Raw genomic sequence first — 62864 nt, 5'->3', positions numbered from 1 at the left:
AAAATATCACCCATTTTCCGTACACGTACCCAATGAAATATAATCCCCTCAAATTCCACCTGAAAAGCTTTCATCTTCCAACCAAAATGCAATTTGTAGAGGAATTCATACTCAATATATACAGCTATTCAGTTTTTTGCCAAACTACATCATTGATTTTTAATGAATTTTTTTCTTCATTTATTTTGGTATCTTTGGTACGAATTTGTGAAGGTGTCTGCGACGGTCCATTGTATTTACGGGTGTGAGCCCTATACATGTGTACGCGTGGTGTAACTGTAAGTCGATTTTTTTCGACTTACGCACAAGTCGAAACTCGCCTAAGTCGATGTGTTTTGCTCAGAAGATCGACTTATGCGAGTTTAACTGTAGGATGACTGAACGCCAACAAGCCTCACCGTACACCACCTACAGATTTCAACAACAGCAAAAAAAGGAAAAAAAAAACTCATTCCTTTACCATACAATACTCTTGTTGACAAGCTTCTGAACGAGATACTGAAACGAGTGTTGGAATGCGACATCACCAACCACCCCCCCCCCCAAAAAAAAAATATGAACAGCGAACACAAACTTTTTTTTTTCACAGCAAAGCGAAACTATTCATAGAATACTAGCTACCTTAAAGGACAAGTTCACCTTCATGGACATAAGGATTGAGAGAATGTAGCAATATTAGTAGAACACATCATTGAAAGTTTGAGGAAAATCAGACAATCAGTTCAAAAGTTACGAATTTTTGAAGTTTTTGTGCAGTACCCGCTGGATGAGAAGACTACTGCAGTGTATGAATAACTTAGATGTCACATGCGTACAACAATATAAGGAAAATATAAAGAGAATTTCACAAAATTCCATCTTTTGAAAAAAGTACAAATTCCCCTGACTCGTTACCGATAAATGTTATGGGTAATATTATTCCCCCTGCCTTTAGAAAGAAGCAAGTCAATTGCTCTTTTATTACGCGAAAAAAAGTGAAAATATGTTGAATTTTCTTTTATATTTTCGTTATACTGTTGTACGCATATGACTCACAAGCTGTAGTAGTCTCCTCATCCAGCGGATCCAACACAAAAATTTAAAAAATTCATAACTTTTGCATCGATTGTCCAATTTTCCTCAAACTTTCACTGATGTGTTTTACTAATATTGTTGCATTTTCTCAATCCTTATGTTTATGAAGGTGAACTTGTCCTTTAAAGCATTAATCGACAAAGAAAAACAGTGAGCAAATGGTGTGAATTACGTGGAAGAGGAAATCAAAAATGTACTTTATCCAAAGATCTATGGGGGAAGAAAAGGTCACGTTCAGACATGGTTTGTTTGCTTCCTTTGACTCTTCGAGCTTTTCGATTAAAAAAAAATCCATGATTTTTTTTGCAATCGATGACAAAGTTTGCTTGACTGAGGTGATTCCTGTGGCGAACAACTCACAATTCGTCGTTGTCCAACATGCATGATTGTTTTACACAGAAGGTGAGGGTTTACGGTCCAGTCAAGTTGTGTGCCAATCCATTGTCAGTGTTGTCATTTTCGCTAGAAGAGAGGGAGGGAAAACATGACAGCAAACATAGTCACTAAAAAGTTTCAGTTCTTACCAGCTTCTGAACGTACAGTGCAACAACGACCCGTCAAGACCCGATAGAAAAGCCGAACATCAATTTCGTGACATGGAAAATCCGCCTTTACTGCAGTGCCCACAGAGCGCATGCGTTTGCTGAATGCATAATATTGAGGTGTGCGCGAGCCGGTCGCAATGCATGTGTATCATGCATTTGCATATGCGCGCGCGCAAGGAACACCGCAATAATGGCGGATTTTGCTGCCCTATCATACCTAAGGAATCGGGTTTAAAAGTAACTTTCACTCGGATTGCGGAGGCCGCCCTTCCTAAACCATTCCATCTCCACACCACGCCCTCTTCCCATGAAATCGTGAAATGAGACATTACAGATATACACCAGAAAACACTACATGACGATAAAGTGAACTGCAGGAACTTACGTATACGATTTAATCAATTAGTTAGTTTGACGATGTAATTAACTCATGGTCCGCCACTTAAGCGGTAGCGTCATTTAAACTAGTCCTCCTACCTGATTATCTCATCTAGTCTGAACATCAGGGCCTGTAGTTTAGATGATTTCTCCCGAACCTCGTTTTGTTTTCGTTCGATGTCGACCCGGATGCTTCTAATCTTTTCGCTGAACACCTCATTCAAGCCATGGAGGAATCTATACAGTAATAGAAAGCTCCTTCGACTGCCGTGATCATGATTTAATGCTTCGCTTTAACTTTATGTAATTTCAATCTTTTTTTTTTTAAATTAACGAGTGCATCATCCCTAACACCATAAAGCTTCCTCAACATTTGAAGTACAAAATTCAATATTCCGCTGACAGATGTTTTTCTTTTTTTTTCTCGGAAATAAAGTGGTGAAGTGATAAAACTTATGAACTCCTTCTTAAACTCTTTACGAATGGACTTGCTAAATTCTGAAAAAAAAATGGGTCTCAAATTTGCAATTTCATGTTTTCAAATGTATGCAATTGTATGTCCATGATTACAATAAAACTCCGCGAAAACTGCAAAGAGAAAATGGAGTACCAGTGTCCATTTGTTCACTTACCCCCGAAGGTATTCCGTCGTCTTCGAGTTCACATCCTTCAAAAGTGCATCAGACCATTGCGAGTTTTTCTGGAGTTCTCTGTCAAAATGGAGCAAGACCTTTCTCCAGAAAGAAAACACCACGGAAGTCCAGGGACAGCACCAACAACAACTGGTAACAGGTCCTGTAAAGATCAAAGGTTAGGTTCAAAAGCCAATTCATGTTTAAATTGAAGGAAGTAAATTTGTAACACCTTACAAAACCATCACACACACAAAAGAGCAGGAGTTTGACACTTTGCAAGAAATTTAGACACTCATCAATTTACAATACTTATTTCATACGGCGGTAATAGTTATTAAAATCTAGTATGCAAATGAAGTGTTGATGTAATTTGCTTTAAAAAAAAACACCTGAGGGCCTACATCTCACAAAATCGAGTGACTTGTATTTATTCCATATCAGTATAACGAATTAGAAAACTATAACATGTTTTCAAAGTAAACATACGGATCGTAGAAACGAGGCGGTTGACAATCTCGTGGCTCAGACGCAGCTCGAATGCAGCAACTTGAGGATTTATTTGCTTTAGTCCATCCACTAGCGGTAGAAACTCCCGGTAGAAACAATCTAGAAGGATGACATGAGCACATCATCAGTATCTTAGCTTACTAAGGTCAAAGCCGGATTCAGGCTGCATGTACTTTAAAATACTTCTCATTTTATTCTTTTACACTACTACTTTTGTTGCTCTTGCCGCTGTTATGTCGACTATAGTTTAACCATTAAAGGGATTGTACAGTTTTGGTTGAGACCTAATTTCAGGTTTCTAACATTTTTTGGTGAGATAATGAGAAACCTCTTATGAAATATGAAAGAGCATGTAATTCTATGAGGAATTCAATGTTTATGTTATTGATGAAAATTGGTTTTGAAATGGCTGAGATATCCAAAAAAGAGCGATTCTAATAAAATGTGGGACCCACACTTTATTACGATCGCTTTGTTTTACTTTGTTTTTGGATGTTTCAGTCATTCCAAACCTGATTTTCATCAAATAAACTTTGAATTCCTCTTAAAATGGTATGCTCTGTACTATATCATAAGTGTTTTCTTGGTATCTCGCAAAAAGTTAAAAGCCCAATTCTCATCTCCACCAATACTGTACTATCCCTTTAACTCTAGCACTAGTCGTTGTGGTGGTCGAATCAGTAGTGAAATGTATTCAACTCAATTCATTTCAATTCATTGATTTTCATTGCCATTTTTCTTCCAACAAAAAAAAACACAGAATAAATCAGGAATCATATATCATAAGCATAGTTATATACATTAGAATGTACGAAAATTTACAAAATGAATAGAGACATACATACGCATATCGGCAAACTACTAATTCATGTTTAGAGGGTAAAAAGGATAACTGAGAGGTCCACTAAAAAGCAATGCTCGTATTATATTGTGAACCGGTCAAGTGTCTCTTTAAGAATACTTCCCGTGATTATAAATACTTAACACCCAAATTATTAATGCAGAATGGAACAAAACAACATAAACACAACATGAAATTACTTGAGAAGGATACGATTGGAAGGACTAGGGAAAAAAATTAAAAGAAGAAATGAAGGAAAGAGAGAGAGAGAGAAAGATAGAGAGAGAGAGAGGATGCCTACACGCTGAACAAGAGAAACGGAAGGGGAGATAGAGGAGGTCCTTCGGACAGCTGATGACGCAGAGACTCCAACTCTCCCGTTTTCGACGGGAGATCTCCCGCCGAAAACCCATTTTTGCAAAATTTCCCGTTCTCCCGCTTGAGATTTAATTTCTCCCGCCCTGGCTCTGTGTCTCCAGTTGGAAAGGATTTCTTACTTATTGCTATTGTATGTTCAAAAAAATAAGCCTTATATAGCACCAGAGAGCATCTAGAACCCTATAGAAACTTCGCGCTTCGCACACATCAACTTGGAGTCTCCCGTTTGCTAGGGGTTTCAGGCGGGAGAATCTCCAGATCAGAAGGTGCATTGGGTTGGAGTCTCTGTGACTGCACGCAGCTGTAAAAAAAAATATGCAAATAAGATGCCGTATTTCCATGCGTAAAATGATGCCATTTTCATTGAGCAACGATAGATTCAATGACGGATGATGAACCTTATGTTTGCTGTAACCTATATAGATAATGAAAATAAATGAAAGTAAATGAAGAGAGTGAATGGTGCTGTGTATTACGCTGTGGTACTTCTTTCACCAAATTTTCTCCAATCATTGAAAAATGAGAATTTTTTGGTAATACCTTGTAATACAATGTATATTTCCTTTTTGACGCTTCAGGTTTTTTTTTTTCATTTTGAATTTTTAATATTAATAACCTGTTTTCCTATGAACTGAACGAATAAGGGATTTTGAAACCCATGGACGCTTAAGGGATGTCTTATAATTAATGATTGACTTATCTTTCAATTTGGGAATAATATTCTTGTAGATAGGTATTGATTATCTCTAAAAATGAATATCAAATGTTACCGTACATGAGCAAACCAACAAAAAGTCGCAGACGCTGATTTTGTGTCAGAACTCAAAATTGGTGAGATGGGTCAACTCAGTCAAGTTTTAGTTTTTCATTTATTTTCTGAAAGAACAAGACTTCATCTACATCATGGTAAAATTTGCAATCATGAAACAAATTAAGAAACGTTTTTAGCAATTTTTCTAAAACTTTTCTGTTTATGTATATACAATAGTGTGACTAGGTGTGTGTTGAGTATAGAGCTCCCTTTTTATTTCTCAAAAACCCTTTACACACTCTTAAATTCAAACTGATAAATTCTGAAAAGATAATGCTACTGCATTGAAAGTAAGCGCTAGTCATGGATAGAATGGGTTGATAGTGCATGCTCCATTTCAATTTAATCTGATAATCTTTTCATTGTTTATGCTTCGGAGTTTCACTTACAGTTTTTTGTCCCATTCAGTGCACAGCTAGCGCGGCGTGATAAGATTAAAAGCGCTTGGATGGACCCAATATTTAAGAGCCTCTTTTCTCAGTAAACACTTTTCCACAGTATATGTTTCCTTTTCAATATTTAGATGGGTTAGGAGAGTACAATTTGATAGAGTTATACATCAATTTATAGCTTCAAGTCTGCGCTTTCAGAATCTGTCCTTAAAGGACAAGTTCACCTTCATAAACATAAGGATTGAGAGAATGTAGCAATATTAGTAGAACACATCATTGAAAGTTTGAGGAAAATCGGACAATCCGTTCAAAAGTTATGAATTTTTGAAGTTTTTGTGCAGTAACCGCTGGATGAGAAGACTACTGCAGTGTATGAATAACTTAGATGTCACGTGCGTACAACAACATAAGGAAAATATAAAGAGAATTTCACAAAATTTCATTTTTTGAAAAAAAGTACACATTCCCTTGACTCGTTACCGACATATGTTATGGGTAATATTATTCCCCCCTGCCTGTAGAAAGAGGCAAGTCAAGTGGTCATTTATTATGCGAAAAAAGTGAAAATATGTTGAATTTTCTTTACATTTTCTTTATACTGTTGTACGCATATGACTCACAAGCTGTAGTAGTCTCCTCATCCAGCGGTTCCAACACAAAAATTTTAAAAATTCATAACTTTTGCATCGATTGTCCAATTTTCCTCAAACTTTCACTGATGTGTTCTACTTATATTGCTGCATTCTCTCAATCCTATATGTTTATGAAGGTGAACCTGTCCTTTAACTAAAATTCTATGTCTGGCGACTTTTGTTGGTTTTGTGATGCTGGGTCAAGATATTAATAATACATTTACATCATTGTTTTCACAGACCCCAGACCTATCAGCCCTTTCTGAGCTGGCACCATGATTTTCTGGTGTGGCTGTTCGTCTGGTTGAAGGAACATAAAACTTATTTACCGAGTGCTTAAGATTAAGACAAGCCATAATTGGGAAGTGATCAGTCATATAGGATAAATAGTTGCATTTATATGGCGCTTCATACTAATTTAAAGAATTTAATTGAATTATCAAAAACATTATCAAGAATGGTGACGGAATGATTTGTGACGCGTGTGGGTTTCGAAATTAATGGCAAAAATGAAGCTGACAATAATATTTCATGAAATATAGAAGTTGGCTTTTGGCTTTTGGTTTTCTGTTGAAATCACCACACAAATCTGACAAATATCTTGAAAAACTCATCACATTTTGATCAAGCAATGGATGAAAATGAGGAAGAAATCATTGACATAAGAAAGCATCCCAAGAAAAAGATCAGGGATGAAAATTAGGAGACAAGAGCAAAGGAGAAATGGCGGAGAAACTGGAGATATTATGTGACTTTCATGTGTTTCATGTCTTTCTGCCTTTACTGTTAGTTACCGTGCGTTTCTGCTAGGGTGTTGAGTTTTAGTTTGAGTCATAAATTGCCCCTAATGGATTAAGTACAGACACTTTGTTGGTATGGACTATGCCCTATACTAAATGGCTCCACAGCTAATAAGTGTGTAAAATAATACTATGGCATGAATTTCTGACACCCCTACCAATTGTGCTTTACCTCTGGATAATGCTGTGCTATTCTATAGGTGCATGATGAATTGTACCCGAGCAGGAAAGTAGTGGCATGAAGCTTTGAACACTAGATTCAGATTTATTCTCCGAATTACACTTTTTACTCCAACATTGTCACAAGGGTAATAACAAATGGGTGCTTGGTACACTCCTACTATTAATCGACCGTCTTGATTTTATTAGCTTTTAGATTATCAGACTTTATCTTACCTGATAAGAAAATTCCAGAATAACATTCATATAAAGAATTTAATTACATCATTGAGAAAATACAACACATTCATGATGCTGCTTTTCCACCGTTTCCCTTTGAGATTCGATTTCAAAAAAAAAAAAGAATGGAGAAAAACAAGATAATGGATACAATATTCTTGAGACGCGTGAATGGAGAATTCACAAAGAGAAAGAATAAATAGTCAAAAAAATGACAGATGGAAGAAAAACAAAAGAAATCACGAGATAAAGCCTGTGAGAGAAAATAAGGAGGAAAGGGAAGAGAGAAATCACCGTGTGATAATGAAAGAAACAAAGAAAATAAAAAAAATGGGGAGATAGGATATGAGAAACAAAGCCTTTCGGAAAGAAAGGGGGCTAGGTAAATATAATGAGTACGGTATGTTTTAACTGTTCCTGTACCTGGTTGCGTAATCCTGTATAGGGGCGATGTGTCTTTGTGACCCCTATAACCTTTAATCCATAATGGACCCCCCCCCCCCACAAAAAAGAAAAAGAAAGAAAATGCTCGATGGATCCACAACATTGAAGCATGCAAAATTTGTGTGAATGCTTATGACCTATGACAATCATTCCTTCAAAATATTGGTAAACAAGAGAGAAGTGGGGCGTTAGCTGCACACATTGGTTCGTTATTCTGGCTGCTAAATAGGGCAGGGAATTGTCAATTACCTAGGCCCCCTTGACCTCGCATCACATCCCCAGAACACCATTGCTGGAAAAAATAAATCCGCGAAGCATCTCATGAAATTGAACGGAATCTATATCTGGTTTTTGAAATTTCGGCTTCAAAAGGTACATTGATACAGCCATTTTCTGTTTCAAAAGGTACCACATCCACAAAAAATATATAAAAAATATTTATTAATTAAAGTCAAACGTATGGATGTGATTTTCTAAGAGAGTGGTTTTGGTGTTGTATCATATAGCAGTACTATAAGGGGAAATATCATTCTAATCTGAGGTTGCCAAATATTTAACCAGAAAATCAAGTTTTTCTCAAAACTTAAAATTATGGATGTAATACCTTTTGAAACCGAACTCTGCATATGTAATTCATCAATATGCTAAAAATGATCCTGATATTTAAATGTAACATGGAAAATATTCTTTCTGACAAACTTGTCACAATACCTTTGAATTGATCAACTGTAAACGTATAAATCAAAATCATTATATAAATCTTTTGAAGACGAATCAACACTGACAGCAATAAAGTTATAAAAAGAAACTGATGAGTGTAAATTATTCAGAATTAATTCTGTAGGGGAAGAGTCTAATCAAATCAAAGAATTCACCATCATCAAGGGAATCAAATGCTACCTTAAGTCTACTAGCCATAATGAGAATCATAAATATATGACGGCATATCAACTGGCGAGGTGGCGAAAGAAAGACATATTTTGGCGTAAGTGAAGCACAAATGATTCAGGGTTCGTGGAGAGTACAACGCGTAGGCAAATACTTTTGTTAAAAGCATAACATGCGTAACATACAGAAAGGAAGAGAACAAAATATTGTAGATACACATAATAGACATTGATCTTACACGACACAGGAACAAGCAAATTTCTTCTCGTAACTAAATTTAGAAGGGCGTATTTCCGGTTGAAGGCGGAGCTTACGCCAAACTGAGATTCATTTAAGGTATCTAGGATTTATGTGATAAGAAAAAGAAAAAGAAAATGGGGTAATTATTTTTAAGGGTAAACGGTGAAAGTAAACTGGAGTTTACTTGTATTGAAAAAAAAATAAGTTCGGCGGGATGAGTCTCACCTCAGTGTATGCATTTTTAAGTAGCGGTAGTGACATTAAAATCGTTGTCTACAGTAACCATCGGGTGGACCATAAGGACAGTCAACTGATTTTCGCTAATCACAATGGGCTTTTTGCTTTTTCAAGTAGGTTTATGACCTGTCAGGCACATCAAATAATTCTCACTCACTTGCAATATCCTTCACGTAGTCCTGCAACAGATCTCGAGCTGTATCTTCGAAAGCCGTCTTCAAGTCGTCAAACCATGTACGGGCAGTCTCCTTAAAGTGAGAACAAGGTTCTGGTAAGGGTTTGAAAACCCGACTTGCAACATGTCATATTTGCTTGCAATGTATCGAAAGAGTTCACCAAGAAACTTACCTGGCTGACGCGATTTGCCGGTATGATGAGTTGTCTCGGAGTTTTTGAGATCAAAAATAAAAGTCGGTATACCGACTTTAATTCCAGAAGGATCCAGGTTATCTCGGTCTCAGGGACAACTCGGCCAATTTCAGACAATTTATACCCAATTCGTGATCGCCATTAGTCTGTGGTCTGTACATGTATGCGCACGTTCATTTTGTAGGCGCGCCAAAGAGCTTTCTTTGATGCGCGCGTTGTATCAACTCGGCCCATTATTGCCACCCCGTCAATGTACAGGCATGCTAACCTGGAAACATTAAACTGCACATTACTTGAATATGAGACCATTCTGAAACAAATGATTTTTACACAATAATAGATATCTAAATCTTTATGTGCCATGGTATAAACCCCCTGCGTGCCACATTATTCTGAGACACCAACGTTGTCATGCTTTGTAAAGACATGGGAAGACATTCTGTTTTTCAAATCCATATAACTTTTATAGATGTCTTTTTAGCTGGACCTGAAGTAGGCAAAATTGTAGATAAAATGCAAATCTTTGCTTTTGTGTAAACTGTATAACTAATCTGTTATTGTTTTTCTTTCAAATTCGAGGAACTACTGTATATGTAAAAAGGCATGACTTTTGCACACAAAATACTGACAGAACCTTAAAATTTACACACAAATTCATTAATGAACACGGCTGGCTGGTCAATCACCATATAAAATGCAAGCTATATGTAAGAGGAACGAAATCGCAAGAAACGTTTTCATTGTAAAGTGACTTTGGGCGATTTATCGATTGGTTTGGGCGGGTTTGTGCGTTTGAGCAAAATATGCGAAGTTGGCACGGCGTCGACTGAGTCGGGTGTGCGAACGTGGCACATAAAGAGATAATGCACTCTTTAATGAATACCACAAGGATTGGAACAATCATCCCCAAGCATTCCCATTGATTCCCATTAATCAGTTACTCGCCATCCCCTTTAAAGTTTGCCTATATACTACCTCAGCTCTCTCCCGTAACTCGTTAACGTCGTAATTCTCTCCATCCCTTGACAGTTCTTCCACCAGATCAAGCAGTCTCTTTTTCTCCCCGTAGTAACACTGTAAAATCTGAAACACAAGCACACTTGTTACATATATTATATATATTATATGTATATATATATATATATATATATATATATATATATACATATATATATATATATATATATATATATATATATATATATATAAGTATCTACAAACTTGTACATAAAAAACAACAACCACAAAAAGTTGTACGACACAGAAAATCGGTGCCTAAATATTTTGGTCAACAAGGTCAATATTCGGATTTGCGTAAAGATTAGTTTTTGCTCTTACCACTAACTTAAATCTAGAGTTGGCAATCATGCATGTATAGATATTCAAAAAATAGCGCTCTTTCCCCTGGCCTTAGAGACATAAATTACCATTAGCAGATAAAACAAAAACTCAACATTAGTGCTCTAAAATAGCTCTAAAACTGTAAAATGTGAATAAGGGATAGAAACTACTGCAAAAATTTGAATCCGTATAATCAATGTTAAATATTGTTAAAATATGAAAAATGTGGACAATCGTTGTAATAAAAATTCTTCCAGACTAAACCGTCTACAGTTATGGTTTTATTGAGAAAATACAGATATCTCTTTATATTTTAGGCTTTATTACGAAAAAGAAAACAATATATGGTAGGATATTTTGTGATACGACAGACCTACACATATGAATCAAATGCGTGATATCTTGAAAATTTGTTTGAAATCACTCTTGCCAAAGGTAAACAGAACCTTTGATTGCTGAAAAACCTGTACACCTTTATGAAACACCGAATTAGTCAGGTGACATATTGGAATAATGAATAGCACTCTGACAGAAGGCCTACATTCACAGGACTTGGCACGTTGTTATCAATACCCTTGAATCTCACAGACTCTACAGTGTGAGTTTGTGTGCCTCAAACAATTCAAAACGACCCTTCATTCCAATGCTTTTTTATTCAATAGTATAGCCTTAACTCTGTCATTTAGTTACAAAGTTCGACTAATACTTTGACGGAGGGGCGCTAAAATAACATAAATAAGCACCTCTTGAGACAAATTCTCATGTAACCGATCCTGTAGTGTTTTCATGTGTTCATCATTAAACCTCCGTTGCCCTTCATCAAGCGCGCAATTCTTTTCCGTCAGTACTTCTATTGTGTCGTCGCTCACCATTCTACAAATAAGACAATCAATGTTTTTACAAACGTTGTGACAAAGCTGTCAATCATGTAGAATTACGAATCATTAGGCGTTTTCACATCAGCCCGATAAAAATCCAAGCTCGAGATATTTTTTAATTTCCCAAGTCAGAAAATAGCGCGCTATTTCGAAACATCGGGCTGATGTGAAAACGCCTATTGATGATAGATGACTCTGAGAGATCATACACTGGAGAAGTGCATAGTTAGTCCAAGAGCAGTTATATTCATCCGAGACTGAAGGCTGAAGTAAAATGAGTTTAATTCCATGAGGGGTCAGAATGCATTGAAGTACATTATGTGAGGTATACTCAAAATGTTCATAACCAGAAAAAAAAAATCAGTGTTATAATTAAAATGGACAAGGTTTCACCATTATGGAAACAATGAATATCACGTGGTAGACGATCGCAATAACGTTATAAAAAATCGAAGTATGTAGGCCTATATACTTACTTTACATATCTTTGACGTTTAAACAAAAAGGCATTGATCGTTTTTCCAATATTTTTGTTTTCAGCACGAGTCATTTCATCATTACTTGTCCTTATCTGCCCGGTCTCCTCTTATCTTACCTATTACAGGGACCTGAAGTCAAACGAGGTTGCTTGTCTGTCCACACCAACATACTTAATCGTACTTCGTTCATTACTGTTTCACTATTGAACCATGGTGTTCAATACAGTTAAAGGCATAATTTACCATTTGCAGATGAAAACCCAGCATTAGTACTTTAAAATAGTTCTTGAATGTGAGTTAGGGATAGAAACAACCACTGTAAAAATTTTAAATCGTATAATCGATGTTAAGTATTGTTAAATACACAAAATGTGAACAATAGTTATAATAAAACATTTTCAAGACTAAATCGTGTACAGTTATGGTTTATTGAGAAAAAAAAACTGATATCTCTTTATAGTTTAGGCTTTATTGCGAAAATCTATATGGTAGGATGTTTTTGTGATACAACAGACCTACACATATGCATCAAATGTGATATCTTGAACATTCTTTGAATCACTGCCCCAAAGGTAAACTGGATCTTTAAGGTCATTTTGAGAAATAAAATATGAATGAAACTAGAACTGAAATTGTCACTGAGACAAGTTAGGTGATACGCCATCAGCGGTACAGACTCAAAATGATGGATTATAAACTGCATGTGTTGTTGACTCCTGACCACGGAACCACTCGAATCCACGTTCATTAGATTACTACAGTATAGTCAAACGCTCTACCGACTGAGTTATCAGGTTCCCATGCATGGGATTTGTATGTGGAACTCAAAAGTTCCCGGCATCTGATCGAGAATAAATGTCAAATTTAAAAAAAAAAAAGACCGTGAAGTCTCAGCTATAACATAATAAAATTGCACAGAAAATAAAATAAAAATCACCGAGATACAGCACCGAGAACATTGTCATGACAATTCGATTTTTGAGAAAATCACAATCCCCATAGACTTTGCACGTAAACAATAGTATTTTTGACAGGTCAAATTCGATCGCAGCTTTGACCTTGATAACTGTATCAAAATTAAAAAAAAAAAATGTTGACACACCTTTCGTAGAGGAACATCTCAGCTACAACATATTGAAAATTGCAGGAAAATCCTTCAAGAATTACTTAGATATAAGAAACAAACATTAAAAAAATTGCGTGTTTTCTAGATTCCAATTTTTGGCATTCGAACGACGTAATGATGACGTCATCATCACCAGGCTGGCAAATGTCTACATACAATCATTATCTTGAACTCATATGCTTTTCAAACATAGACTAATAATGGGGGGTCTCGATGCATTCTAAGGAGCTAGGACTCAATAAACAAAATTAATAATAACAATTTAATGATTTATTCTTCCACCATAATTTCCACATACGCGCGCCGACGGATTTTCAAATTTGACGCACTCCCATGACCTTGTTATTAGTCGAGGATGACTTAAAATGAATGGATATTGCTACTGGATGTGTTAGAAATTTTTTAAAAAAATCAAGTTTTCGTACGCACTGCACGCGCAAAAATGCGCACGCGCGGAAATTTACGTAATGCTAAAAATTGTCTGAAACGTACGGAATAAATATCAAAGCTGAATTTTGAGCATTTTCACATTTTGACGGCCGCGGTCATGAATGTAAAATGACGTTTGATATGGACCTGAAGTTAATGTCTACCAATTGTATTTCAAGCATGACATTCAGTTGAGAAGATATTGCAATTCACGTGACTGCATCTGAACCCACCCCCTCCCCCCCCCCCAAAAAAAAAAGAGAAAAAGTGGCGCCTATATGACGTCGTGCATTAGTAATTGCTATGAAAAGAAACCTCAGATAAAGGTCATTGATCATGGGAATTTTCAGGTTGATTGGTTACTGAAAACTTGTAGAAGTGGCCTGCACAAAGTCCCGAAGTACGAAAGAAGAAAAAAAAAAAGATTCAGACAATCACAAGAGGTGATACGCTGATGGCATATCACCTATGAGATGATCTAGAATAAGAAAGTATCAACTCTTTACATTGAATAGGGTACCTCCTTGTTCTTGCGCACTCGAGCAACTCTCGTGTGTTTGTTATCAATTCTTCCTCTGCGTTTTCAATGGCTTGCCGATGTAGTTCAAGCTTCGCCTTCTCTCCTGTAATAGACGCTCGTTCCTATGAAAGCAATACAACATCAATTCAATCTTTGACAGGTGTGAATGTGTGCGTATGACATTACTTCCAACTGGACGTGAAATATTATTCACCTTGTGCTAAAAAAGAAGTGTTTTTGTTTTAAATGAAAAGCCTCTTTCTTTAAATGGTACATTATTCAATCTAATTTAATTCAATTCAATTCATTTCAATTCAATTCAATTTGATTGGCCAAACCCCAAAAAGTCGCTTACTTAACGAGTGAGTTGCACTCTCTCTACAAACTAAGTAGACCATGCTTATTTTCAAGTTTTTATTGTAACAAACAACATTCCACTGGTCTACCTCAAAAAAATTGTTGCAAAAGCCTCCAAATCCAAGATGGCGTCCAAGATGGCCGCCATATTTACTGAATTTGTTATTTGAAAGATAGAATTTGATTGAAAAATCAGATTTCAACAAATTTGATGTCATGTGAAAGCGAATAAAATTTTTTACAAGTTGATACCATTTTTGTGGGTTATTGTGATAACTGGATTGAGATTTTAAGGAAAAAACACTCATTTTTTGATATTTTTCTGAAAAGAGGAAAATCATGAAAATGCTTGATTCAGCATAAATCAAAGAAAGACTGAAGGATTACCTTGAAATGTTTCAAGAATTTTGTTTGACATATGATTAATATTTGAAGAAAATTAGGGGTAAGTACCGTTTTTGGTTCAGGAGTTATAATGTCTCAAACTTGAAAACTCACTATGTAAAAATGGCCACTTTAGTTGTGACAAGACCTTGTTGGTCGTAAAGAAAGCCTGCGCGCGCCAAGACTACTACACGCATCACTGCCACTGGCGCGTGTAGCAGTGCCAGTGGTGCATGTAGTAGTCTTGACAAACGCAGACTTTTTCTTTTACAAACAAGGGTTTGTGCCTGCAAACTAACTTTTCATACCAAGTGGTAGCTCAGGTGACGCTGATTGCTATTATTTCAAAGTAGATTGTTCTGAAGCAGATGAGATGAAGCAAAACATATCTTTCAAATAGAGGTAGAAGCTTGAAACAACCTTGCTATAGAAAGTTTAAAACAAAATTTGGATCAATCACTGAAAAAAATTCAAGATTGCAGGCCATCAAAGCTGACATAGTGTATTGCGCCAAAGTAAATGTATCATATCGATTTTGATACAATTTTGTCTGTTTTGCTGTCTATTCATATGGTTTTTATATATTCTGAACATTTTAATGCCATTTCAAACCATCTTAGGTTTTTATGGAGACATTTTTTAGAATGCACTATGAATATTTCTCTAAAAAGTAAAAAAAAAAAAACTAAAAATGTTTATGAAAACCATGCAGAAATTAACATCTTTCCCATATAATCAATATTTGGAGAAAATTAGAGGTCAGTATTGTATTTGGTTCAGGAGTTATGTCTCAAACTTGAAATCCCATTTTACATAATGTGTTATTTACACGCATCTGTTCCCAAAGACGTCACAGAGGGTCAAATCCAAGATCATGCTTACTTTTCGAGTTCCACTCTCTCTATAAACAAGACCATACATAATATTAAGCATACTAAGCAATGTTCCGTAAGTACACCTCAGTAGATTTGTTGCAAAGTACAGATGCGGTCCAACAGGGCCACCATTTTATTGAAATTAACATTTCAAACATAAAATTTGATAGAGACATTGGATTGCAACAAATTTGATGTCATATGGAGAGTAAAACTTTCTAAAAGTTGATACCACTTTAGCTGTGTATTGTGATAAATTGGGGGGGGGGGATCCATATTTTTATATTGTTTTGAAAAAAGGAAGAAATGTAAAAATGCATGATCTAGTATTTATCAAAGAAGAACTGAAGAATTATTTTGAAACCTGCGATTGAGATTGAGATTTACTGAGATTGAGACATAATTCATATTTCTGGAATTACATGCAATATCATACACTGTTGACAAGTTAACATCTAAAACTTGAAAAATATTACATTTATGCATTATAAATTTTGCTTACAATGTGTTTACATGGTCACATGTAATACTGTAATGGTCTAGTGACTTGCAAGTACCTGCAAACCAACTTTTCATGCCAAGTGCACAAGTGGTAGGTGACGCTGGTCGCTATTACTGTAGCATTTCATCATAGTAGATTGTTCTGAGGCAGATAAGATTGAACAGAAAGTATTTTCCAAAAAGAGATAGGAGCTTAAGATTTGGCACAAATTTTGCCAATGTGTAATATTTAGCGATAAAAATAGTATCCACACAAAATTCAAGATGGCGATAATTAATCGAGGTTGTCGTTCAAGGCATTATTTACCATTAGTGCACGTAAAACAAAAACCCAGCTTTACTTAATTCCTCAAACTAGTTCTAAACTGTGAGTTAAGGATTAATGTACAAACTTAAATCAGTATAATTAATGCTAAATATTGTTAGATATACTAAATAGATCTGATAAGAATGTTTTTCATGTCAACAGTTATCATGGTTATGGTTTCTTGAAAAGAAATGGTGATATCTCCGTATGTTTTAGGCTTTTTTATAATTTTTTTACATGGTAAATGTTTTGTAATACAACTAACCTGCACATATAAATCGAATGTGATATCTCTCCCAATAATTAGTGTGTTGCGTCAAAGTTATCTCAACTTATAACTTATAATTTGATATGTTTTTTTAATCTTCTTATATTGCTGTCTATTACATGTTTCCGACTATACATCCGAACGATATTGTACTAGTGTAAACCATATTGAGGGTCTTTTTTTTTTTGGGGGGGGGGGGGGGTGGAACTCATTCCAGTGTTTGGGTAAGGCCCAATCTTTAATAAAAAAGAAATGCTTCTGTATCAAAGATATGCTTTTTTACTTGTATGTTACTCTGCTGTTGTAGAAACGTGAATGATGATGGTATATGTGTAATAATGTCTGATCCGTAGATGTCCTTGAAAGCCCTTCTGATCCGAACCCCCCCCCCCCCAAAAAAAAAAAGAAATCCAACATGGCGGCAATTTCTCAACTTTGCTTTTAAATGTGTTATGCGAAATTACTTTTCAGTATATTGTTCGAATGAAATTGTCCAAATTGATTATTCGTGCTGTATATTCACATTTACAAATAAGCATGCTGAAACTGTATTTTCCGTTATCAGATTTTTCTTACATTGTTTTTAGGCTGATTTCATGTGGGTTATAGTGTCACAATTGATCTGAACTTATGCCATTGGTAGATGCTTTCCTATATTAGATATCAGGATCACTCGAGAGTGAAAATGTTCATTTTCATTCATTTTAGAGTGACCTCGGGGATCACTCGAAGAGTGACGAGTGATCCCTAAGGCAGGGCTCGACACTAACGGTGGTCCGGTGGCCCGTGGCAACAAAAAACCCACCAAAATGTCAGAAATGAAGAATTTGGTGGCCTGATCGGGCCACCAAAAAGGTTGGATATTTTCCTTTGGGCCACCAAAAATAAAAGTTAATGTGGAGCTCTGCCTAAGGTCACTCTAAAATGAGTGAAAATGAACATTTTCACTCAAAAGTCACTCCAATTTCACTCTAAATTCACCGTTTTCTGTTTTTCACTCCTCACATCAAAAGTAAAAACTTCCACTCGATTTGTTTTTTCTTTTTCGGAGAGTAGAATATCACTGGTTTAAAAATGTGTCCATAAAAACTTAAGACGGTTTAAGATAGCACAACAGACAAATTTGTATCAAAAACGAAATAATACATTTAATTTGGCGCAATACACTATGTCAACTTTGATGGCTGTCATCTTGATTTTTTTGAGCGGTTGATCTAAATTCTGTCTTAAAGGAAAAGTTCACCCTCATAAACATAAGGATTGAGAGAATGTAGCAATATTAGGAGAACACGTCATTGAAAGTTTGAGGAAAATCGGACAACCCGTTCAAAAGTTATGAATTTTTGAAGTTTTTGTGTAGTAACCGCTGGATGAGAAGACTACTGCAGTGTATGAATAACTTAGATGTCACATGCGTACAACAATATAAGGAAAATATAAAGAGAATTTCACAAAATTCCATCTTTTGAAAAAAGTACATATGTGACCGTGCACCTCAAAACGAACATAAAGTCGCACACACTGATTTTGCGTGAGAACTGAAAATAAGTGAAATGGGTCAACCTAGCCGAACTTGACTTTTTCATATTTTCTGAAAGAGCGGGTCTTCTTTTACATTATGCTAAAAATTGGTATCAAAAAACGGGCAGGAAAATGTGGTTTTTTAGCAGTTTATCTTGAACATTTTCGATAGAATAGTGTGATTATAGGTGTGTCTTTAGAATCCCTTTTTCATTTCTGAAAAACCTTGTCCACTCTCTTCACTTTCAACTCTAATAACTTTTGAAAGGATAGTGCTACTGCTTTGAAAGTTGGCATTAATTATGGACAGAATGTGTTAATAAGGGATATTTGATTTCAGTTTAATCTAATAATCCCTTCATTATTGTTACTCTGGTGGTTTACTTCCTGTTTTTTGTCCCATTCATCGCACAGCCAGCACGGTTTGGTAAAGATTAAGCGCTTGAATAGACACTGTACTTCAGAGCCTCTTTTCTCAGTTCACACTTTTCCTGAGTTTGTACTTTCTTTCCAATATTTAGATAGGTTAGGAGAGTCCATTTGATTTGAGTTATACATCATTTTAAAGCTTAAAGTCTGCTCTTTCAGAATATGGTCTTAACTAAAAATTCATGTCTGGCGACTTTTTGTTTGTTTTGAGGTGCAGAGTCACATATTCCCTTGACTCGTTACCGACATATGTTAGGGTAATATTATTCCCCCTGCTTTTAGAAAGAGACAAGTCAAGTGCTCTTTTATTATGCGAAAAAAGTGAAAATATGTTGAATTTTCTTTACATTTTCTTTATCCTGTTGTACGCATATGACTCACAAGCTGTAGTAGTCTCCTCATCCAGCGGTTCCAACACAAAAAATTTAAAAATTCATAACTTTTGCATCGATTGTCCAATTTTCCTCAAACTTTCACTGATGTGTTCTACTAATATTGTTGCATTTTCTCAATCCTTATGTTTATGAAGGTGAACTTGTCCTCTAAACTATCTATAACAAGATTGGAGCCAAGTTTCAAGCTACTACCTCTATTTGAATTTTTTTTTTTGCTTCATCTCATCTGCTTCAGAACAATCTACTTTGAAATAATAGCGATCAGTATCACCTGAGCTACCACTTGGTATGAAAAGTTAGTTTGCAGGCACAAACCCTTGTTTGTCAAAGAAAAAGTCTGCATTTGTCAAGACTACTACACGCACCACTGGCACTGCTACAACCGCCAGTGCTAGTGGTGCGTGTAGTAGTCTTGGCGCGCGCAGACTTTTTTACGACCAACAAGGTCTTGGTCACAACTAAAGTGGCCATTTTTACGTAGTGAGTTTTCAAGTTTGAGACATTATAACTCCTGAACCAAAAATGGTACTGACCCCTAATTTTCTCCAAATATCAATTATATGTCAAACAAAATTCTTGAAACGTTTCAAGATAATCCTTCCGTATTTCTTTGATTTATGCTGAATCAAGCATTTTCATGATTTTCCTTTTTTCAGAAAAATATCAAAAAATGAGTGTTTTTTCCTTAAAATCTCAATCCAATTATTACAATAACCCACAAAAATGGTATCAACTTGTAGAAAATTTTATTCTTTTTCATATGACATCACATTTGTTGAAATCTGATGTTTCTATCGAATTCTTTCATTTAAATAACAAATTCAGTAAATATGGCGGCCATCTTGGACGCCATCTTGGATTTGGAGGCTTTCGCAACAAATTTTTTGAGGTAGACCAGTGGAATGTTGTTTGTTACAATAAAAACTTGAAAATAAGCATGGTCTACTTAGTTTGTAGAGAGAGTGCGACTCGACCTCTGTTTTTAGCTTTTGGCCCCCCGGTTAATTTCTGGAAATTTGTGTTGCTTGCACGAGTACAGAGAACATCAGAAGGTACCGTACAAGACACAAGTATTAAAAATACAGGGGATATGCAACAATACAATATCACTGCCAATGTCAGAGATGCAGGACATTAGAGGAAATATCAAACTGTATACTCAGTCAAAATTATTTAATGATTTCATATTCCCTAAGTGCTGTGTTTTATGAAAACATTTTCGGCCTGGAATGTCATCGAAATTAGAATAATAAGATTAAAGGGTGTGTACAGTTCTGGTTGAGGTAAGGATTTAGCTTTTAACATTTTGCGAGATATTCAGAAACCACTCTATGAGATGTCAAAGAGCATACAATTTTAAGGGGTATCAAAAGTTTATTTGATGAAAATCGGTTTTGAAATGGCTGAGATATCCAAAAACAAGGTGAAACAAAGAAATCCTAATAAGAGGCGTGGCCTGTAGTCTTTTATCATTACCACTTTTTTTGATATCTCAGCCATTTGAAAACCAGTTTTCATCAAATAAATGTTGAATCCTTCTTAAAATTACATGCTTTTTTATATTTCATAAGAGGTTTCTCATATTATCTCACTTAGGAATGTTCAAAAGATAAATCTCTGCCTCAACCAGTACTGTACAATCCCTTTAAGATTGGTAAGAATGGTAAAAAAGTAACAATTAATTTATTATACAATTTGGTCAAACCTTGAATTTGTTCTCAAACTGCTGAAAATTACTTTGTCTGTCCTGCCAACCTTCGACCGTCAATGCTGAGGAAATCAAAACACACACTAATTATTACGATATCACAAGTGTAATGAAAGAAGAAGAACAACAACAACGACTGTATAACAGCATTCTACAATGTGTGCTACTTTGGGGAATCACATCAATATGGGACAAATTTTCTATTTCACATAATTATTTCATCAATATTGGTGGGCAATCACAAATAAGTCAGTCTCATGATTTCAGGTTTCAGAGTTTGCAATGGTAATATATCAATTGACCGTCTCTCCATTTCATTTGTAATGTCAATATCTTCTGTTTATCTAGGTGTATATGTCCTATAATAGATTAGGTTATGAGTCGCGTAAGTCATAAATTCTAAAACTCGCCGTTTCCGTTGCCAACGGCTATGTCCTTCGCCTCAGTACTTGATATGAAGAAACAACGCTGTTCTGCCTCCTCACGCCCTTCTACCGTTCCGAGCTTTTTAAGCAGCTCAAAAGCTTTGTCCACGTGACGAACTTTCACCTGCAGTAAGGAATTAAATTGTACATAACGCGCAGATGAGAATGCATCAGTAGGCATTGCATAGTATCTGAGAAATATGAATATCCTTAATAATATTATGACGATAATATTATCGTAGTTATTACGTGTCGCGGGTGATCTCGGTAATTTCGCAGCGTCTACACTTGTTACATAGTTTCCCGACTCTTTTTTTCTTTTCAATTCCTGAGTCTTATTGAAAGTGCACACAGAAGTTTTTGCTTGATAGCATAAGACTCAGCGGGATAAAAATCAATAGAGAACATTTACAACTTTACATGCATAATATGTAATTCTTACATTTTAACTTTTTTATTCTTATTTCATCTCTGATTTTGTCTTCCTTGTATCTAAATAATATTTTGGGTTCTAGGACTGCTCCCCCGGAGGACAACTCCCCCGGAGGACGTCACCCCCGGAGGACTACTTCCCCCGGAGGACATCTCCCCCCGGAGGACTACTCCCCCGGAGGACGTCTCCCCCGGAGGACTACTCCCCCTGAGGATGTCTCCCCCGGAGGACAACTCCCCCGGAGGACCACTCCCCCGGGGGACTACTCCCCCGGTGGACCACTCCCCCGAGGGACCACTCCCCCCGAGGACCACTCCCCCGAGGACTACTCCCCGGGGACAACTCCCCCGGAGGACTACTCCCCCGGGGGACCACTCCCCCGGAGGACCACTCCCCCGGAGGACCACTCCCCGGGGACAACTCCCCGGGGATAACTCCCCCGGAGGACTGCTCCCCCGGAGGACTGCTCCCCCGGAGGACCACTCCCCCGAGGACAACTCCCCCATACTTATTACCCACCAGGACCACTCCCCCGGGAACAACTCCCCCGGGATAACTCCCCCGGAGGACCACTACCCCGGAGGACTGCTCCCCGGAGGCGAATTTTTTTTTTCGTACATGGAAACGCTACAGGACATGAATTATTCATAAGTTTAGCTGAAATTTTGAAGTGCGCAGGCGCGTGGATAGAAGAGTAGGTACATGCGTAGTTCACGTGAAATGTACAACTTTACATGTCACAACTTCTACAGCCATATAGGCATAATAGGCTTGTGGAATTGATGCCACATTACCACTATTCGTACATGCATAAATGGCCAAGTAAGAGCTCTTTCGATCCCCGCAATCGCCCCCGAAATTCCCCCAAATGTGCACCTAATCAGTCAATTTCATTAATGAAAATGCAAAAATTTCGAACTCAGGCGCTTCGCACCCTCGCGCCATTTAAGAAAATTGTGCCCCTCCATGCAGGAAAAAACTGTGCGTATGACCTTTTGTAAAGTATATGGGCATGTCACTGTTAATTAAAAATCTTCAAGCCTTACAGTGCTTCAATATCGAAAGCTGGGGGGGGGGGGGGCTTCACTCCCGGACCCCCGGGATGGGCTTTACGGTGAAGCGATGTGTTTTGTAAAGCCAGCCATGCTATTTCTTTTTTTTATAGCTGCCAACCTCTAGGTTTAAATGTCTAAATCTCTAGAGCTCCCCGAGACCCCCGGCGCACCCCACTAGGGATCCTAAGGTGGGCCCCTGGATCCTACCCGCATAGAACTGGTTCAATTTATTTTGTAAAGCATATAGGGATTTCACATTTTTATTCAAAATAGCAGCCTTCTTCATGGTTTAAAATAATGTATATATCTCCAGAATTTCAAGGGGCTTCGCTCCCCCCCCCCCCCAGTCTTTTGTCAAGGCCCTCTCGCTGTAATGGGCGAGCGAAGCGAGCGAAGCCCACTCAGCTGGGCTCTCTTCACCATACAGCGAGAGGGCCTTGACAAAAGGCTACTGCCCCATCTCTCCCCCCCCCCCCCCCCCCCCCGCAGGCTGGGGCTCTGTTCCTGCACCCCACTTACATTAAGTTTTACGCTGAAGCAATGTGTTCTGTAAAGCCACCCATGCTTAATTTCGATTGAAACAGCGCCCAATATTCCAAGGCTTACAATGTCTAAAATCTCGGGAGCTTCCGGGGGCTCGGTCCCCGAACCACGACAGGGGCAAGGGCACCCTATGCACATACATCTTGTTTGCGTTGTGTAACATAAAACATACGCGCGTCACTTAAAAAAAAAAAAAAAAAAAAAAAAAAAAAAAACACAAACAAACATAGTTGACACATGTTCAATTTAAAGTGGCTAAATCTCGAGAGCTTCCAGAGGCTCCGTCTCCCGTCACGGACCCCCAGCAGGGAGACTCTGGACCCGACATACATTCAAGTTTTACGCTGAAGGAATGTGTTTTGTATTAAAAGCAACCTATGCTTAAGAGTCAGGGAAAATCACTTCTTCCACCCCCCCCCCCCCAAAAAAAAAAAGGAAAAAAAATCTGTACATGCCACTGACCGGGAAAATGTTGGTCTTGCACCCCCCCCCCACACACACACGCCTGTTACGTCCCTGAGATTGCTATATGATACAGTTTTATTGGGTATGTGGCCGGGGGGGGGGGGGGGGGGGGCTCCTAGAAAAATGGAGAAGTAGCTTTAATTTACAAGGAAATTGCGTCAGATGTTTGGACTGCAAAAATGCAAACATTTTCAAACACGCTCGCTCCGTCTCTCCCACAATGACTCTTATTTTGTTGACTTTGGTTCCTTACCGGCCATCAGTTTTTCATAACGTAATATCATAATAAATACAAGGAAAGTTTACCCATTACTAAGGTGTCTCAAAAACACATAGAAAACATATGCGATCACATTCAAACCTACATTGTAAAAGTCTTCAAAAGAACGCATGGTTTGTGGAACCTTCCTCTAGATGTAAAAGGAAGGAAGAAACTTATTTCAAAAATATAACATTACAGTGACGTTTATATATTGTGTGGTATATTTTTTCACGTTGACAGTTTTTGTTAATGGGATTTATATGATTTTTTTTTTCCAGACTGTAAATAATAAGAAATAAGATATGATTGCCAAAAGCGCATTAATTAGATAGACAGCAGATGGGAATTTGGGAATTAAGGGACGAGGTGACCCCTTAGTTTTACAGAATAATGATGTCGAACATTTATTTTTGCGTTACTTCTGAAATAAAATTCCGTGTACTTAGCCGAAGCTCAATTATCATTATAAAAATGAAGGAATGAAATAAGAATACAGGAACTAGGTTACGTTCACACAAACTTTAAGTTAACTCTGTCACTCTTGAAAGATCAGCGTCCACAGGAATTCAAATCGAATTCTTTCATTAAAAAAAGGGGGTGGGGTGGTCACCCAGGAGATTAGTCAACCTGGGAGTTGTCGTCCGGGGGAGTGGTCCTCCGTTGGAGGGGTCCTCCGGGGGAGTGGTCCTCCGGGGGAGTGGTTCTCCGGGGGAGTGGTCCTCCGGGGGAGGGGTCCTCGGGGGAGTGGTCCTCCGGGGGAGTAGTCCTCCGGGGGAGTAGTCCTCCGGGGGAGTAATCCTCCGGGGAGTAGTCCTCCAGGGGAGTAGTCCCCCCCCCCCCCCCCCCGGGGGGGGGGGGGGGGGGAGTAGTCCTCGGGGGAGTAGTCCCCCGGGGGAGTAGTCCCCCGGGGGAGTAGTCCCCCGGGGGAGACATCCTCCGGGGGAGTAGTCCTCCGTGGGAGACGTCCTCCGGGGGAGTGGTCCTCCGGGGGAGTTGTCAGGTGGGAGTAGTCCCCGAGGGAGTAGTACTCCGGGGGAGTTGTCCTGATACGAATATTTTGATATGCTATTGGGTATTATTGTCAGTCGTCTGTCCATCATCCATGGTATTGTATGGTATTTATTTCCGTATATAATACAATGAAAACGGGTGGATTGCCCATATTCAGCGTTGCCAACATGGCAACGCTCTTCTTCCATGGGGGTCCACATACAATGAATACAATATACAATTTAAAATGGACACGTACAAAATGAAACCAACGTTTTTACAAACATGCAGGTGGAAACACAAACAGTAAGATGAGAGAGAAAAAAAACATCGGATAGTGGAAAGGTCTTAAAGGTAATTAAATACAACAATGAACAAATCAAAAATGTTTAAACATAAAGTGGAGTGTTTTGAAATTAGATCCTCAATCATATTTATGCAATGAAAGGAAAACAGATTGTTGTAAGATAGTAACTTTGATCAATTTAGATAGAAATACGTAGTAAACGAATAAGAATTAACTGGAGACTTGTACTAAATGCTTAGATGGATCTATGACAACTTTATAAGAAAACTTAAATTCGTGGCAAGTGATATGTCAAGGGTACGGATTGCATAAATACTCATTTACATAGGTTTGAAATCACAAACAAATCACAGAAATCCCAGAGCAAATTCAAAGAATAAATAAAACCATTAAAGATTAATACTAGGCATGCAATCGCACTGCTGAAGTGAAAAGAAACAAAATAATAGGACAAGTGCTACACCAAAATAGATTATATCTCGTTGTATATAACTTCAAGAAAACAATGGAATGAAACTTGAATAACAAGTAGGTCCTATAACATAAATCTGAAAACAGTAAAAACGCAATTAGAAAATCAAATACGAGGGTTGAATGACAATTGATAGCGAGTGGGAAATATGAAGCGGTTATGGTCAAGATTTGCACACCAGTTGAATAACTCGAGAGTTTACCTCATGGGCTGAAAGAATAAAAACAAAAAATCATAAGTAAATTCAAATTTAACTCTTACGGATTTAATACTATTTTGGATTTAAAAACATTATTGTAGTAGACAATTCTATATCAGAAGGTAAGGCGTTGTACGCCTTCGCACCTCGGTATTTAAATTTCTTTTGAGATTCTGTTCGTGGTTTCGGTAAAAGCAGTTTTTCGCCTAGTCGAGAAGAGTAATGTTGGGGAGCAAGGTCGAATTCAATAATGTCAATCATTATCCACTTCTGTTAATTTGTTGTTAATTACGTCTCTGAATTTACTTGCACAGTTTATGGAATGTCAATTTTGCAAATCAATTACTTCAACCACTGCTCGAACCTCTCCTGTAGTTCTCTACAGGCAGTAGAAAAGTGAGGAGGGGCTAAGGTCCACATAATCATCTCACCATCCATGAAATCAGTGTATATAGGTCTATATACTTTATAAAATTGGAACAGTCATTTCCCTATTAAAAAGGATTAAAAAAATCAAATTTCAGACAAAGGTTTAACGGAGGTAATATCATTTTTTTTTTATTTGAATCGATTTTATTATTTTGATTGTATTATTCACCAGATGCATATAAGTGCATTCTACACAAACACATAATAGTAGAGGCTATACTATGTAATCCCGTGAGATTTTTATGCCAAAATTGATTCTATTAGCTAACTTTGTCAATATTGTTGTGCTGAATCCAAAAAATGTTGATTCCATTTTTTCCAACCACGTCTTCAGCCGCCATTTTGAATTTAAAAATGGCCGCCATGGCAAACTGTATTTTGACCCATATTTCATAAAGTGAGCATTGTAGAAGCTTCAAATTTGGTGCAAAATGCATGAGTGTGATGTCAGACACTCTGATATGTATTTTTCTGATATTGTGGATTATTTTGATACAATTTGTAGGCTGCCATCTTGAATTTCAAAATGGCCGCCATAGCAAACTGTAATTTGACCCATATCTCATAAAGTGAGCGTTGTAGAAGCTTCAAATTTGGTGCAAAATGCATCGTTGTGATATCAGACACTCTGATATATCTTTTTCTGGTATTGTGGATTGTTTTGTACAGTTTGTAGGCTGCCATTTTGAAATTCAAAATGGCCGCCAAAGCGTTTTTACCCATATCTCAGGTTGCAATTATTGTAGAAGCATCAAATTTTCAAGAATGCACGTGCTTGTGGTGTCCAACATTCCAGTACAGCTGTTTCCTAATTGTGGATCATAAGACAGGCCACCTTATTGAAATTCAAGATGGCTGCCATAGAAAACATATTATACCGTTGTAAGCGCCTTAGATGAATTTGCCAAAATTGTTCTAGATTGTTTTTTGGATTCAGCACCCCCAAATTGACCAAGTCAGCTAAAAAATCAATTTTGGCACGAAAATCTCACGGGACCCAATATCTCGACATAGCAGACCGTACTATAAGTAGATGGAATATGTTATATACATTAAGTTGTGTTATTATTTTTTTGTTCATCGTCATAAGTTATTCAAGACTTGACTGGGACGTCCAGTAGATATAGATTTAATACAAATCTATAGACAACATCATCATCACTCATCATTCTATGTTTTTCTGAAATCTCATACCCTTTCTGGATGTCGATCGTTTACAGAGAGATCCCAATGCGTGAAGGCGATTATGACGTCTGGCTTTGGAAGTCTTTTACCGACCTCAAGGAAGTGGTCCATTGCCTGGATTGGGCGATATAATGTTCAGAAATTTAAATACTGTTATTTTTTCCTCGCATGGCTTGCTAGGCGTATAGCAATACAGTGTAGTTTCTGGCATTAGCATTCATTCACCTATAAAAGACCTTGTAATCCTCTTGCTTCTGCGGGATAGGGTCAGCTAATAACTTTGAGTTTTGTTGTTGTTTTTTTTTTTTTGCAAACGTTGAATTGAAGAGAATGCACAATACCAACACTAATCTTGGGTTGTGCATAGCGTCATCATAATATTTGAATATAGTTTATATGAACAGCTTACAAAAAGAGGTGCTATATCCATTGAAATAATGGATTTAACGCCTTTTGGAAGGAAGCTCTTCATAAAATACTGTATATATATATGTATATATATATATAATCTATATAATATACATATACATATGCATACATACATATAAATGTCATGTATACATGTGTGTATAATATATTACACTTATTCTCTTTGTACGGGGTCAAAGTTTTGCAATGTGGTCAAAATGTAACATTATGTCATTATTCGAAACTTGGTGCACACGGGAATTAGGATGAACAACTTTTAATCTGAATTGCTCGCATTACCCCACCCCCCCCCCCGAAAAAAAAAACAAAACAAAACAAAAACAACAACAACGGGGGTACTAACCTCTGGTGTCATGACAGCCTTTGAACTGACAACAAAGATATGTACATCCGAGTCAGCACAAAACTTTTTGACCTTGTCCCCTAGCTCTCGGCACGACGATATTCCAGGACTTCGTCAAGAGTGTCAGGTAGGAAAAAAAAAATAAATGAACAATTTTCAGACAAGCAAATCTACGCGTAACATATTAAGAGACCGTTGCTTACTTTTTTGTTTATGAAATGTGTATATGTGAAATATGTTGATGAAACAAGTAAGTAAGGAGACAGGAGCTACTGGCACAAACTGGCACAAATTGCGTATTTTCTGAGGTGAAATCCCATCTTCTGGATATTTGTGTGTTGTATGACTGAATGGTGAACCTTCTGGAATGAAGTAGTACCAGCTGGGAGGATGTAAGTTCAAGAAAAGGAAAGACTTGCTCAGTTTTCTTATTTCTCATTTGGATTCAGTTTCACTGTCTTTTTGCCTCAGTCCCGTGCTCACTAAGTTGTGTTAGCAGCTGCCATCCAGTATGTCATAGAACACTCAGTCTGGACTCTGACTTTTGTACAGCACACTACGTGTCTACCTATTCAGTCTCCCCGCGCAGTGTTGTGTGAATGCACTCTTCCTGATCACTTCTTTTGTTAAGGTGTTAGAGCACCAGGCATCCCGAGACTCCCCAAGTATTTCTGAAAGGGGTGATTACTTCAGGGGCTATTCAACAACTTGCATTGTTTACAGTGTGGTGAATTGCGTTGCTCATCAATCGGTATGCCAGGGACCAGGGGGTCAAAAGAAATCGTGTTCATCTGTTTCTCCCCCTGGTGTCGATGCTTCTGAATTCTGTGAACAGATAAGTGAAGAGGTCAGAGAATTCTTCAGCAGTGAGCAGTTCAAGGAGTTGTTCAAAGTTTCCCTTGTGGAAGCAGTCCGCAATGAAATGCAAAAGCTTCAAACACAGCTTGAAATCGCGGAAGGCAAGGTGATCGAATTGGAGGCTGAAGTGAAATCAAAGGCGAGTGTCATCACGTCACTGCAAAAACAACACGAGCTTGACTCAGCCGATATAGCCAAGCTCAAACGAGACATGAATGATGCTGAACAATACTCGCGTCGTAACTGCGTGCGGCTATATGGCATCCCGGAAAACCCAAAGGAGGATACAGACCAGGTGATGCTTGATCTAGCCTCGGAGAAGCTGAACATCAAGCTGCAGCGACATGAGATTGACAGGTCTCACCGTGTGGCTGCCCCGCGTACCACCAGTTCAAGACCAGGAGCAAGGAAACAACCACCTCCACGTGCCATCATAGCAAATTCACCACTTACCGCACCAGAGACATGGTCATCAAAAGCCGGAGAAGACTGAAAGGTACTCATGTAGGGATTGAGGAAGATCTCACAGCAGAAAATCGCCTCCTGTTGACCAAAGCAAAAGAAGAAGTGGAAAGAAACGACAAACTGTGTGCAGCATGGTCCAGTGATGGCAGAGTCATCGTGCTGGTCAAAGCAACCAATGGATCCACTGTGAGAAAGAGAATATGGTCAGTCAGTGAATTGAAAAAGCTTTAAACAAAATAGGTTATTTTCGTAAACTGACATCTACTATACACATATAATATGTTAACCTTATTGAATTTCCTTGATACTTAATGCATCCTCATTCACTCTTTAGGAGCAGACTCTCTTTTTGCTCTCACCCTCTCTTATGTATGTTCTTAGTTCTTGAAGTTATTTTAATTGTGTGTAGTGAGTCTTGTTTTGTTGTTCAATGTATTTTTCTGATATAGTCAACCAATGCCAGTTTTCTCACGTGAACCCTGAACTTTAAAAACTTCATGAATATATTTCTCCTGCTAGCGATAACGAATATGTCTCTGATCAGTATTACTATTCAACCAAAGATTTTAACAGCGTTTTACATTCTAAGATGATTGCAAAAGAAAATGAATCTCCCCCTTTTTGTATTCATTTTAATTGTAGGAGCATGTCTCGTAACTTTGATAACTTAAACTCATTTTTAACTTCAATTGATATTGCACCAACTATAATAGGAATCTCTGAAACATGGCTGAATGCTAACTCACCTCTTGATATGTACAGGCTTGATAATTATTCTTTCTTTGCAAATAATCGTAGATTTAAGAGGAGTGGTGGAGTTGGTTTGTATATAAAAAATGATGTCAAATTTGAACGAAGGACTGACTTGGATGTAAACAATAATTATATTGAAAGTATATTTTCTGAAATTGAAATGAATCATCGAAGAATTTTATTTGGAGTTGTGTATAGACCACCTAATCAATGTGTTGAAGATTTTATGAAAGTATTAAGTGAAGTATTACAAATTGTGCAAAATGAGAAAAAAGTTTTTTATTTGATGGGTGATTTCAATATTAACCTCTTAAGAATAGATAGAGAGCAATACGTAAATGAGTTTTTTGATATGTTGTTGGTTCATAATATGTTTCCTCTTATCAAATATCCTACAAGGATTACTCTAGACTCGGTTTCGTTAATTGACAATATATTTACAAATGAGGATAGTGTGAATGTATCTTCATCGGGGCTTTTTTTATGTGATGTAAGCGATCATTTTCCCATATATTGTATTTGTAATAAAATTTCTATTGTTTTTAAAGAAAAATGTTTTTATAAACGTGAAATCAGTAAGATGAATATAATTAGATTCGCGCAGCATCTGAATAGTTTCCAATGGAATATCACAATTCCTAATGCCAATGATTGTTATAATGAATTCATAAATGCATTTTTAGATTATTATGATGTATATTTTCCTTTAAAACGCATTGATTTAAAGGTAAGCAAAAGTAATAAAAATGCACCTTGGTTTAATGATGAAATTCGAAAGATTATAAAAAAGAAAAACCGTTTGTATAAGTTATATTTAAAAAAATCCAACTGACTATAGAAAAAGGGTGTATAAGAAAATTAGAAACAAAGTTGTTAATAAAATTAAGCAGGCAAAAAAAAACTGTATTATAAGAGTCAATTTCAGGCTGCACATGGTGACAGTGGTAAAACGTGGAAAGTTATTAATAGGGCTTTGGGAAAACATAAAAAGAAATCCTGTGTTGATAAGATTATTGTTGATAATGAATTGATTTTAGATAAGAATATAATTCCTGATGTTTTCAATGAGTATTTTGTTAATGTTGGTTATGATTTGAAACGCAAGTTCGATGATGATAAGAAGTCACCTAATGTAAAATATATTATTAAAAATGAGAAATCTGCATTTTTTAAACCAATATCTCCTGCTGAAATTGTTGATATTGTGAAGAATTTTAAGAATGATACAAGCCCAGGTTCAGATGGAATTGCAATTTGTGTTTTGAAAAGAGTTATTGATTATTTATGTGAACCTCTGTGTGCAATATTCAATAAGTGTTTAGATGCTGGTGTCTTCCCAGATAAACTGAAAATAGCACGTGTAATACCTGTTTTTAAAAAAGGTTCTCAAGAGATTTTAAGTAACTACCGCCCGATATCTGTTTTATCTCTTTTTTCAAAGATTTTTGAGAAATGCATTTATGTTCGTTTATTATCCTTTATCAAAGAGTGCAATATATTCACTTCTAACCAATATGGTTTTAGGGAGAGGCACTCCACTTCTCATGCTTTAATCAATTTTATTCAAAATGTGATGTGTGCAATAGAAAATGAGGAAATTTTAATCGGCATATTTTTGGATTTGAGTAAGGCTTTTGATAGTCTTGATCATGATATTTTACTTAGTAAGATGTATTTGTATGGCATAAGAGGAGTTGTTTTAGATTTGTTCCGCAGTTATTTATCCGACAGAGTGCAATATGTTGTTGTGGATGGTTTTCAATCTAAATCTAAAGAATTGAAGTGTGGAGTACCCCAAGGGTCAATCTTGGGACCTCTTTTGTTTCTTTTATATATGAATGACTTATGTAATACGTCTGAGGTTTTTAGATATATACTGCTTGCTGATGACACCAGTATTTTTATATCTCATAATGATCCCCAAACATTACAAATCATAGTCAATAATGAGCTAAGTATGATTTCTGAATGGTTATATATATGAATAAATTATCAGTAAATACAAGTAAAACACATTTTATGATATTCACCAATAGAAATGTTGATGTCAAGGATATTAGTATATATTTAGCAGGATCTGAAATCAAGCATGAAGTGTCTTTGCAATTTTTAGGAATCACAATTGATAATAAATTGACTTGGAAAGATCACATAAATATTATATGCAACAAAATTTCAAAAAATATTGGGATACTTTTTCGACTTAACTTTTTACCCACTGTTGTTCTTAAAATGATATATAATGCAAGTATTGCGCCTTCTTTTGAATATGGTCTTTCTGTTTGGGGAAGTGCTGCAAATATATACATAGACAGACTTTTTAAACTACAAAAACGTGCAATAAGGGTTATAAACCATTCAACTTATTTAGCTCACACTTCACCAATTTTTAATTCCCAAAAGATTTTAAAGTTGTATGACAGATATAAATATGTTTTAGGTAATCTTATGTTTCTATGGCATAGAAAGCTTTTATCCGATTCTCTGATGCATTATTTCACTTTAAATTGCAATATTCATTTATATCATACCAGAAACGCTAAGAATTTTCATATCCCAAAAGTAAGAACATCATTATTTCAGAAATCTGTGTTTTATCAAGGTCCGCTTATATGGAACTCAATACCAGATGATATTCGTAAAGTTGCCTCTTTTAATGTATTCAAACGTAAACTTAAGGAGAATTTTATACAAAATTATAATTCCTAAGTTTTTGACATGCTTGGCTGGCAATACATGTATTCTATCTAATAATCGTAACTCACTTTATTCGTATTGTCTTTGTAATGTAAATGTAGTGTATTGTATATCATGCTGTATTGCTTTATGTTTTTGTCTTGCAACGGTATTTCTGTTCATCTCATTTTTTTTATTAATATGAAAATTTACCACCAATGCATTTTTTAAAATGGATTTTCTGGGTCGGCCAGATTTTAAGGAAACTTAATTCCTCGTTGGCTGCTTCCCTTCAGCCTTATGTATTCCAAAGTTATGTTTTTTTCTCTGTGTCTGTCATGATTGCTCATCATTGTCTTTCTCTGTTGTTTTTATGCTGAATAAATAAATTCAATTCAATTCAATTCAATTCAGTGTATGTGTGAGTTCGTGTGTGCGTGCATGTGTGTTTGTTTTGAGGTATATGTTTATATAACATTTATATATATATATATATATATATATATATATATATATGTATATGACAAAGAATCAAGAAGTAAACTAGTAATGCATTATTTCGCCAATAAAGAATGAGTTTATTGTACTCAAGTTTTCCCCGTCGAGACTCCTGAAGGTGGAGGCCACCGAAAATTTCAGTACAATAAACTCATTCTTTATTGGCGAAATAATACATTACTACACCGTAGTTTATTTCTTGATTTTTCGTTATATATATATATATATATATATATATATATAATATATATATATACATATATATATATATATATATGCACTGTAAAAACATCAGTGTCAGATTTAACACCATGGGTGTTAAATCTAACAACGATCAAACTTCATCACAGGTGTAGAAAATGTATTGTGACGGTGTTAAAAAGTGCATGTTAACCTGGCACTTCGTGGTGTTAATTTGACACTGTGGCTGGTGATATTTTTGACACTGCGCTAGAGTTAATTCAATAATGACACCGCATGGTGTTGATTTGATATTGGTGGTGTTAATTTCAATGGTATAACACCCGTCCTGCTTCAATAGGAGACCACACCAACTGGTGTTACTGTGGTGCAAATGTGTTTACACATTTTTTTTTCAAAAATCATGTACTTTATTAGAAAATTCTTTATCGTCTTGTTGAAGTTCAATATTAACAAGAAGTGCAGTAACTAAGAAACTATTAAAAAAAAACGATTTTAGATTTTGAAATGACACCCGGAGTTGTCAATCTAACACCATGAATGAGCACCGGAAATTTAACACCAGCTCGGTGTTTCATATTTAGCAAAGGACTTTTTGCAGTGTGTATAATATATATATATATATATATATATATATATATATATATATATATATATATATATATAATAATATATGTACACTATGTATATGTGTATATATATATATATATATATATATATATATCACTAATATTGTAGATATATGGATGATATTAATTTGCCATCGAATGCTTCGACATGGCAAGTGCTATGTTACGATTAATAGAAAAAATTCTCAAGTTATGTATCCTAGTATCACATTACCAATCCATGATCTGAATATCTCGTGCCAGGAGAGAAGCGTTGACGTCTTGAGGCTTCAAGAAAATTCGTATGATCTTGGACGCGCCTAATGTGCTCTCACTTCCAGCGCTGGACATGTCTTCCAGTTGTTCAATCCCCTATACAAACGAAGCAACAGTTCCCTAGTTTCCATTCTTTCTGTTTGTTTATTCTTTGTTCATTCTTTTCCTCTGAAAATATGTTTAATTTTCGTAGACTCGTCAGATTAAGAATCGGTTTTTTTCTTGGAGAGGTCTTTATTCATATTATTACAGGCATTTGTAGCCAGTCCTTTCCAACACGCCAGATATGATCCAGACTCACCTCACATCATTCTTTACTTTTTGGACAGGGTTTCCTGCATTCATAACCAAGGAGGTACTACTAGCTCTGTGAAATCATCTGGGAGACAATACAGACGTGAAGCCTGATGTATGCGATTACTGCATTAGCTATTTGTACTCAACGTTTCGTATCTTTGAGAAGATTCTCAGCGTAATTCCCGTAATTCTCGTGATATTCTCGTAAGGAAAAGCCACTCCTTCTCAGAGGTGTCTTTAATATAGAATATGCAATTGAACTCACAAAAGAAAATATGTCTTATCAATGTTGGATTGAAACAATGAGAAAATGTCGGAACTTTACGTTTATCTCTCTTTCAGAAAATGGTGACGTTTGTCCCTACTACACTAGGTAGCCCTATAAGTCTCCTATGCTTGAACTAACAAAATATGAAGAGATTTCTTATTTCTTAGAAGTACTGTGAATAGGAGAAAAACACGTGAGGGCTAAAAACAAAATTGCATGAACGCCTGTTCACAGTTTGATTGATATATCCCTCTCATGTCTTTCCACAGACTACATGTACGTCACACATCCAAAGGTCATAAAAACAGTCAGTACCGTCCTATTGTCATACCATGACGGAATAATATGAAGAAGGAAAAGAGAGGAAAAAAAGAAAAAACATGAGTAACAGAATTTGAGAATAAGAACATGCAATGAAACTGGAACAAAAAAGAAGGCGAAGACAAAGTAAAAGAAGGAGGAGAAATATAAATAAATATGATAATTAGACATAGCATAGAAGCAGCATAAGAAGAAAATAGAGATACAAAAAAAGAGTGATATTTGGTGAGAGTAAGATTTAGTAAAGGCAGTGGAACTAAAAGGGAAAACAGGCAGATAAAGTAAAATAAAAATAGAAATTCAAGCAGAAGAATCAAAAAGGATTGTACAAAAAGTATATTAAAAAGGGAATGAAGAAGAAATAGACGGAGAAAAATAAGAAATGCAGAAAGAGAAACAGTATATAAAACACACACAAAAAAAAAGATGAATATGAAAAAGAAGAGGAAGACGACAATGTCCTGTCATGACTACAGTGGAATCGATATAGCGTACCGATTCATCCAGAAAGTGTTTCTGATGCTCCGTCCCAACGTCATCTACTCCATCGCACACAACGAAGTAAGAATTGTTGTAAGACGTCTCCTTCATGATTTGTAGTTCTAGGAAACAGCTGGTTGTATCCGCCATGCCAGAAGGTAACAGATCCTTACCGATGAGGGCGTTGGCTGTTGTGCTCTTGCCGCTGCTTGTCCTGGCAAGACAATGAGTATAGGAAACTGTCGGCCTCCATTTTAGTCCTGATAATCAAGTGAATGTTATTGTTATGAATATATCGGGAACGAGTCGGGCGGATCTGCCAGTATTATTATGTAAATATTTGTGACTCTGCATCACAAAACTGATAAAAAGTCGCCAGACACGAATCTCTACTGCTTTGGTTAAGGGTAGATTCTCAAATTCCGTTCAAATTCATTTTCCCCTTTCTCGATGATAAAATTACAAAATGAATGCCAGTCAAACAACAGGAGTACAAAAATATATACAACCATGTCTTTTGATTGAAGTAAAAAAAAAGCTCAAACTGAACAAAAATGTTTAATAGGTCTTGTGACAACTTCGGCCTCACCATCAGACATTGGTCTTTTTATCTATAAATATTTGAAAACAATTTTACCTGATATTTTTGATAGATGCTTTACAATAAATCGTATACTTTACACAACATTGAATCTCGAAATAAGGATAATATTGTGTTGCCATTTTGTCACCTTAGTATAAAACAAACTAAAAAATAAATTTCTATTTATAAAGGTGTCAAGTTCTGAAATCATTTAGATTCATTTTTAAGAATGTATCAACTCAAAGTGCTTTTAAGTCATCTTTTAAGTGCCTATTGAATTGTATCAAATGTATCAGTCGATCTCTGTTAGTTTTTTTCAGTCTGTTTTATTTGTTCAATGTAGTAGCATATGTCTTTTATTTCATTTTGTTTGTCTATGTAATTTGTAACTGTCATTACGAACTCTGAAGGTAACTCTGAATTAGCATTCTTATTTATTCAACTCTACAAAGAGGATCACAAGCCTTTAGCTTTCTTTGTAAACTCCCCGACACATTTTACATTGCATATACTTGTATCTACATTTCTATGATTATCAATAAAGTGAATTGAATTGAATTGAAGCAGCACCAAGAAAACCGAAGTCATGGATCAAACCTGCCCCTGCAAGCAGCACCAGAAACACAGCACCACAGAAGGCAGCGTTCAAAGGGTACAGTGCTCAATTGTTGACAATGACATGAATGCAATGTACTTGACATTGAATTCAATTATTACCTCCGCCAAGGGAGGAGGTTATGTTTTCGTTACCGTTGGTTTGTGTGTTCGTTCGTTCGTTCGTTAGTTAGTTAGTTAATTTGTCCGTGTGCAAAATAACTCAAAAAGTAGTTAACGGATTGGGATGAAACTTGCATGAAAGGTTGAGAATGACACAAGTAACAAACGATTAACTTTTGGTAATGATCCGAGAATTTTGGGGGAATTTATGAAGGATTTTTCTATGTTTGGCAGGTAGGGTCAATGAACTTGGAAGTTCAGGCTGCGCGTATTTGAGGTTTGCCTGCGCGCACTACAGTGCGCGCTCTAGTTTCTGCTGGGGCGAGGCGCGCCGTGCAGCTGAAGGCTTATGACGTAACAAAGGCTTCTATATTAAGAGTTGGAAATCTGGCGACTTTTAGCACCGATGGTGTATTCAATTCAATTCAATTCAATTTATTTGTTCAATTCCACCAAGAAAACAAAGTACAGAAATTGTAATACCTCAGTATTGGGTGAAGACAAGAAATCAATGATTACACAAACATGACAGATAGCTAAAAAGAGTTAACATATACTAGTACATGAGGTGGAAAAGATAGGAGTCCTGCTGAGAAGCAAAGCTTGTAAATTGCAGAAACTCCTATTTACAGATACAAAACAAAACAAAACAAAAAACACCAGATACACAAGACTGGAAAATTCAGCCTGAAAACTATGTACAATATATACATACAATATGCGAAAATGAAATGATAATTGTGGGGGGGGGGTGGGGGAGAAAGCACACTAACGGATGTTAAAAGAAAAAAAAAAGTGTATTTAAAACAGAATACGGGATTGAATAATGGGAAGAAAAAAAATAACTTGGACTTGGACACACAGTTACAGGGACAAGAGTAAAGAGGGTGAAATAAAGGCAATGACTTACAAGATATCCAGTGCTTAACTAAGATGTAGCTCAGCATTAATCAATGGAAGAAAAAAAATGTAAAACCAATAAAGAAGATTATATCAAAAAAACCTACATATATCTAATTATTCATAAAGATGTGAGTTTAACACACAGCCTTATTTAAATATTACAATTTATGGAACTTTAACAACAGTGGAAACACATGTATGTATTCCCTCTGACAAATTTCAGAGTGTAAAAAATAAAAAAATAAAAAATATACAGGTTCAAATTTCAATACACAGAAGGTCAAAATATTTGACACAAGTTGTATGTCACACAAATCTTTTGTACAGTTATAGGACCTCAGTAAACAACAATTTGAAAAAGGTCCCAATTGCTATCCATAAAACAGACTCACATTATGCACAAAAATGTATATTCATAACTATGCAAGTTATTTCATCTGAAGTACAGTAATACAAAAAAAAAAAACCATCAGGATTCATTGTATCTGTCAAGAAGATAAGATTTCATCTTACGTTTAAATCCAGATAGGCTAATGGTCTGTCTAAAAGAGGATTGCAGAGAGTTCCAGTATTTTGGGCATTCCAATGCGACAGTGTTATTTCTGAGTTGGGTTCTGACTGATGTGAAATGATATAAAGCAGCCTGTCTTGTACAATAATTGTGTATTCTATCATTCTTAACAAACATGGACGCTATTGCGTGGGGCACATTACCATTATTGATCTGATACATGAGGGATGCCGAATACAATAGATAAATATCTTGTATTTTCAAAACATTATTCCCATAAAACAGCGTATCAGTATGAGCATGTGCATTTGCTGCTGACATAATCCTAACAGCGCTCTTTTGAAGAAGCAAAATTTTTTCTAGCGAGTTTTGGCTGTAGCATCCCAAACTAATACACCATAGTTTAAGTAAGGCAAAATCAAAGATGAATATAGCATGGCCAAAATGCTATTTGGAAGAAAAGACTTTAGTTTGTTCATCATACCTACATTTCTAGAGAGAAGATTACAAAGGTGAGTTGTATGCATTTTCCAATTCAACTTGTCATCAATATGGATGCCAAGAAATTTGGTTGATATAACTCTTTCAATCTGAACATTATCAAAAATTACAGGACCAGGCATTAAGGTGTCTCTATTACTGAATAACATGTATTTTGTTTTAAGCAGATTCAAGGATAACTTATTGGCATGAATCCGATTAGTTAATCCATGTAATTCCATATTTACTGTCTCCAACAGGACACGCAGGTCTTCGTTAGAGCAAAAAAATACTAGTTTCATCTGCAAATAACAAGAAAGAAAAGACATTTGATGATTTTGGAAAATCATTTACATAGAGAATAAATAACAGCGGTCCTAGAAGAGACCCTTGGGGTACTCCACAGGTGACAGACTGCATTCTAGAACCAATACCATTAGTTGTACAAACTGTTGTCTGTTTCTAAGATAACTTTTAAACCATTCAAGTGCTGATCCTCTTATACCATAGTAATAGAGCTTATGCAACAAGATATCATGATTGACAGTGTCAAACGCTTTGGAATAGTCTAAATATATACCAATAGTATGAAGATGATATCTCTATGGAAGAACAAGATCAGTGTAGTGGTGGAAATAAGCTTCATGCTTGGCGGAGGTCTGCGCTCTCAGAGTGCTTTTCTAGTTACCTCCGCCAAGGGGGAGGTTATGTCTTCATTACCGTTGGTTTGTTCGTTAGTTCGTTAGTTAGTTCGTTTGTCCGTGTGCAAAAATAACTCAAAAAGTAGTTAACGGATTGGGATGAAACTTGCAGGAAAGGTTGAGAATGACACAAGTAACAAACGATTAATTTTTGGTAATGATCCGAGAATTTTGGGGGAATTTATGACGGATTTTTGATATTTTGGCAGGTAGGTTTAATGAACTTGGGAGTTCAGGCTGCGCGTATTTGAGGTTTGCCTGCGCGCACAAAAGTGCGAGCTCTAGTTTCTGCTAGGGAGAGGCGCGCCGTGCAGCTGAGGGTTTATGACGTATCAAAGGCTTCTATATTGGGAAATAGGGCGACTTGCGATCAGCACCGATGCATGCTGTGTGTACGTACGATATCTCTATGGAAGAACAAGATCAGTGGTGGAAATAAGCTGCATGCTTGGCGGAGGTCTGTGCTCTCAGAGCAGTGTCTCAGAGTGCTTCTCTAGTTGATTTTGTTTCATGTAAATGTTATCACAGTCTTCATATAATGAGCTTATGTGTTACTTTACATTGTCATGGATGGATGCTGCAAATACAACACTGTATGATTTGTGCAGAAACTCAACAAATGAAATGAAAGTAAATTTTGAGTTACCGTTTGGGGGGTTCCTTACAGGATGGAATAACTGGCATTGGTTTTTGGGTATCTCAGTTTTGTACTACTTCCATTGGAAAATAATTTAACCATGACTCTTTTCAGCTAAATAGAATCATATGGGGGGTTCTGGGCTACTGTGCAGGGTTAACTACAGGAAAAAAAAATAATTGAATTGACTATGGTGTTTGTGTACATCTGATTTGTATTAGGGCCTACATCCATTGCAAAAGGGAATAGCCATGCTCTTTTCAGCCATTACAAAGTAAAGTTATTAGTATATGGGGGGATTTTGGAGTACGGAGTGGGGTGGGGGGGGGTGGGGGTGGGGGTACAAGATGAAATAATTGGCTTTGATGTTTGGGATATCTCTGTTCTTTATTACTGTCATTGGAGCAGAAATTTACCATTATTTTTTTTTTATGCTATAGCATAAAAGAGATAATGGTAAATTTCTATAAATACAATCAATAAAGGGCAACTCTTGCCTACATTGTTCTGTAGGTCCCCATACAGGATAAAATAACTGGCGTTGGTGTTTTGGGTATCTCTGATGGATACCTCTTCCAGTGCAAAAGAAGTCAGCCATGACTCTTTTCAGCTAAATAAAATCAAATGTACCGGGGAAGGGGGGGGCGCTTTGGGGCTACTGTCTGGGGCCCCATACAGGATGAAATAACTGGCTTTTGTGTTTTGGATATCTCTGATAGGTACTACTTCCATTGCAAAAGAAATTAGCCGTGGCCCTTTTCAGCTGAATAAAATCAATGTGTGTGTGGGGGGGGGGGGCACTTTGGGGCTACGGTCTGTGGCCCCATACAGGATAAAATAACTGGCATTGGTGTTTTTGATATCTCTGATAGGTACTACTTCTATTGCAAAAGAAATTAGCCGTGACTCTTTTCAGATGGATAAAATCAATGTGGGGGGGGGGGGGGGGGGGACTTTGGGGCTACTGCCAGGGGTCCCGTTCAGGATAAAATAACTGGCATTGGTAATTTTGATATCTCTGATAGGTACTACTTCAATTGTAAAAGAAATTAGCCGTGTCCCTTTTCAGCTGGATAAAATCAATGTGGGGGGGGGGAGGGGCACTTTGGGGCTACTGTCTGGGGCCCCCGTACAGGATGAAATTACTGGCTTTGCTGTTTTCATGATAGGTACACCCATTCCTTCGTAATTCGAAAATTTTACCATCAACAAGCATGGGATGTCGTCATGAATATGTTAATGAAATCGAGTATTAGTAGTGTTTCTATCAAATATTCAAGTTCAAGTTCAAGTTCAAGTTTGTGAAACATTTATTTTCCATCTTTTTCATGTAGGAAATCACATGCATGAAATTATTGTACAGGAAGGCAGAACCTCAAAAAAGCAGAGCTTGTGGTGAGCTGCCTTAAAAAATACATTACATCACAAACACAAACACAAAAACAACAAAAACATAATAATAGTTCCCATGGCAATATTGAAATGAGATATGCGTCAGAGGGAGATATTGTAGTCTAACAGAGAGGCAACAGTGAGTATGAAAATATGTGACGAGCTATACAGCAGGATATGGCAAATGTTGCATATACCTGAATTATCCGTTGCATATTTTATAACTGCCAATAATATGAAACCTCTGCACAGATGTAAACAAGACAATGAATGAAATGCACTGGTTCCAACTGGATCGTGAATAGACATGGCAATATTGAAATGAGATATTCCTCAAAGAGAGATATTGCAGTCTAACAGAGAGGCAACAGTAAAGTATGAAAATATGTGACAAGCTACAGCCTATAGCAAAAGTTGCATATATCAGAGTTAAACGTTGAACATTTCTAATTTCAAGTAATGTGAAACATCTGCACAGATGTAACAATGAATAAAATACACTCTTACTTTAATACTGGATCATAAATAGACCGCTTTACCGATTAAATCTTATGCATATCATTTTAACAAGAGTTGTTCCTAGCAAACTGAAAGCTCACACGAGGCCTGTTCAACACAACAACTGGTGTGCGCAAAGTGGTTTCCGAGCATTGAAATGCCCTGATAGAGCACGGGTTACTAAAATTACTCGACACCAAGCACTGCCAGGCCCCCAGAGAACAAACTTGACCGCAACAACAAGAAGTCCGTCATTCCAAAAAGAAAGACGATTTGTAGTGGCATTTGAATAGACTAAAAGAAGGTACAGATTTTAAATGAGCTTTTAAATGAGATTTTAAATAATAAAATATTGTGGATTCGATTTTCGTTTGCATCTTCAATTTTTCACCTGTGTAAAAGAAATAACACGAAGGTACATGCCCCGGAAACCCTAAAGCAAGACGGCAGTAACTTTAACTTTGCCTTACGAAGATAAATGGAAAGTTGCTTCAGAATATTACATAAGATATATGGTAAAAACTTCACACTTTTCCTGTGGTTGTTTTACAGCGAAGGAAGGTACATGCATATCTATTAATGTGGACTTGAATAGACTCTGAACTCCAAAGCCCCCTTCCCCCTCCCCCCCCCCCTCCAAAAAAAAAAATAAATGAAAATAAAAGGTAGCATATTTACATGTTTGTTTGGTTTTGTTTGTTTGGTTGTTTTTTTTTTTTTCATTCAATTTCATGTGAATAACGAACATTCAATTCTACAGTGTAATCTTCTCTTTCAGAATTGGAACATATCTAGACATGACGTGTTTTACGTGTGATGGAAATTATACTTACTCTCCAAAGATAGAAACTTTCATTTTCTTTCTCGAGAGCTGTTTATCAATGGAGCTGACTGTGCAGTCAATTTGCTTGATGTTGACCGCAACATGTTCAGGCAGTTCTGTTGGCGACGAATAACACAAGCGATGAAAAATACAAGACGTATGGCTAGACTAGAGATTATACAGGGAAATACAACACACAAAGTATACAGTATCAACCTTAATTTCTACAGAAGCAGCACGTTTACTACTAACTGAATCGCATGAAATTTTTATTCCAGTACTCCCGTCACTTTTTAATCACAGAAGATGAAAGATGAAAACATCGAGACATAGCACAAAAGAGAATAGTATATAGAGGTCTAAAATATACTAGTATGTGTATTTATGCATTCACCAATGAGGCTGTCCATTCGGCTACTTAGTTGTGTAGCTCATGGTTTCTTTTCCGCCTCTGCGGGCTTTAAATTGCCACTTTGTTCGTAATCTGATGCCACACTGCGATCAACTAACGCTGTGTGACAGGCCTATTTATGAGATGGGGTGTGTATCCTGTTGACTTTACAGGACTTTACGGTTAACGAATATTTTGCACCATCAAATTTCTTGTTTTTTTATGAACACAAGTTTAGAGGATATGAAAAACTCATGCCAGTACAGATGAAACAATATCATGTTTTTTGCAAGACGAGACGAGAAACAAAAACAACCTGGGTAACGATGTGAAACAAAATTAATCTTGATATCACTCTATACAAATACTGAAATAAGAAGCCTCACGAACCCATGCGTGAGAAAGTAACGACAATTTTTTTTTTTTTTTATTTGTAGTTGTCTTTTTGAGTGGATGAGATAAAACCAGTCATGTGAAATTACCATTCTCACCTAACTCACTGATCAATAGCAGAAAGTTGTCCACCTTCTTGACCTTCTCACCGATACTTCGGCACTTCGTTCGCAGTTCCGCCTTGGAATTTTCAAACTGGAAGTCGTTGTTGTCTGCTTTCGTTTGCACCATAATGCTGCATAGATTATTATTATTATTATTATTATTATTATGCAAAATAGACGCGTGATCTCAGTGACACTCATTGCTGCATGATATGATTATACGAAAAAAAAAATATATATATCTTTATTCTCACTCGTGGACTTAAAGGGGATGGCTAGTAACCGATCAGTGGGAATGCAGGGGGATGATTGTTCCAATCTTTGTGGGATTCATTTAAGAGTACAATATCTATTGTTATGTGAAAATTATTCGCGTCAGAATAGTCTCATATTCAAGTAATGTGCAGTCTAATGCCCAGTCACTGTAGGCATGCTAACCTGGAAACATTAAACTGCACATTACTTCAATATGAGACCATTCTGAAGCAAATAATTTTCACGCAACAATAGATATATAATGAAATCTTAAATGTTCTTAAAGGATCGTAACAATCGTCCCCCAACATTCGCACTGATCGGTTACTAGCCATCCTCTTCAAAGCTTTATGCTGATGATTAATTTGGTCGTGTATTTGAATATAACCTTTAATTATTTACCTGCTCATGCATCATTCCATCTACTTGTGCAATTGATTTCATTATTTCGAATTGTACATATAGCTCGATGATTCTGATAATATCGTTTTGTCTAGCGATATGCATTATATTTTGCTATGAAATGTGAGAAACTATTCAATTCAAATTTAAAATACGTTTGTCAAATTCATATTGAATTACAGAAAGCCTTTGTATATAGGTATCTCCATTTCTTTTTTTTTTAAAGGAACGTGTGGAGACACGTTAGACTATTTCATGCACAATTTCATTATGTATTACATTTTATGCTTAAGAGCACATATTCTTTTATTTGTATATTTATATTATATTAGATGAATATGTTTCCATGACGATGCCTAATGAAATGGATGCATAACATAACTCTGGATTCTCATGAATACATCGATAATTCGATGTAGCATTCAACGGAAGTGACGAATAGTCACGGGAGTCGAGTATATAGTTCGAAAAGTCGATCGGCTTTTGAATTGTAATTATTAGACCCAAAGTATTTATTGCGATACATGATATAGGGAACGTGCACTGAAGAATGCAGAATACTGTTGCCTATATCTCATCATGAGCGTATAGGCCTATATAACACTATAGATCTATTTATAGATAACTACTTAAGAGTTCAGACAGATATCATCCAGGGATATAAGGTAGCGTAAAGGAATAATAGATACATATAAACATTCTGACAACAACAAGAAAGTGCACGAAAAAGGAGATTCACAGGATGTCGACCCACGCGTCTTTATGAGCAAAATTGTGACTAAATCACAGCTTTAAAAATTGCTGAAAATCTTTTCTTTTCTTTTTTTCAAATGCATGTTCACTTTGCTTTTGTACATGAAATCCAATTTGTCTATCGAAAACTGCACTTGTTTAGGGGCTATGTATATTTACAGACAGAGACTGTGAATTATTCTAATACATGCATGCTTTAAATTAGTGTATGTTTGAAATCCACACAAAGTTTCGTAGTAAAGTTCATAACATTGTTGGTGTGTAGTCTATTTCTATAATAATTATAATTATAGTAACTGTACATCTCTCTCAATAATGATTTATACGCGTTTGATGGTGCATTGTTTCTATTTCGTTACTAATATACGGCAATCTTTATTCCGGCTTATGGAGCCCATTTGTGACATAAATAGCTAATATATATTTGACAAATATATTTGACGAACATATTTGACAAAATGTATCACCTAGTGTGAATAAAATGTAGCAAAGTGCATTGCGACATGACACGTTGAGTAGTATACTCACTCCGATTCTGGCAAACTTTCCTTGCCACGGCCCGTGCTTGGTCGTCAGAAGAATAGCTCACACGTGAAAATCAATCTCACAGACAAAATTTTACATTCCGTACACAAATGTAACTCTCGCTTGGCTAGTCTTACACCAAATCACCAGTCAATCTTGTTAACCTGTTATCGGAGTAACGCTGAATATCTTTCCCTCTTTTACAATAATAATTGTGGACTCCAAAAAAAATATTACCAAGACATAAACACTTCGTCCCGTTCCGTGAATAATAATGGTTCACACCTTCTGTTCATCAGCGTATTCTGTACGCTGTGTGCACCAGGTTTTTGTGCAGTATATACATGTACACATACTTAGTAGCTTCTAAAGAGTATTCGACCAGGGAGGTGGCCAGGGACCCCCTCCCTGATTCGACAACTGTTGATGGGGTTGTGCTTCCGCTGGGATTCCCCGTTATGTTGATTGCACATCATGCGCGTTGTTGGTTAAGAAGGTCTGGGTCAGACTGTGGTATTTCCCTTCTTGACACGAATGATGAATTTTGACATATCCCATCGTGATATGAAGAGATGTGGTGATTCCTGTGCAGTCGGAGAGCATGGCTGAATTAAATTGACTGATAATAACACAGAAGTGACTAATAATCCATGTACAGTTATGTCAAGGGACATGAAACGAATGCCAGCGCTTTTGCAAGAAGGGCTTATTCAGAGCTACCAAGTCTCACGCATTCTGCCTGAGACTAGAGCATTTAGGGGCCATGTCGCGATCTCACGCATGACACCCATTTTTTTTCTCACGCACTGCGGGCGAAGTCTGCAACTTGGGCCTATAACAATGAGCATAGCTCAAAAGATTAAAGTGATAGTTCCAATTGAAGGTATATTTCCCTTTTGTCTTTCAAAGTAAGTAAAAGATAGTCACTAAAGTATGCACCTGATCGCACCATTAAGAGCTGAATTATTGAATTACAGAAAGCCTTTGTATATAGGTATCTCCATTTCTTTTTTGCATAGGAACGTCTGGAGACACGTTAGACTATTTCATGCACAATTTCACTATGTATTACATTTTATGCTTAAGAGCATATATTCTTTAATTTGTATATTTATATTATATTAGATGAATATGCTTCCATGACGATGCCTAATGAAATGGATGCATAGCATAACTCTTGATTCTCGTGAATAAATCGATAATTCCATGTAACATTCAACGGAAGTGACGAATAGTCACGGGAGTCGGGTATATAGTTCGGAAAGTCGATCGGTTTTTGAATTGTAATTATTAGACCTAAAGTATTTATTGCGATACATGATATAGGGAACGTGCACTGAAGAATGCAGAATACTGTTGCCTATATCTCATCATGAGCGTATAGGCCTGATATAACATTATAGATCTATTTATAGATAACTACTTAAGAGTTCAGACAGATATCATCCAGGGATGTAAGGTAGCGTAAAGGAATAATAAATACATATAAACATTCTGACAACAACAAGAAAGTGCACGAAAAAGGAGATTCACAGGATGTCGACCCACGCGTCTTTATGAGCAAAATTGTGAATAAATCACAGCTTTAAAAATTGCTGAAAATCTTTTCTTTTCTTTTTTTTCAAATGCATGTTCACTTTGCTTTTGTACATGAAATCCAATTTGTCTATCGAAAACTGCACTTGTTTAGGGCTATATTTACAGACAGAGACTGTGAATTATTCTAATACATGCATGCTTTAAATTAGTGTACATGTATGTTTGAAAGCCACACAAAGTTTCATAGAAAAGTTTATAACATTGTTGGTGTGTAGTCTATTTCTATAATAATTATAACTATAGCTGTATATCTCTCTCAATAATGATTTATACGCGTTTGATGGTGCATTGTTTCTATTTCGTTACTTATAAACGGCAATCTTTATTCCGGCCTATGCCTTATGGAGCCCATTTGTGACATGAACAGTACTATGTGACCGTGCACCTCAAAGCGAACATAAAGTCGCACACACTGATTTTGCGTGAGGACTGAAAATAAGTGAAATGGGTCAACCTAGCCGAACTTGCTTTTTTCATATTTTCTGAAAGAGCGGGTCTACTTTTACATTATGCTAAAATTTGGTATCATAAAACGGGCAGGAAGGTGTGTTTTTTTAGCAGTTTATCTCGAACATTTTTGGTAGAATAGTGTGATTAGGTGTGTCCTTAGAATCCCTTTTCATTTCTGAAAAACCTTTCCACTTTCAAATCTAATAACTTTTAAAAAGATAGTGCTACTGCTTTGAAAGTTGGCATTAATTATGGACAGAATGTGTTAATGAGGCATGCTTAATTTCAGTTTCATTTGATAATCCCTTAATTGTTGTTACTCTGGTGGTTTACTTCCTGTTTTTTGTCCCATTCATCGCACAGCCAGCACGGTTTGGTAAAGACTAAGCGCTTGAATAGACACTGTACTTCAGAGCCTCTTTTCTCAATTCACACTTTTCCTGAGTTTGTGCTTTCTTTCCAATAGTTAGATAGGTTAGGAGAGTCCATTTGATTTGATATCATTTTAAAGCTTAAAGTCTGCTCTTTCAGAATATGGTCTTAACTAAAAATTCATGTCCAGCGACTTTTTGTTTGTTTTGAGGTGCAGGGTCACATTATATTTGACAAATATATTTGACGAACATATTTGACAAAATGTATCACCTAGTGTGAATAAAATGTAGCAAAGTGCATTGCGACATGACACGTTGAGTAGTATACTCACTCCGATTGTGGCAAACTTTCCTTGCCACGGCCCGTGCTTGGTCGTCAGAAGAATAGCTCACACGTGAAAATCAATCTCACAGACAAAATGTTACACTCCGTAAACAAATGTAATTCTCGCTTGGCTAGTCTTAGGCCTACACCAAATCACCAGTCACTCTTGTTAACCTGTTATCGGAGTAACGCTGAATATCTTTCCCTCTTTTACATGTGGACTCCAAAGAAATATTACCAAGACATAAACACTTCATCCCGTTCCGTGAATAATAATGCTTTACACCTTCTGTTCATTAGGGTATTCTGTACGCTGTGTGCACCAGGTTTTTGTGCTGTATGCATGTACACATATACTTAGTAGCTTCTTAGAGTATTCGACCAGGGAGGTGTCCAGGGACAACCTCCCTGATTCGACAACTGTTGATGGGGTTGTGCTTCCGCTGGGATTCCCCGTTATGTTGATTGCACATCATGCGCGTTGTTGGTTAACTACAAAGTCCATGATACCACTATTCTTTGTCCCAGAATAAGTTTGGCATGAAATGCATTAGCGAATAATTTCCACACGCCGTAAATAATTTGTCGATCGTTAGTTGATTTTAGCACAAACGAACTGCCATATGCACACCGCTAATACATACGTAATACAAACAAACACCAACAAACACTCAAACAAATCCTCATAATGCAAATAAACCAACTCAACACTTTTTTGTGTATGTTTTTCCTTGATATTTATTGATTTCATTCAAATCATTCATAAATCGACCCATTCTGGATGTAACATGAACAAAAAAGTTACAAATGGCATTTCGAAACACAAACAAATCCATTTGTCATTTTATACTACAAATAATCTCACTTCAGCATAGTTAACTCGATCATAGTCCAACCCTACTAACAATTTCTTCACGAGAAAGTTTTGACATGTAAGGCCCTACCAAACCTATATCCCTTGAATATATTGGTTTGGATCATGTAACACCTCCTTACTTATAAGGGCATATACATTAAAAAAACACACAAATACATTATACAAATCTAGAATGAAATTAGTCATAAAAAACCCGACCAACCTCCACCCCCCTCCCCAACCGAAACAAATCTAGGGCCTACATCTATCCTAAATATTAAAGGGGAAGGCTAGTAACTGATCAGTGGGAATCAGTGGAAATGCTGGGAGATGATTGTTCCAATCCTTATGGGATTCATTCAAGAGTTCATTGTTTTATTGTTGTGTTAAAATGATTTGCTTCAGAACGGTCTCATATTCAAGTAATGTGCAGATTAATGCTCCGTCATTGACCAGGGACGCTAACCTGGAAGCATTAAACTGCACATTACTTGAATATGAGACCATTCTGAAGCAAATCATTTTCACACAACAATAGATATACAATGAACTCTTGAATGAATCCCATAAGGATTGGAACAATCATCTCCCAGCATTTCCACTGATTCCCACTGATCAGTTACTAGCCTTCCCCTTTAAATCCTACCAAAATCTGTCATACCATTTATAACTATCCTTCTTCAAATCCAATCCCCAACCCACCAAACCCTGATTGACCGAAGAATTAATCATCCCACACCCACATTCACCAACCCACATACACACACACACACACACACACACACACACACACACACGAAGGCTCGTTATTCGGAAGGTTCGTTTTTTCCGAAGCTTCATTTATCCGAAACACACAATTCCCTGTACCTAGAGGTTCGTTGATCCAAAAATGAAATTCGGAATAACGAACCTTCGAATAAAGAACCTTCGGACTAAAGAGCCTTCAGAATAACGAACTTTTGCAATAACGAATTGTAACCCCCTCCCCACATACACACACACACCCGAACCGATACCACATTCCTTCCTGATGAAACGACTTCCCAATGTTGATAAATAAGACATAATGGACCGTACTCAGAAAAGCAGCATCCGCCCGCACGCAAGCACCACTCTGAATTCATAAACAAATCCGCCAAACCAACTCATCAAAGTCAAAGCTGCTGATAAAATCAATATCAACGTTTATGCCAGCAACAGCTTACATAGGTATCCCCACCCACGCGCAGCTAAAAGACACATACGCAAAAGCTGACATAATTAACACATTCTTCCATCATACACACAACACACACACACACACACGCACAAACGGACACTAAATTATCATGTGCGCGCGCACATACACACTTCCTTGAAACCTCACCATGACTTTTTACATGGCATGTTTGTATGGATGTAGCCATGTTAGTTATGTGTTAGTATTTCAATGACTATGTCCAGAACGATTACCCAGCAAAATGTGCTTCGAGGGCGGGCGACAATCCGTGCCGCCAGCCCTCGTCACGGATTGTCGCCAGACGACAATCCGTGACGAGGGCGACAATCCGTGCCGCCAACGCCCGTCACGGATTGTCGCCCCGAGCAGGAGGCGACAATCCGTGTAGGGGCGACAATACAACCGTCGCTTTTGCAAGAAGTCATCACTATCATCATTGTTGTAACTACCTCGTCAAGCAGTAACGAATCATATCAACAAGCAAACACAACAACAAAGGCAAGGATAGTTTGTGTTAGCATCGTTTACACATGGGGGTGGGGTGGGGGTGGGGGGTGGGACTGAGGCATATTGGATAAGACTCTCGACTTCCGAGCGGAGGACCCGGGCTCGATTCCCACCAAGCGCTTACGTCCTTGGACATGATGTCTTACCCACCATGTCCCTCTCGACCCAGGTGTATAAATGAGTACCTGGCTATACGCTAGGGTAAAAGTAATAGCAGGGCCCTCTGGTAGAGCAGTGGCTACACTGAAGAGGCTTCCCTGAGTAAATAAGACTTTTATTATTATTATTATTATTATTATTATTATTATTATTATTATTATTATTATCATCATCATTATTAGTAGTAGTAGTAGTATACAGTAGTAGTATTAGTATTATTATCATCATTATGATGATAATGATTATGATTATTATGATTATTATGATTATTGTTATTATTATTATCATCATCATTGTTATTATTACTATTATCATTATTATCATTAAACTGCAGTATTGCACCCAAGTTTTCAGCGCTTAGCTGTAAAGCATTGATACCGCCTATCTGCAAAGCATGATCGGAAAGCACAGAACATTCGTGCATGCTAACATAAATGAGGGCCACACACCATCCCCATTAAGGCAGTCTAGAATTAATCTCCAGACTCCACATCCAACGGTCCTACATGCCTGATACTAGTAATAATTGCGTGTCGTTGAATATCAAATACCCTACAGACTTCACGGTGTATGTTTCTGACAGTAACGCATACTTGAAGAGCAATTCCACACCTATCTAAAGATGATTGAATTAAACCAAGGAAGTTGCCTAGTACCTCCTTGATTTATACACAATGTATACATGTACTTCCAAGTTGGACATAAAATCATAAAGTTATGATACGAAAATCACGTTTTGGTCTATTGCTTCGCCATTAACTCTCACCCCAAATCGATCATGCAACAATAACCGGACGCAAGCGTTTCATGACGATTTCGTGTCTAAAAAGGAAATTTTGCCAAAATGTGTTTATGGTGAAATGATAATGTGATTTGCAAATGCAGTCAATGTTTCCTTCAAATCATGAATTATGGATCTCATCACCAACAACGAAAGAGAACGAGCAAACGAACAGATAATAAACTATGTCGTGAGAGTAGAGTATTTAGATTCATAAAATATCACCTCCAAGTCGCTTATAATTATAAAACAAGAAGTCACACGATATTTTTCATGCCATTCGTCAAAATGTTCAAAACACATTATATTATTGTTTCAATGTTTTTTTAATTTCATTTCCACCATCCATCCTTGATTACAATTGGTTTTCAAACATATTACAAAAAAAAAACCCAAATAATTCTCAGGACTGTCATTGTGTCAATTTCTATCGGTTATACTCTACACAAATAATACACTGCGTTCATCAATAAGATGTATAGTCTTTTTGAATGCAATATTGACATAAATATGTATTACGTTATATATTTTTTATTGGAACTTCATAGGTATTTATGCCTACAAAATGGATGCATAACAGTAACAAAAAAAATATGAAAGTCATGTTATGTCAGCCTGTTCTAATGTTTTCAGGAAATTCAAAAATAAGAATGACACTTTGATTACTTTGTAATTGTATTTGTCTGCAATTCTGAAGCTCTGATTGGTCAAAACAATCCAACAGTGATAAAGGGAAAAAACTACTGTGTTTAGTCATGCCATGTGAACACATAACATATGTAACACATAACATTTTGACATTGACAATAAAAACATTGTATTAATCGGATTACATTTGGAAACATACACTGTACATACTCATCACGATCAAGAGGAGGCAAGACAGTTTTCACCGCTTGGCAATATAAAGAAGGCATGCTCGTAGCAACCTCCGCGATGTTCATTCAAGCTTTTTTGTTTACAGTAAACCTACGTTGTCTCCTGGGTGTATTTTGTTTGAACCACTTGCACTCACGTTGTGAAATGAGGAAAGAATCTGCCATTGATTTAAAACTTTGGGGAAGTTTCTTACTTGAATCAATTTTGATCGAGCCCTTTTCCTCTACCACTATTTCGTAATATGACGAGTACTTTGCTCTAATTTTGAAATTTCGAATTTCAATTGAATTGAATTTAATTGAAATTAAAGTTATATGATGTTCGTCTTTTATACTCTTGTTCACATTATCAGCAATTATGTGCTTTTGCACAGTCTTTGTGAATAAAGGGTAAAACCTATGGCCCGAATTCACGAAGGTGGTACAAATGAAACCATGGCTTAATCCATGGACAAAAACCATGGAGCGTCAAGTGTCGCATAGAATATTTCGTTACGAAATCAGTCATTTCGTCGATGAAATGGAAGATTAAACGAGAACTTACCGTTTGAAGTTTAATATTAATTTTATGAGTAATTGGAGGGTGAGATTACGTCATATATGAGATCCCGCTAGTGCGCGCGCCACTCAATATTAGAAGCAAGAATGTGACCACTGATGTAGGAAGATAACGAGAGATTAAGTTACCGTTTGAAATTTGGGGGAGGGTGAGGTGGGACGTAATCTCACCCTCCAATTACTCATAAAATTAATATTAAACTTCAAACGGTAAGTTCTCGTTTAATCTTCCATTTTATATCGTAATTTCGTGAGAGATTACGTCATATATGAGATTTCAAAGCCAGTGGTTACATTCTCGAGGCAACCCCCCCCCCCCCCGAAAAGGGGTAGGAAGCATACCTTACAAGAGGTTCCATTGCAAATCTCATTCAGGTTGAATGCTGCAGAGATATTGTGTCTCCAAGAGTTCACAAGTTCAGGCAGTTCAAGACATGTCTGCCCAAATCTTAGGGCTCCACAGTCTATTTTTTGATAATTGTTTCTACAAAGGTTTTCTCAGCAGGACAGGGCTTGTTGTAGTACTTGCGAAAGGTTCTTTCGTTAGCCCAACCGGCTTGCGCAAGTATTTTAGATACTGGGAAATTTCCCTTATTGGCTGCGGAGGTAGACGCTGCCCGAGTAGAGTGCGCCTTGTAGATCCCTGTATCAATACCCGCAGCCTCCAAAACCTCCTTAATCCAGCGAGCGATTGTTTGAGATGATACCCTGTGATACGGTTTCTTGTAGCTAACAAAAAGGTACCGTTCACTAGCTCTGATTCTGCGGGTCCTGCTGATGTATTCCTGCAAGTACCTGACTACACAAAGTCTCCTGTCTGGCGGGTATGCCTGGAGCTTGACACTGTGTGAGTAATTTCCAGGCTTGCTCTGTTTTAGGAGATCATGAAGGTGAAAGGTGACTGCATTATCTCTTAACACCATACCATCCAAGCTTAGATAGTGTAATGATTGAATCCTTTGTGCTGAGATTAATGCAATAATCACACACAATTTAAACGTCAATTTTTTTCAGGTCCAAAATGTGCGCTGGGGACCAAGAACGAAGAAAATTGAAAACAAGGTTAACGTCCCACATTTCCATGTATCTAGGCTTGGGTGGGCGTAGCTGAAAGACTCCCTTCATAAACCTCTGGATAAAGGGATGGTTTCCAACTGTAAACATAGTATCTCGAAGAATCACAAATGAAGATAGAGCACTCCGTGCTAAGTTTATGACACTGTAACCTGCTCCTTTATCGAAGAAAATGTCACTCAGGAATTCCAGGATAGCTTGAACATCTGAGTACAAGTGGTTGCTGCACTTTTTGTCACAAAATGCTTTCCATTTGTTTATGTACACTGCATACTGTTTTTTAGTCCCTTTTCTCCAAGAGGAGGCCATTACAGCAGTTATCCGTGCATTCAATCCCGCATCTCTGAAGGGCTTGCACAGAACCTGCAAGCAAGAAGATCAATCTGAGTGTTAAGTGGGTGAGGAGTGTTAGAAACTGGCAATGTTAGTAAGGATTCACTCCTATGAATAACAAGTGGTTCCTCATTCATCATCCTGTTCAGGAGAGGAAACCATGGCTGGCTTGGCCATTTTGGGACTACTAGTATCCCAGTTGCATTATCAGATTTGATTTTTTGAATGCACTTAGCAACTAAGCAGAAAGGAGGAAATGCGTAAAAGTACCACTTTCCCCACTTTCGAGAGTAAAGGCATCAACAGCCTTGGCATGTGGGTCGGGCAACCATGTGACATAGTTCTCTACCTGCTTGTTAAGTCTGGAGGCAAATAGGTCTATTTCTGGTGTCCCAAAACGTGAAGTTATTTCTTGGAAAACTGTGCGGTCAAGCATCCATTCTGTGCGGTCATTGAAAATTCTAGACATGCGGTCTGCCTCCACATTCAGCTTTCCTGGCAAGTGTGCTGCAGTGACCCAAATTTTACGAGTTTCGCACCACTGCCAAATCTCTCGGGCTGCCCGATCACAGTCAAGGGATTTAATGCCTCCCATGTTGTTAATGTACGCAACAGCAGTACTGTTATCTAGCCGTAACAAAACATGAATGTTTTGTGAATTAAAACAGAAGGACTTGAGTCCCATGCCAGCAGCCAGGGTCTCCAGATAATTAATCTTATTCTCCCTGGCTTTTTGCAGCTCGTCTTCATTCCATCTACCCCCTGTATGGGTGGTATGATCAGATGCCCCCCAGCCTTTGCCACTGGCATCCGTGCACAATTCGAGCATAGGTTTAGGGTGTCGTAAGGGTGAGAAAGTAGACTGCACATTGTCTGTCCACCATTGCAGCTCTTGTTTTGCTTCCAAAGATAGGCTCATTTTTCTGTCAAAATGCCCCTTATTCATTTTGAGTGCTTTGATTTTGTCCCTTTCTAAAGCCCTGTAATAGAGCTGTCCATACTGGACTGCGGGAAATGATGCTACCATTTTCCCGATAATTCTAGCCACCTGCCTGATACTGGGGTTTGCTATTTGCATAAGTTCAGTGCACAAGGACTGTATTTCCTCTGATTTGTTATCAGGCAGTCGAATTGTCATGGCCTGAGTATTGAGAATGAAACCAAGAAATTGTATTTCTTGAGTGGGGCATAGTACTGATTTTTCTGGGTGTACCAAGAACCCAAGTTGTGCAAGGATGCTAGTGGTTTCAAAAACCGTTTGCAATGTTTGATTCTCACTTTCTCCAATAATGAGTACATCGTCAAGGTATCCAATTACTACATGCCCTTGCTCTCTCAGTAATGTGAATAAAGGTTTCAGTAGTTTAGTGAATAACCTTGGCGCCGTGCTCAGGCCATTAGGCAGTACTTTGAATTGCCAAAGTTGATTTTTCCAGGAGAACTTTAAGAACTTCCTGTGTGTTGGGTGCACAGGTACTGTATAGTACGCGTCCCGAAGGTCGACTGAAGCTAAGAAGCTATTTTCTGAAATGAGTTCAATAGCAGTATGGATATTTTCCATCTTAAAATGCTGGTACTGGAGATATTTGTTGAGATCAGACAGGTCTAGGATAACGCGTGTACCCCCGTCTTTTTTAGGCCGTGTAAAAATATTAGACACGAATTCTCCAGTTTCCATCTGGCACGGTTCAATTACTCCCTTGTCATGGAGTTTAGAAATTTCAAGATCAATATCAGCCTCTTCGGCTTTATCACACCGAAAAAGGTAAGGGGGTTTAGTTCTAGATGGTGCACCCATCTCTTTACTGAATTCAAGCCTGTAACCACTTACAGCATTTAGCACATGTGGGTCTGAAGTAATTTTGCGCCACTTTGGGAGGAATTGCTTCAGTCGACCTCCTACCATAGGTTCTACATTATTATGACATAGCTTTGCATAATCACTAGAATCAGATGTCATGTTTACCTCGTCAGTTGAACTGGAGGTTATCGTGCTCTCTTCATCCCTGAGCCCTGCTTGCTGCCGCAGTGCGGTTGGTGCTGGCTGGGATGTGTGAAGGTGTGGGGAGCCGACGGCTTCCCCCTCCCCTTGGGGCGCTGGCCTAAAAAAGCATGGCTGGTAGCTCCAGTCCACGGTCCTTTTGCACCTGTAGGCCTAGTGACATCACTTGTACTTGCACGAGAAGTAGTCCAGCCCGCGTCGCGGTACTGTTGGGGCAAATTTGAGCTTCCTGATGTAATCTTGCTCCTGCCCTTGCCATATGCACTCCTGCCATAGTCATATGGGCTGAAACGCTGCTTTTTGTATTGTCTGCTATGCTCACTCCTGAGGACACCCTCAGTTGCTTTTTGTTCATCTCTTATGTCTTTCATTTGCTTTCCCAGGTCGTCACCAAAAAGGAATTTGGAGACCGGGGTAGAGGGCTTGCAGAGATGCTGGAATTGATAACCAATGTCTGGTTTCATGAATTCCTTACGCAAGGAATTTAGCTCGAAATTCGCACTGCACAGAAGTGCTAGTGCATCTTGTTGCTGTTCAGTGATATCCTGTGCCGACACTGTATGTATGTAGGCATTGATGCCTCTCGTGAGATTCTTTTGGAGTCTCTGAAATTTGAGGTCTCGTGTCTTTGAAAAGGCAGGTAGCCCATTCCAGATTCTTTGGTTGACTTTCGGCACATCCACCAGCTCACAGTTGCTGGGAATGGGGTATTTAGTGATCGTTTCATCTACCACTTTGGGCTCGAGCTGGTGGGTCAGAAGGTAGGCTGTAGACTTAGCAATTTCTGGGTCAATGGGGGAACCAACTTCCTCAGCCACAGCAAATTTGGCTGCTATGTTTGGCACTTTCTCCACTACAGAAGGAGGAACTTCGCCTTCTTCAATATCAAATTTGTCATCACGACTATCCCCTTGACCTGGTTGGATAATCACAGAGTTTTCATCCATATCTCGGCCCAGAAATGGTGCCGCATATTCATCATCATAATGGCAGTCAGTATCTGCCGAGTCTGAAGGGGAGTATTCAGAACGAGTCCTGATACTCTTTCCATTGCCACCGCCTTCACGGGCTGGTGTCTGCTTTGCCGACTGTGCCTCCACAAATTGAACAACCACAGCTAATTGGCCTTCAAGCTTGCCGAGTCTATCTTCCAAAGTTGAAACTTTAGAGGCCAGTTTGGCAGGTGGTTTCACTGTTTTGTTTGCACCGGTACTACCGCTAGGGTTAGCACTGCTTGTTGTAGTAGTACTATTACTAGTACCTGCCTTGCCGGCTCTAGTAGGCGTTTTACCTTTGGCTGTCGCAGTTTTCTGCTTGCACTCTTGTGCGTGCTGGTCTCCGCGACCCCCGCCGGTGGCTGCCGGGGACGCGACTGCTGTCAGCAGCGGTGGTGCGGCTGCGCCGCCCACGTTTGGATTGTTGGTCGAAGACATAAATTCCGTTGCTGTTCAGCTGAAGAATGATCGTTAAAACCAGAAAAAACCTGGCAAAACCTCCCGTTGAGGTAACTTTCGCTATTACGTCGATCCAACTCGAACGAAAACTTGAATATTCAAGTGCAATTCCGGCGAATTTTCCGAGCACAGAAATTCGCGTGTAAGCAAGATGGCGGCGACTAACGAATTGAGTGGCGCGCGCACTAGAGGGATCTCATATATGACGTAATCTCTCACGAAATTACGATATAAAATGATTATTTTGTAACGAAATGACAACATTTTGTAACTAGATGAAAATTTCGTCCACGAAATGATAATTTCAGTAACGAAACGGTCGTTTTGTCGACGAAATGACCAATGTCGTAACGAAATATTCCGTGCGACACTTGGCGCTCCATGTTTTTTGTCCATGGCTTAAACCATGGTTTAATTTGTACCACCTTCGTGAATTCGGACCCATGAGTTCAATTTGTTTGGTGCAATTTACACCAAAATTAAGAAATTGATACAAAGCAAATATTTCAGTGTATTTCAGAAAAAAAAAATGCTTAATGATGCTATACTGCAACTTCAAGTGCAACCCTCTTTCCCGTAAGTGGAATCTTAGGATTCAAAGTAATAATTACATCAATTAAAGGCAAAGTATTTTGCATATAAAACTGGGTTGATGTAAATAAAATGACGCTTTCACCTTTGAAATTTTACGGCACATTCGAATAGATGTTTGGCGACAAATTTCATTTCTCAGAAGTTTGACAAATATTGCAACAACCTTCGGTACAAATACCCGGCCAATGCATCGTAACCCGATCTCAGAAATATCACGCACGTTACTTGCACATGACATGATCGAAAAGCAAAGATAAGAGTAACATAAAAGACAAGAAAAGGCTATTTCGAGGTAATTGTTTAGAATAAGTATCATCGTTGAATTGTCAACGTTTGTAGACACTTTGTTACAAAATAAGGGGCAAACAAAACATCACAGTGCAGAAGAAGGGAAGTCTATTGCACCTGCTCGGTGGAGTTCTGCAAACCATTGTGAATGTTATGAATACAGCTATTCCAAGGAACCCTGTTTAGTTTTTAAGTATGGTTAATCTGTGGAACATGTAATTCATTCCTACAATACTGCTGTCATTAATACTAACTTTACACGGGCAGTTTTTAATCGATGTTGCGACAGCATGATAAGCCCCGTACGAGTGTAAAAGGCAGTTTTTTTAACGGTTCGTCTCCTTCCACATAATAATACTGCGATGTTTTGTTTGCTCCTTATGCCCTTGATAAAAGGTCAAGAATCCTAAAATCAGTTGGTATTGAAGGCTTGCTAACACGAAACAGTATTCACTTTATTGCAAAATAATGTTAGCTGAAAACTCCATGCTATGAGGCCCGTCACATGGTTTGCAGGCATTTTCCATACATCTTAGAACAAAAAAACAAAAACAAAACAACAACAACAACACACACACACAAAAACCAAAAACATTATCATACCCATCGATTGGTAGTGGCAAAACTAATGATTTAACCCCCTATACGGCAAGAAGTTTATTATAGCCTATAATATTATTATTGTCGTGATATCTATGTCTATTGTGTGCACATTAACTTTACTCTATACATTACTACATTTAAAAGGCGCGAGAAACACCTCACATTTCTTAATGGGATGATATTATATTTTTGGTAGAGCTCGGGCTCCGGTTTAAGATGAGAAATGACATAAAGTATTAAATAGCGTACTTCAAAATTTATCACTGAAAACTGGTTCTTAGAAAACTGAGATATCAACAAAAACTGGTCATATAAAGGTGGAACTGTTAATTCTTCGAATAATCATAAGCGGTTTCATGTTATAAGTGGTTTATTTCATGAAAACGGTTTTGAAATGGCTGATATAATATCTAACAGTCAAAGTGGTCCTAAAGTTGGACTCCATTTTTATCGCGACCACTTTGTGTTATAATGTCTCAGTCAATTCAAAGCCGATTTTCGCCAAATAAACTTTGATTTCCTTTTGGAATTGTGTGTCCTTACATACATATTTCATAAGTAGTTTCTCACTATCGCACAGAAAAAAAAAATCAGAAGCCCTATGGCAACCAAAACTATACAATCCCTTATAAAATCATCATTCTACAACTGCCGTCATGAGCCAAGATGAAGATAAAAAATACATACAAGCTTGCAGACGGTGTGAGAAGAGCGAGATGTCTAAATACAAGCGAGCTAATACCGTACACTATACCAAACCAGACCGGCTGGTTAACGGGCTGTTAACACTCGCCCCGACACTGTACAGGCATGATAACCTGGAAACATTGAACTGCACATTACTTGAATATGAGACCATTCTGAATCAAATAATTTTCACACAACAATAGATATATAGTGTACTCAATAAATGAATCCAAAAGGATTGGAACAATCATCCCCCAGCACTCCCACTGATTCCCACTGATCAGCTAATACTAGCCATCCCCTTTAAGGGGGTGCTAAACGGAATACTTGAAACATCAAACTAAAGCTGTGAACAATGAGTACAAACTCGATTCCACAGCCACCAATGCTGATCACAGGATACTATTATTACCCTAGCATTAAACTTATATTGACAAAACAATCTCAAGAGAATAGAATGGAAAAATATGGCGCGTCTTTCAAGGAATAGAATATAATATGAATATTTTTCTTTTTCCAATGATCTCTAGGGGAAAAAAAATGTTAACCGAGTCACGTCGGCCCTGACATGGCCAGTTCACTTTCTCTGACGCTTCGCGCACTTCGAGAAAATCCATGCTGTTTTCGCAAAAGGCAAAAATTTGCGGGCTCGAAGTGATTCCTACGACAGCTCACGACTCGCTGCCAGCAGTCCCACATGTTAGACAGGACACATTGCAAAAGTTGAGAGTTCACGGTCCAGTCAAGTTGTGTGCCGTTTTATAGTCAGTGTTGTCATTTTCGCTGGAAGAGAAAAAAAATGCACGTAAATAAAGACACTAATTTAAAAAGGTTCAGCTCTTACTGGCTTTTAGTCATTCAGTCTGACAGCTACCTGTTAACAGGAAAGCCGAATATCGACTTTTAATTAATGGACCGATTCGACCTGATACTAGTATAGGAAATTCCCCATTATTGCGTTGTCCCAAGAATGCATATATATCACAATGTTGCAACGACGATCACGATATAATGTATTATGCACTCGCATAATGTTCGCGCGCATGGGACACCGAAGTAATAGCGGATTTTGCTGCCAGGCCGGATCATTTTCCTTCGGGGGTTTCCCTTCGTTAACCAATCTCCACACCCCTTTCCATTAAATCGTGAAGACATTCAGTAAATGGGATTTTACAGATATATGCAGCAGAAAGGATGACATGTCGATGTGGTAAACAGCATGAACTTTAATTGCCCAGTTATACATGTTCATAGACTCGTTCTGTAGTCCTCACTTGAGTTGTGGTGTCATTAAAATTCTCTTACCTGATTATCTCATCTAGTCTTGATATCAGACCCTGGAGACTAGATGACTTCTCCCGAACGTCCTTTAGTTTGCCCTCAATGTCGACCCGGATACTTTTCATCTTTTCGCTGAACACCGCATTCAAGCCATTGAGGAACCTACACAGAAATAGAAAGCTCTTTAGATTACTGTGACCATGTAAGCTTTCGTTTTAACTTATTTTTTTTTTGGATTTATTTTGATTAAAGGCATAGTACAGTATTGGTGGAGATGAGAATCGGGCTTCTAATTCTGTTTTTTTTTTTATCGAGATTCCAAGAAAACACTAATGATATAGTATAGAGCATACCATATTAAGAGGAATTCAAAGTTTATTTGATGAAAATCGGGTTGGGAATGACTGGAACATAAAAAAAAAAATCAAAACAAAGCGATCGTAATAAA

At 37.4% G+C, this 62864-nt stretch overlaps 1 protein-coding gene and 1 pseudogene across 1 annotated transcript; one reads left to right on the top strand and one right to left on the bottom strand.

Moving 5' to 3' along the window:
• Nucleotides 1–21487: 21487 nt before the first annotated feature.
• Nucleotides 21488–44586, bottom strand: LOC139728785 (transmembrane GTPase fzo-like). The gene is made up of 7 exons (XM_071639726.1): nucleotides 44454–44586; nucleotides 43582–43687; nucleotides 36342–36540; nucleotides 34920–35056; nucleotides 28626–28734; nucleotides 27863–27967; nucleotides 21488–21637 (listed from the first exon to the last, which is right to left on the bottom strand). The coding sequence occupies exons 1-7, from the start codon at nucleotides 44584–44586 to the stop codon at nucleotides 21488–21490; spliced, it is 939 nt and encodes a 312-aa protein (XP_071495827.1).
• Nucleotides 28861–30179, top strand: LOC139728818 (uncharacterized; annotated as a pseudogene).
• Nucleotides 44587–62864: the final 18278 nt, after the last annotated feature.

The sequence above is a fragment of the Diadema antillarum genome, unplaced genomic scaffold (assembly GCF_040938485.1).
Source record: "Diadema antillarum isolate AM-2024a unplaced genomic scaffold, OU_Dant_1.0 seq00000201_RagTag, whole genome shotgun sequence".
NCBI classification, from domain to species: domain Eukaryota; kingdom Metazoa; phylum Echinodermata; class Echinoidea; order Diadematoida; family Diadematidae; genus Diadema; species Diadema antillarum.
This window is presented reverse-complemented; position numbering and strand designations above follow the sequence as displayed.

Excerpts from the sequence above, each read along its gene's own strand:
- LOC139728785 (XM_071639726.1), bottom strand. The coding sequence starts at position 44,586 with ATGGTGCAAACGAAAGCAGACAACAACGACTTCCAGTTTGAAAATTCC. Across the intron at positions 28,735-34,919 it reads GATATTCAGATCATGGATTG|TCCTGGAATATCGTCGTGCC; the intron begins GTAATGTGATAC and ends CTCTTGACGAAG. Across the intron at positions 21,638-27,862 it reads ACGATCGACATCCAGAAAGG|GTGAAAGTTCGTCACGTGGA; the intron begins GTATGAGATTTC and ends TCCTTACTGCAG.